Source organism: Falco peregrinus, chromosome 8 (assembly GCF_023634155.1).
Source record: "Falco peregrinus isolate bFalPer1 chromosome 8, bFalPer1.pri, whole genome shotgun sequence".
NCBI lineage: Eukaryota > Metazoa > Chordata > Aves > Falconiformes > Falconidae > Falco > Falco peregrinus.
The window spans coordinates 19,698,732-19,759,679 of NC_073728.1; the positions used below are offsets into that span (position 1 = coordinate 19,698,732).

At 38.4% G+C, this 60,948-nt stretch overlaps 2 protein-coding genes across 7 annotated transcripts; both read left to right on the forward strand.

The window, feature by feature from the left end:
- Window positions 1-544: 544 nt before the first annotated feature.
- On the forward strand, window positions 545-4,108 carry ATP5MC3 (ATP synthase membrane subunit c locus 3). The gene is made up of 5 exons (XM_055812865.1): window positions 545-700; window positions 779-856; window positions 1,804-1,881; window positions 2,252-2,445; window positions 3,864-4,108. Exons 2-5 carry the CDS (start codon window positions 818-820, stop codon window positions 3,976-3,978), a joined length of 426 nt encoding a protein of 141 aa, XP_055668840.1. The 5' UTR covers window positions 545-700; window positions 779-817; the 3' UTR covers window positions 3,979-4,108.
- A 4,192-nt stretch (window positions 4,109-8,300) lies between these two features.
- ATF2 (activating transcription factor 2) lies at window positions 8,301-60,431 on the forward strand. Of its 6 annotated transcripts, none has more exons than XR_008748538.1 (14): window positions 8,301-8,421; window positions 12,212-12,245; window positions 17,690-17,758; window positions 18,354-18,423; window positions 20,858-20,954; window positions 22,661-22,779; window positions 24,746-24,874; window positions 30,673-30,851; window positions 31,176-31,290; window positions 31,469-31,555; window positions 42,717-42,866; window positions 44,916-45,122; window positions 45,560-45,632; window positions 50,964-51,069. XR_008748538.1 is itself a non-coding variant. In XM_055812856.1 (14 exons), the coding sequence occupies exons 4-14, from the start codon at window positions 18,376-18,378 to the stop codon at window positions 57,969-57,971; spliced, it is 1,464 nt and encodes a 487-aa protein (XP_055668831.1). In that variant the 5' UTR covers window positions 8,301-8,421; window positions 12,212-12,245; window positions 17,690-17,758; window positions 18,354-18,375; the 3' UTR covers window positions 57,972-60,431. The 6 variants fall into 6 exon arrangements, 5 of the variants coding, with proteins under 5 accessions (XP_055668831.1, XP_055668833.1, XP_055668834.1 ...); XM_055812856.1 differs by lacking the exon at window positions 45,560-45,632 and adding an exon at window positions 57,745-60,431; XM_055812857.1 differs by lacking the exons at window positions 8,301-8,421; window positions 45,560-45,632 and adding exons at window positions 8,569-8,705; window positions 57,745-60,431.
- Window positions 60,432-60,948: the final 517 nt, after the last annotated feature.

The following is a 60,948-nucleotide window of genomic DNA, read 5'->3' on the forward strand; positions in this document are numbered from 1 at the left end:
TTTTTCTGCATTTTTCCTAATTGGCACTAATACTACCAACAGTGGTAAATGACCGTTAAATAATGATCGCCCTTATCAAGTGAAAAACACCAAAGAACACGCAAGTGAATGAAGCGTGCTCAGCTCAGTAATGATAATCTCGTTTTCATTAAGCTGGACTAAAAAGGATTTTTCCGTTACTCAGATGCCAGCCTGCTCATCGTGCTGAAGTAGTCAGACGGTGGGGACTTCGGGCACTTCACACGTTCCCGGACGCAGCTCCGTTGTCTGTCCGTGACGCTCGCCCCGCTGGGCCCCGAGGAGCGCGTGGCACGGCTCTGCAGGCTGCCGGCGGCCCGCACCCCGGGCGGCACCTGTGGGGGACGGCACCTGTGGGGGACGGCACGGCTCCCGCCCCGCCCCGCCCCGCCCCGCCCCGCACGGCCTCGCCCCCGCCCCCGCCTCGGCGGTCAGGCTGGAGGCCCCGCCCTCGCCCCCGGTGCCGTCCCCCGGCTGAGGCGGGCGCGGCGCCACGGCGGCTGCGCCGGGCGGGGCGGGGCCGGGCGCCCCCGGCGCTGCCAATAGGGTCGGTACAAAGTGACCTTGGCGCCGCAGCCCGCCCCCTTCCGCCGCGCCGCATCCGGGCGCTCCCCGCTGCCCCCGCCGCGCCTGCGCCGAGACGTCCCAGCCCCTCGGCTCTGAGCTGCGGCAGCCGGAGCGGGTGAGTGGCGGCTCCCCGCCATCCGCTCCCATCGCCGCCCCCGCCCGCCGCCCCCTCACCTTCTCCCTCTCTCCGCAGAGACACCGGATTGTGGCCCCCGGGACGCCGCCCGCTAAGATGTTCGCTTGCGCCAAGCTCGCTACCTCGCCCTCCCTGGTGAGTGGGGGCGGCCGGGCCCGCGGGGGCGGCCGGGCTGCAGCGGGGGCGGCGGCGGGGCTCTCGGGCCCGAACGGGCCCCCGAGCCCCACGGCAGGCCTCCGGGGCGAGCCCGTGCCGGGGGGCTGCCCGCCCGAGTGCGGAGGGGTGAGGGGGAGGGGGCGAGCGGCAGGGCCGTGTTCCCCTGCCCGCCCCCTCGGTCGGGGCCCTTGGCCAAGGTGAGGGGCCTTCCCCCGGGCGGCGGAGGGGAGGGCGGCGCGCCCGAAAGCTCTGGCGCCCGGTGCGCTCGTGCCTGGCTGTAGGTCAAACCCCAGACTGTTGCTTGTCCTGTGCAGGGCCGGGACTTTTTGCCCTTGCAGAGACATGGGACTGTCCTGCTTGAAAATGTCCTCTCTAGCTTGCGGAACGTCTGGTTTTGCGTGGTGCAGGCAAAGGTTTCCCCTGCAGGAAGAGCTTTGTGCAAGAGCCGATATGACCTTAGACTGTTGGAAGCCCAAGGACACACAGGCCGCTTGTGAAAGAGGATTCATTCATTTGTGCCTCACTAGATTTAAAAGCCTAGGTTATGTCTGTGTGTTTAACAACTTTGGAATTCATTTTGATGGCTTTTATTTTTTCATTTGAAAATCTATATTGCTGCCTGCTGATCCATCTGGCTCTTTTTGTTGTCGTTTAGGTACGTTTTCTGTCAGTATAACACATGTACAGGTTCAGTGAATGATATTGCTACTTGCAATAACATCTCCTGAAGAAAATGGTGCTATCAAATTGCATGGTGGTGTTTGCTTCTGTATAGTTTATTGTATATCTGGCTATGCAAAGATCGCTGTCATTCCAGCGAGACAAATTACTTAGTAGGTAATAGCCTTAAAATCTTACGGACTTGTATGGGAACAGCTGCAATCAAATTTTTCTCTTTTTTTTATAGTTTTTTTCTCATTTTGCAGATCCGTGCTGGATCAAGAGTCTTGTACAGACCGATTTCGTCATCTGTGTTGTCTAGGCCAGAGGTCAAGAATGGAGAGGTACCTTATAAACAAAATTCTGTATCTTCCTAAATTACCTGGTGAGCCTAAATGTCCTCAACTTAGAGTTCACTTGTACTAACTCAAATACCTACAGTGTGAAACTTGCTCTAGGTGAAATACCTAATAATACTTGTTGCTGTCTTGCTGTTTCCCCTCAGAAGTCTTTCACATTTAAAGTTGATTGCTTTCAGGTGGAACAGGTAACATTCTGAAGTCTTTAACTATTAGTTACAGTTTCATCACTTGGAAGAGGATCTAGCCATTGGATCTAATACAACTTCTAAAACTGCGGAATAACACTATCGAAGTGGTCATAGAAAATGGTCTGTGTCTTAATATAATGCTTTTTCATGTTTTGTTTTCTTAGGGCAACTCAGCACTTAATGGGGCCCAAAATACTGTCTCCCGGCTAGCACTTAGAGAATTCCAGACTAGTGCTATCAGCAGGGACATTGATACTGCTGCCAAATTTATTGGTGCTGGTGCTGCCACAGTAGGTGTGGCTGGTTCTGGTGCTGGTATTGGAACAGTCTTCGGTAGTCTAATCATTGGTTATGCCAGGTAATCAATCTCTCTTATAAAACTCACAAATTGCATGCAGACGTATCTTGAGACAGCACACCCAGATAAATAGAGTTGTAGTAAGGGTGATGGCACTGTAATAAAATATTTTAATAATTGCTATTAATGATAAACATGGCTAGATAGAATCATATGAAACTGTAGTGTGTTCATCAGGATGGCTCTGTTGTTAAATTCAGAACTTTGTACGCTCTTACCTGGAGAAGAGACATGAAAGAAATGAGATTGTTAGACTTGGTCAGTGTCTCAGTCACTGAAGTCCAGTGTTTCAGCCTTCTGTTCTGGAACTGAATTAAGAAATCTAGCCTGGATCTTTTCCCGTGTGAGGGGAAAAGTCCTAAAGAGAAACTGTACAAAATCTGGTAATAAGAAACATGAGTTTGTATGCCTTAGGCTTTGTAGCCAGTTGTTTAGAAATGGATACTTCTTAATTCAGTTTACTAACATATTTAGCTTTGTATCTCAGAATATGTAATTAATATTGAATGATTAATCATTCTTTGTGGAAATCTGAAGGGGATGAGGGTGGGGATTTTATAGTAGAGATGAGAGGGTGGGGATTTTATAGTAGAGATGAACTTCCAGATAAGTTTACAATGTTACTGCAGTAGGAATAGTTCAAATGGTGTCGTGGAAGAGCAGAAATGATACAGGCTTTACTGAAGGTTTCATGTCCTTCATTACTCTTTCAACCACTTAAAGTCTTATTTCTTAATGAAGACTTATAAGTCCTATTGAAGACAAGTTCGCTTTCCACTTGAAGAAACATAAATGTTTTCGCTACAAAACTAAAGTCTTCTCTTTTGAATTCAGCATGAACATGTCAGTAAGAGGTTGTAGAATGTTACTTGATAGTATTGTGTTGAAGAGCTTTTTCCCTCCCACACGCTTCTTGGAGGGATAATTCATTGCATTTTTGCAACAAACTGCTGGGTATTCCTTTTTTTTCTTTTTTTTTTTTTTTTCCCTCTAGGTGGTTTCAGTTCCTGTATTTGAGAGCTGCTTAGAATGTTACGCAACATAAACTTCCTTGGAATATAGTTCTAATGCCACAGATGTGAAATAAATTTATAAACCATAGTTCTGATAGTTCCTACATGGGATGATGTAGAGAAGTCAAATTCAAAAGCATATATGAATGTACTCACAAAAACTGTGCTCATTTGGAAAAGCCATATACAATCTGCACAACCTGAATTTAGTCTTAATTGCAAACTCATTTGTCTTCAGTGAAACCCTTGCCAAAAAGTACTTTTGCTTGAATTTGTTAGATTTTCCTGTTATGGAACCTGTGGCGAGGAAATAAGAATTTCTGAATCTGTTAGATGCATTACATGCAAGATGTATTTTTATACAGTTTAAAGATAAAAAGGTCTTACACCTTCTCTTTCTTTTAGAAATCCTTCTCTGAAGCAGCAGCTGTTCTCATATGCTATCCTGGGATTCGCCCTGTCTGAAGCTATGGGTCTCTTCTGTCTGATGGTTGCTTTCTTGATCCTATTTGCCATGTGAAAGGAGGCCTGCCTGTAATACTGGCATTGGAATGTAACTGCATTTTATGGGACTCCCAAAATGTTGGTGTTATGGAAATCGATGCTCTTTCCAAAGTCATTTCATTAAAGATAACAACTTTAACTGTCAACCTGTTGCCTGCATTTATTGTCTTTGTCACTGGGATATCTGGAAGACAGTTTCTTGTTATTCAGTCACCATGGCTTTCTCCTGATAATGACATATTGCATAGGACTTCAAACAATGACTTCAAGTCTAAACATTAATATATATATGGGCATGTCACTTGTTCATTAAAATTCGTGGCATGTCTTTGAAAGAGTAAAGGATACACAGATTAAACGTGAAAGGCTGTACTGCTGGCCTTGTTCATTTGCTTGTGTTTCAAACTTACCCAGACTTGTTCCTGTGCACAATTTGTTTTTTCTCAGGCTGGCTAAGGTGTTCTGGTACCTTGACAGAGGGAGCTAAACAGAAATCCACAAACAGTGATAGGAAAGTTCTCTTTGCGTAACATTTCAGTTATGCTATAGATTTTGATCACCATGGCAAAAATTTTCCACTTGCCTCTGACCAGTGTCCCAGCTGAACCAAACTAATGACTGTTGTAGGTTGATCCAAGGCATTTAATTTGTAGCACATTGATACTATACTCTTAGTTACTGCATTCTTGGTGTCACCTTATTAAAAAGGGAGAATTTCCAGCTTCCTCATTTTTTTAAAGTCAGCCTTGTGTTATTTCTCAAATTCTATTTAAAAGTAGTAGGATCAAAGCATTTTTAGTAAGAAAACACCTGCAGTATCAGGCTCTGCTTCTCACAGTATCTGTCCTTTAACAGTTTAAATGCATTTACAGTTCCATCTACATTTGCTGCAATTTATGGTGTGCTACTATGTACTAATGTGGTGGAGGGGTTGATAGCATCTCACATTCAGAATGTTAAATAATAGACATGGTCATTCAATGTGAGCTGAACTTTCAAAGAACACAAGCAAGCTTGTTAAAAGCTTTGTCATTTTGCTGTTAAATGTGTAATTACTGAATTAAATCTAGGAAACTACTGTAAGCTGCCTGTCCCTAGGGAAATGGAGAAATGACTAGTGGCTCTCAGATCAGTGCAAGATGCAGGTAAGGCTTTTTTTTTTTTAATCTGAATTCAAGTATCAAATTGGTGTTCATAGAGACATGGTTTAGTGGTGGACTTGGCAGCGTTGTGTTAATGATTGGACTCAATCTTAAAGGTGTTTTCCCACCTAAATGATTTATGATTCATATAGCCTGACTTGGATCTAGCATGATAAGTTACTTTCCCCACATGTTCTTAGGAGAAAATAGTAATCTCAAAAGGATTAAAAATTACTGTGTAAATACAGAGAACATTCTTTTTATACATGTGAGGTGTAAGAGCATAGAATATGCAACATCTTTAAATACTCACCTCTAGCATAGTATTAGTAGTACCTTACATGACTGGGTCTGGAAGTGGGTTTTTTACTGGAGTGAGAGTAGGAGGTAAAGCATACTGCAGCCATCTTCCACGTGTTCTATGCTCACACAGTGTTCCTTTTATGAACTTGCCATTACCCATTCTTGTAAACTACTCTGTTACAGAGCTGACGTACAGTGCATTTGCCCTGGATGAGAGGTAGATAATGATTACTAGAATTCTAGGCTGAAGCTCATCTGTGTACTATGGGCCTGGTAGGTGGTGGACTTTGTTCTGTTCTTTCAGTACTGTAGAGATCTCTTCAGGCATCTGTGGTGGCAATCCATATTTCTTAATATGGACTGGCTTAATTCAAGCTTCAAATTTCCGTATCACTGGGATTTGGCCAAACAAGGATCTTCAAACTTGCCTTAGTCAAGTCTAGCTCCTGCTCTGTTAATTGTACTTATTCCGGGTTTTGCATATAAAGTGGTTCTGCTGAGATGTAATAGTGTGTTTGGTGTAGAAAGGTCTGGCTATGCTATTGCTCCATAACCTCAATAAGAAAGCCACCTCAGTCACCATGAGTTACTTGAATCAGGTTTAAGTAATGACTTCTGGATTTACAGCCTGTCTTTTCCCATGTGGTTCACCCTGTCAGCAGGTACCCTTTTGCCTATGATTGGCCTTGTCTGAAAGGCAGCAGTCATCTCAGGTGACCCTGTATATGGATGTGAAGCCTGTTTATTTTAGTAGTAGCATCCACCCAAGCTCTTAGACTGGTGAACGTAGGCCAAACCCACGCAAAATTGCCATTTGGTTGGCCAGTCTTGAAAGAATCGGATCTCTGTCTTACAGGTAATGACTAATCAAGGACTTTAAAAACATGGCAACAAACCTTCACAGAGAGGATTATCCTCTTTATAGACAATAAGGGGCTTAGAGTCAATGAGTGTGATGGGCAGATTTTCACATCTGAATGATCACAGGGCACGCTGACTCCCTTTCTCTGTCCTTCTAGTTTCCCTGTTGAAAAAACAGCTTAGTTTCAGCGGTTACTTGAGCACTTCAACAGCTCAGTCAATTTGAGTGGTCTTAGAAAGACAAAAAATGTTCTCTGTTGTCCTAACGTGCTCACAAGAGACAACTATAAATGTGTAAAAGATTAAATGTTTTGTACCAAAAAAACTCCAACAACCCACACGAACTGTAGTGATTGGGCAGCAGCAGATCAAGGACTCTTGATCTCCTCTGTTAGGAGTTTACATCAAGAAATCTTTTTCTTCCATAGGTTAGAGAAACCAGATACAAAGTTTCATGAAGTGATACTGTAGGCTTCACTTTCCTGAAGCCTTTTTCAGTTTCTTCTGACATGGACGGTGCTGACTGTAGAGATTGTCAGCTTGTGAAAATTCATGTTGTACGTTCTCCAGATCCAAAGACTGCATTCATGTTTTACTGTTGAAGATGAAGCCAGCTGAAGCAGAGATCCTCATTGTCTCTGAATAACTGTCCTGCCTGCTGTCCTCAGAGAGTGACACGCACAATGTTATCCCAATGTATAGTGAAGGAATTTGTGTTACCAATTACTCTTCAGTTATTGCTGCAGGTAGAAGTGGTACACCCTTTCCATCCTGCTGCTTTTTCTTCTCTTTTCCTGCTTTCCCTCTGTATTACACCAGTCTCAGACTGAAGAAAGGCAAATAACTTTTTTTAGGTTTAGGGTTTTTTGTACAGCTTTAGGACTGATGCTGCTGTGTGATGGTAGAGCTGAGCCACTGAAAAATACTTGTTTCCAATACAGCTCTTAGTTGCTCTGTGAAGAAAGGAGTAAGATCTCTGTTCCTCTCTTTCTGCACTCAAATTTGAGCCCTTTGCAACATGCCTAAAGAATGATTCCACCTTTAAGTAAACTGTACTTTTATGCAGTTTATTATCCTACCTTATCTCAAAGAACTTTGCAAAGGTGCTGTACAGTGCCCATCAAAACAATTTACAAGAAATGAAATGTACCATATAGTCTTCTGCAAGTTCAGGGAAACTTAGACAAAATGTACTTTAGTGGAATTAATACTTCCTTTTTAGATGGTGGGTCTTTTTCAGTCTCGTACTTTAAGATCAGTCTCAGATTTGGAACAAGACAGCTCCAGGCACAGAAACAAATCTTCATCTGTGATTCAGAGCACATACTAGCTAAACTGTGTTGCCATACATGATTATTACATTTCCTTAATTAATCCAAGATGCTTGTAGCTCCTTCCATGTAAAATTTAGGTGATTCTCTTCATTGTACAGTGCCGGAGCAGCTTTGGTACAGCGTTAAACAAGGCGGCTGTTCAGCAGAAGCACGGCCGCCAGGCACAACCGGGGAAACCAAAGGATCATGGCCGGGACGCGGGCCCGGAGCGCTGATTATTCCAAAAGGCAGCTGTGACAGGCGCAGCAGGCGCTGTCGCTGAGCAAAGCGCTGCAGAGGTTTGGGCTCGGCCCGATTGCCGCTGCCTTCCCCCAGCGCGGCCGCCGCACCCCCCGCTCCCCACCCGTGGCTGCGCGCACCCCCCAGCCGCCGCGGCTGCACCCGACGCGCTGGGCCGCGCACCGGCACCGCTCGGCGCGGCTCTGCCCGGGCGCGGCCGGTGAAGACCGCAGGTGGCCACCCCCGCGCGGGGCCCCTGGACGGGGCAGGGCGGTGCTCCTGCCCGGAGTAGCGGCCGGCAGCGTAACGGGACTGGCGGTAGCGAGGAGCGCGGCCCCAGCGGGAGCGCCCGTAGGGAGGCCGTGCCCGGCCGCCCCCGCCTGCCACACCCGGGCACTCCGCGCTTCCGGCCGCCCCGCCCCCCGCCGCGCCGCCGGCCGCGCCCAATCAGCGGCGCGCCCCGCCCTCCGCCCCGCCCTCCCCGCCACGTGAGCCGCACCTCCCCGCTGCCCGCGGAGATGTCAGCCGAGCTATCGCGAGAAGTGACGGAAGCCTGTGGGGGACCCGGCCTTTAATGTGCGGTTCGGCCCGCGTTCCCGGGTGAGTTTGTAAACACGAGGGCGGCGCGGCCCGGCCCGGCCCGGCGGTGGCGGCTCCTCCCTCCGCGCTGCGGCGGCGCGCGGGCGGGCGAGCGCACCGGGGTCGGAGGGGAGGGAGCGGCCCCGCTCGGCAGTAGGCGGGGGATACCCGGGAGGCAGTAACATGGCGCCGCCGCTCCTCTCCACGGCAGCCCCCTCCCCCACCGCGGCCTGCGGCTCCCGCCGCCCCTAGAGCCGGGGCGGGGCGGCCCGGCCGGCGCCGCGGAGACCGTTACCCGCTCGGAGGTAGGGGCCCTGGCGGGCGCCCCGAGGGAACGGGGCGGGGAGGCGAGGTGAGAGGGTGAAGGGGGCTGCGGCTCCCCGCGCCCCGCATCCGGAGGCGGCAGCTCCGCGGGGGCACAGCCGGTGCCTGCCCCGGGCCCGGCCCGCGGCGGGGGGCGAGAGGCGGGCGGAGGCGAGGGTGCAGCCGGGCCAGACCTTTGCGCCTCAGCTCAGCTGCAGGGAGGCCTCTCCCTGCGTCCATCTTCGGCTGGAAGGGAGCACCTGGCCCGTGCCCGGTGCCGGTGTGGAGGCTGCCGGGGAGGGTGCGGGGTGGGGGTGAGGGCAGCTTTTCCGCACCGGTGGGAGGTGCCGGCCGGCCTGGGTCTGGACCTGGGTCTGGACCTTGTGGACCAGTTGCCCCTGACTTTGCCAGTTACGTTCATTATGCCTCTCGAGTTGTCTTAATAAACAGTCTCTGAAGCTTTCACGTGAAAAAACATCACAGGCCCTTAAGCAGTGATGGCTGCATGATGCTTTAGGGATACATGTTTTATGCTACAATGCAACTTGATGTTTGGAGTTGGAGTATGCGTGTGCTGCCATGTTGCTTCTGCAGTCTTACTTGGTTTACAATCTTTCTGCATCCCTGTTCTTGCAGCACGATCCGTGACTATGTTTCCATGTCACATCTGTGCACTCTGTCACTCATTTGCTTTTCATTAGTTGCTTTCTCCCAGAGATGTTTATCTTCAAATAGTGATACTGTCACCTGTTCCCTTGCATCAGAATGAGAAATTCTAATAAAGCTGGAAATTCCGATTCATCCACTGCTCTCCAGATAGTGACCCTGGATATGGCCAAAGTGTATTTTCTTTTCCGCTTTTTAAAATCATATGTTTATTTTATTCTTGTCGTATTCTGCTCATGGCAGTAAATATCATGTCCCAAGCTCTTGCTGAGTGTAAAACCAGATAGAATTAATACAAACAGATGTTGCAGAAGTTAAGCTTGTCATACTGCTACGTTAGGTCTATGTTAGGTGCTAAATTCAGCACTAGCTAATAGGATGAGGAAGACCCTTCCTTGTCGCCCTAGTCTTGTGCAGGTGTTCTAGATGTGGTTTCTTCAGCCTTCTGCTGAAAAATAAGTTACTGTTTATTAATGGCTTCCAGTTGTAGACATAATTTCAGATGAACTACAGTCATAACTTGTTCATTGAATTCTATTAGTGTTTATAATTCTGCATTCCAGAGTAAAAATTGGAAAGTTGTCTTATTAAAAAATGAAACAATTACTTTGTCAGGCGCTGCTTGTTATATAGTACATCAAAAGAAATGTGAAATAATAGAAAACCCCGTAATGTATACATGGAATGAAGCAGCTTTTTTAAAAACACATTATGGATTTATGTTAATACTGCTATTGGCGTGCTAATACTTAATCAGCTAGTTGAACCTTTGATCTTCACAGTGTAGTTGATATTTCTATCCTGTTTTGAATTCTAGAAATATGAATGTGTTTGGTATGTCTTTTTCCAGAAACTTCTAGACTATGCAGCATCTAACATAAGGTGCTTTCAGGTCTTAAATTTGATCATATGTAACTTCAGAAGTAATTTTGGTTTTCATGCTATTTCTGTTTTGTGACAAAGTGTTGAGCAACCTGAAATATGGTGCTCTTTTGAATCTTGTTTAATTAAATTTAGGATGTATCTAGTGCCTAAAATTCTTTTTCTGTCATCAACTGTTCTTTTTTTCCTTTCACTATTAGTTAAACTTACAAATACACATTTTTAGCTCTGAGAAGTTTTACTAACTTTATAAGTTTGTACATTATTTCTAATCTCAACATTTCTATAGTTTCTTAAAATAACCTTGAATTTCTGTATAAAAATAATATCAACTCTTTTCAAAGGAGCAAACATGTTTCAATGCTATTACCTTCTTGTTTGAAATAATGAATAGATTTCGAGTGATCATAGTCTTCCTGCATAACTTAGCAAGATTTGTTTCAAATCAATAATGTACACTCTTAAGGAGGCATTGGATATAATTTCTGATAGAAACATGAGTCAATATTTAATAATTATACAACAAAATTTTTTTTCAAGTTTATGCTGTACTCTTTCCAACTTTGTTCTGTGTCAGTTTCAGTTTAGCCTGAGAACTTTTGCATTAGCTTCAGTCAGATAGGAGCTTCTCTTCAGTAAGTTATGTCAAACAATATAGTATGTTTCCCTTTCTGGGTAAATGCTAATGGTAATTTATATTGTTGCTTACAGGAAAGAAAAAGGTCGTTTTGCTTTAATGAGAGATGGGAGCCCTGCAGTAGGATATTTATTCTATATTTAAAGATTTTTTAAAAAATTGAATTCTTGATTTTTCAGTTTTATACTTCAGGGATGCAATCTGAAAAAATGTAAAATGAAGTAACTTTTTTGTAGGCATTTTTTTGTTAATTTGTTGAAACTACTGTGGCAAAGGGAGATTGCATTTCTGATGTTTGTTAGGTTGATGACCAATGTTAAGACATTCAAACCTAGGTAAATGATCTGGGTAAGGTAAGTCCTAATATCTCTCTAAGCAAGTTGTGAAATGATCAGTGGAATATTAATCCCTGTATATTTTTTCTCTGAGATTCATTGGTGTTTCACTTATCTGCAAGAGCTGTATTCACACAGCATGAGTCTCCAGTAAGTCAAAGAAAGATCAAGGCGCCTCTGAAAAATACTTAAGCCAGGGCATTGACTTAGGAGCTGCCATATCCAGCCAAGAGGAAGCGTTAGGACTAAGGATCTTTCTTTATTCCCATTAGTGCTTGCTCTTTACCAGAAACGTACCCTGGTGTGGAAAAAGCCTGCTCTTTCAGCAAAGCTGAAGTAACTTAATTGCTTCTTTTCTGTAGGTGTTGCTATCTGTCCAGCTAGCTTTCTTGTTCTTACTTGAAATTAAGTCAATTGACCTTGCTTCTTGCATCTTTTCTTCTTGTCCAGATGCTTTCCCCTTTATAGAATCTTAGACAAACCATGGAAGGTATGGAATTAGCTTTAGACATCAGTTGCAAACAGTTAACTGATAACATCAGGAAAAAGTGCCCAACATTTGACTTTTTTGAAGAAAAAAATCTGAGCATTATGCTATAGGTATTACAGTCTTCCTTATTCTTCCCCAGAACTCTCTATGTGTCTTCTAGGAAGTAGCACAACCATTCTATTAAGCAGTGAAGTATGAAGAAGGAGCTCTTGTTTTCCTGTTCACCAGGTTTTGAGGTTTATAACCTTTACATATTATGGACTATGGCCTATTGTGTTCTTGCAGGATCTACTGAGCTGCTTTCTGGAGATTCCATTTTTATGAGGAGGAATATTTTTTTTTTTCTTCTCCATTCTCATTGTGCAATTTTATTTTTTAGGAATGCTGAAATCTACAGCATTACACAAGTATAGTCAGCCAGCCACTTCTGAAAGTGGACTCTAATGATCAAGTATTAATTATACACTTTTGCTTCATCTTTCTTCTTTTGCTTTACAGGAAACTGAAAAAATAGCTGTTCCAGTTCCTCCGGGTAAGTGGAGCAATGATTTTTTTTTCCTCTAAAATACAATTTTTGGGGGTTTTATTTATTTATATTACTACTTATTATGTGGTGTATTCTACATACTACTGATTTTTACAGAAAGCAAAACTTGCAGGTCTGCCTATACAGAAAATTGTGGAAATAAAGATAGGTTCAAATGTGGGAGGTGATTAAATCTATGCTGTGCAATGCTACATGCAAGTATTGAAAGTATAAAAGGTGCCTTGTTCATTGTGATTTGTGTTGATTTGTTCGGTTGCATGAGAAAGACTTTTAATTTTGAAGTGTTTACATTTGGAAAACAAAGGTAGCTATTTCCCTGCCCTCCTCCCCACCCCCCCCACCCCGCCTTATCTATAGAAGCATGTCTGTTAAATTCTTGTATGGAGCCAATCAAAACACTAAATTCATCTCTTCAGGTAACCATTAAGAGAATGTGATTCTTTACTGTGGCAAATATACTCAGTCACTTTAGTTTGAAAAAGTATGCATCTCAAGTAGAACTCTTAAAGTTGATAAAGACTGAAAGATTTTGACCTTGCCCTTTTATGCTTCAGTTTTCTATTATAAAATGAAGCTTTAAAGTAAAATCTTAAAAATCTGTTACTACCTAAAACAGTTACACACTATGATGAGATCTACAGAAAAGCTTACCTAGAGTTAATAATTCTGTATACAGTAAGTATTTGTATCTTGCAGTAAAGGATCAAATGTAAAGAATAAAAGGAAATGTGGAATAGACATGATTGGTCTTGAAGAAATGTAAACATCCGTAGGAAAATAGATCACTGATACTGTAACTTAAGCACTTGGTAATGTATAGACACAGGAGAGAGTAGATGCTGATGGGCGACTGTAATTCTGACCTATCTCAATGGCCTAATACTCTTTTTGTCTAACTTCCATTTCAAACCAGAACGTACAGTTGTTTCTTGGAGCCGCACCTGTGTCTAGCTGCAAAACGTGGGTCCGCATCACGTGTAAGCAGTAGTAGGTAAATCAGCTACTACTGCAGCTGGCAGGCTGTCAGATTGTCCTGTATGGACTGTCCAGTTTAGGGGGTGACGGACTTGTGAGAGTGTGCATCTCTTCTTCATCGGTGTCCAGTACGGGGATGCTGACATTGAAAAGTTGTACAGTTTTCTTCCCAGCACGTGTGTCCCCCGTGCCCCCTCCCCCATGTTTATAGTTGTCTGTCTTTTCTGTGTTCAGTTCAGGCTGTTTTCCTCTATGCTGTTTGTATCAGCCCCGACGTTACAGGAGGGGCAGTCTCTGTATTGCTACAGTGCTTAGAATAAGTAATTATGGGTAAGACTGCACAGCACATGAGCAGGTTAGTGCACAGGGGTCTTTCGGCTTACAGCGTGCTCTATACAGGTTAAGTGTTCAGAGGGTTTAGCTACAAGCCTGATGAATACTACGTATGCGTGAAGAATGATTGTTTTTCAGCAAATCTGGAGAGGTTTTTGTAAGGATTATAAATATGTATACATTTTAAATAAGTGTTTAAATGTTTAACCAAAAAAAAAATATTTGAAATGAGGTGTTAGTTGTGTTTTCCGTGCTACTGTATGTGGGGGATTAAGAGAAAACAAAAGAACCTTTACCAGTAAAACAAGCCAACAAGACATTGCCTAAGTCAGTGTATGATTCTTTTATTTTACAAATTGTGTACAGGAAGGTAATAGTTTCAAGAAAGTGTACCTAAGATGTTTAATTAAAACCTTATAAAAACATACAAATAATTGTTGAAGCTATTTTTGTAGCACTTTTAGATAAACATTACTGTGATGTTTTATTGCAACATCTTCATTTTTTGAATAAGCACACTGTCCTAAATATTAGTAAATTGCTTGCAAACCTGTTTTTATTTCTCTGTATTAATATATATTTTAAACATGTGTATACTTATTTGTATATTTTACTGTATGGTTTGCTTTCCAAAAGTGATTAAAGAGCCTTATGACATTTTAAATAGGCGTGATGTGAAAATATTTTACCTTTGCATTGAAAGTATGAAACAAACACCAAAAAAGAGAGATTACACTCTGATTTAAGTACCAAAGTTGATTATGCTGCCGAGACTATTTCATGAGTTTCTCATATTCAGCTCTGATCCTATTTTTCAGTGTGACTCAAAGAATTCTGTGTATGGGTTTCTTTATACTACTGAAAGGAATTTAGGGTTGGAAAGCTTACAGAAGAAAGTTGCAGTTCAGTGGACTGTAGTAAGAATCATTTCACTGAACAACTGTTCCATTTATCTGAAGAGATAATTTAAGGCTGGAGTTTCAAGTTCAGATTGGATTGCTTTAGGAACCATCTCTTTTCTGTGGGACAGGGTGTTTGCTGTTGCCCGGGTACAATCCAAGGTGGCTATAATTCATTTCTAGCAATTGGGTTAGCAGTTTACATATTTTATTTCTCATTTGGTTGGGTGAGTAACATTTTCATCAAGATGGCATTTGAATTGCTGTTTTGGTTTTCAGAGGAAGAGTATTTTCTAAATTCTTCTTTCTTACTGTGATCTTCTCTCTTGGAGCAGTCTCCAGTAGCCTTTTGAAATCAGAGTGGCAATCACAGACTTCTTTTCTGAAAAGAAGGAAAAGAGGCGAAGGATGGGGTTTGTTTGTTTTCCCTAGCAGGCAACAGTTTTAGTTGTTGGGCTGTAAAGGTAACCATGCTAAGTCTTCTAAAGTTGTCAGAACTTTACCTGTGTTTGAATTGTCTTTTGCTGTTGTTCACCTCTGTTTCTAGCTATGACATCTTTATGGTATACTTCAAATTTCAGAGTTATCTTGGATTGCTCAAAATTCCATCCATTGAAATTTTGAGTGTCTCCAAGGATGGAAGTTGAACAGTCCACTGGGCAACCTGTTCCAGTGTTCAGCTGCCCTCACTGTGTGACTTTCTGTAGTTTTTTGGTATTCCCCACTTCCCCCCTCCCCTTATACTTGCTCTTAGCTTTCTTGGCATGGCTTGCGAACGTAGCATCTCATCATTCTGTTGTACACTGGCCAGAGCCTGGATCTGTCTTCCCTCTAACAATACATTAGGTAGTGTTAAGACAGCAAGTAGATCCTTCCTTAGTCTTCCTTCTCCATGCTGAACCAACTTTGCTTCCTGATACTCCTCTTGTCTTTAATAGTCGAGCCTCCAGCCTGTTTTGGTGAGGCCTCTGCTGGTTTCTTTTCAGTTTGTCGTCTGTCTTGAGGGGCTCAAAACTGGCCACAGCACTCCAGCTGTGGCCTCAGGAATGCCAGATAAAGGAGAATAATCACTTCCCTTCATCTGGCTGCTATGCTTTTGCTAATTTAGCCCAGTAGGCTGTTAGCTTTCAATGCTGCAAGCGACATGTTGCTGAATCGTGTTCAGTTTGTTGTCCACCAGGAGTTACATATTCTGCCCCAAAGCTGCTTGACAGTCAGTTGGCTCTCAGCCTACACTGTTGCATGGAGTTATTTCGTTCTAGGTGCAAGCTTTGCATTTGTCTTTGTAATAGGTAAATACAATCCTTACCAATTTGGCTACACTAACGAATGTGAGCCCTTTGTTTTCCTATCCTATCAGATCCAGTTTCAGTGTGGATTTATACTGTCCGAGGTCTTGCTGGAATGCATGAGTGAACTTCTTTTCTCTTTTAAGTGCAAAAATTTCAGTGCTTCAGGATACTTTTTATTCTTCAGATGTTAGCTGGAATCCCTGTACAAGGCATTGCCTCACAAATTCCTTGTGGCCTGCAGTCAAATAAAGATCAGGAAATTAAGTTATCTCCAACTTTTTTCCAGTAAGCTTTCCAGGAGGACAGCTCTTTTTTTTTGGCCAGGATTGATTTGTAGTATATAAATCAGGCATTCAAAATTCACAGGCTTCACAAACCAAAACATGAAACCAGATGATGACTTCATATGCAAATATGCGTTTTGGTAATATTCCTTTCGAAGAGAAGATGAGCAGACTTGAAAAATTGATCTTTACAGCTTATGACCTAAGGAAAATGCTAACAGCATGGATGGAGTAGATTTTATGGCTGATAATATACACGTGTCAAAAACTGACAACAAGCTATAATGAGTGGAAAAAATGCCCTACATGCACTTTTGTTAATCAAAATCTTCATCCTTTGAATAAAAAAAACCCCAAAAACAAAAAAAAAAAACCCACCCAGAATTGTTTCTTACACCTTCAGACATTACTGGTACGGATGTAACTCTTCTGCTTATAATATGTATCCATATGTGCATATTGTAGCCATATATAACTATATGGTGCTCTGTGATCAAGATTTAACAAAGCAAATTTCTTTTGAGATCTAAAGGAGACTTGAGTCTGTTAGTTTTGAACTTGCATTTAAAAAGTGACTGTTGCATACCTGAACAAGGATTGCCTTTAAGTTGTTGAAGTTCCAGATAATATAAGGATGTAATCCTAAATCTTCATTGATAAAGGTCTTATTTTTTACCCTGAAGCCTCCATCATGAGTATTCAGACTTGCCTGTAACCTTGTTGGTTACAAGTTAGCTACCAACTCTTTATTGGTGACAGTAACAAGTTCATAGTTCGAACGTTTCAAGAAATATTTCATCCCCTCAGAAACCTGAGACAGGTTATGAATGCTTTACAAAGAACAGCAGAATGATCTTCATCCCTTATTTTCTTTGGCATCCTTTCTTTGGGATGCAAATGTTTTCCTGAGTTGTTAGTGCCAAAGACTAAATTTTCTGGCAGCCATTCATCTCTTCTTGGCTTGTGATCTCAGCTCTGTATCCTCGTTCTGTTGAACTTATATATTTAGAAGTTACACTTTGGAATCTCCTCTATTCCATGGTTTGCTGCTTTGATATTTGGTGCCCATGACCAAGGACACTGGGATCTCCTTCTCCTTGAAGTAATATCCACAAACTCTATACAGTAGTCTTTTACTGTACAGGTACAGGCAAAAGGATCAGGTAATGTGTTCCTTACAGATCTCTGAGGTATTCTTAAATTATTTGCTTGCACTTAATTGATTTGTCTTGTGTCTAGTGCTAAATGTTATACCTGAAGTATACATTCTTAGGACGGTCAGTTTTAGAAGCCTTACAACTTTTCATGACCAGCCTGTTGGGGAGAGATGGATTTATTCTGCTTATGTTCTTTAATCATAAAGACATGTTTATTCATCTTTATTTGCCTCATCAAGCTAAGCAGTGTTCAGAACTAACATTGTTAGGTCTCAGTACAAATACTTATATTTAAAGATGAATGTATTTCCTCCAGAGTAAAGGCCACAGATGCCATAACTAATTAGAGGATGTATTGAAGTAAACCATTTCTTTGAAAAACTGTTGTTTCATGGGTGAATAGTGGGCATTGTATCATTTATCTTTACAAAATCATGTATTATTACATGTTTAATATGCATAGTAATTAATATCTTCTTTCAATTACAGTTCATTGCCATGAAAAGGAGGATATGATAGTTTGCCCTATGAAACAGGTTTATATGTGAAATCTGGCAGGTATGTGTATTAGTATGTGGGGTGAGCATGGAAAACAGCACAAAAATCTTATCTCTTTTTTTTAAAATATATTTTAGCCTGCTGGTAGTTCAGTTGTATAGCTGAAGCATTACTAATGTATATGGTTTTGTAGTTAAATTTATAACAGCTTATGTAAAGGTCTATCTGCTGACTTATCTTTAAAGATTATGAAAAGACTAAGGAATCAACCACCTTTTCTCATCTGTTGGCACTGTATCCTTGATTACTTGGTATTGTCCGCTGCTTTGTTCTTTTTTTAGTTGTGGGAATTGGATCATTATTACAATGTATTTTTATTTCAGTAATTAGTTGTCATAACAAGTTACGTACCAATGTTTGCCTTTCACATTGAGATGTATGTTCAAAACCTGCTATGTGTCTATTGGGTTTTGTGTAGATTCCTGACAGAGCTTGGAGTTCAGACTCTACTTGAATCCTGCATGTTTATATTCTTAGTGTAGCCAGAAGGCAGAAATTCTTGCCCATGAAATATTAAAATATCCTGTGGATGTTTATGTATTGATTACCTGTTGCAATATTTGTAAAATTTGTTTTAATTCTCATTTTAATATAGGTAGCACAACGACCTGTGGAATATGAGTGATGACAAACCCTTTTTATGCACTGCCCCTGGATGTGGCCAGGTAATGGTCTGACTTGAAGTTACCGACATTGATCAGATAAAAGTAAAACAGTGAAACTTATTTCTAGGGATTGAAGAAAAGGGGATTTATGATAATTGGTAGTAAATACCTGTTTTGCTGAAAAAGCAGGCGACAGCAAGAATATGTAGCGTTTTGTGTTTATTCAGAAAATGCTATCCATAGAAGAAAAAAACCTCATTAAATTACCCATTCTGAGCTGAAAACAATTTTGTTAGCCATGATTTACTTGCTTTCATTAAAAAAATAAATAAATCAAGAAGCATCCCAATTTGTGTCAGTTAACCTGTATTTCTCAGAATATTTCAGTTAGTGGGGACCTCATTATGAAGCTTGCTTGTCACTAATCCACCACTATGGTGACTGCAAATATTTAATGGCATAATTTTTGTTTATGTATATTTTTGTGTATAGGAAGATGCGAACAGTATGCATGCTACAAAATAACTTTCAGTTCCTATTGTAGTTGTAATATATTCTATTAAATAGCATTATTAGATACAGAGGTGAATGTGAGCAGAAAAGTAAAAAATCAAGTGTTTTAGCAGATGGTTGCTTAAAAGGAAGCTGTCTTAACACTTTTAATTTCATAACCTGAAAATAAATAAATTTGCATTATCTGCTGCATGAGATGGACATCCGTGCATCCTTTATATAGAATTAATTTCTCAAACAAACTGAAATTTTTCATTATATTACCTCTGCTGCCTCTGTAGAATTGATTTCTTAAACTATTTTTTCCATGATATTAGTACACTTGGCTTTATTGGATTTGTAGTTCAAAATATTTTCATTTTTATTCTGAAAACTTAGGTTTTATGGTGAAAGACAGCATTAATGTTACATTAATGGAGCCTTCTGTATTTAAAGCAGAAAAAGACTTAAGATTTCTGATTATGTCTAGTATGTTCAAAGACATCAAAAGTAACAGAAGAGGACTGCCTTCTCCTAAGCAACATATTTGTCCCCATCCTATTTGAATCTCATTTTGATGTAAGCTGTTAGAAGTGTTTTGGCACCTAAATCTCATAAAGATGCATCATTGGGCTACAGTAATCCTTGATTCCATTAAAGGAGAAAAGTTCATGTCCCTAAAAATGGGCAAGGCTTCTCCCGATGCTAGCTCATAGAGTAAAACTGAGAGAGGGAGTTAGGATCTGGAGATCCAGTTCCCTCTGCAGGAACCTGTCCATCACGTAGCAGGAACAGAAAGGTGTACTTAAGTGCCTTAGTGTGATAGAATGCCAAAGGTTCTGGCTTGTGCTGTATGTAGAGATAAGGCATGGGAGCTATGGAGAGCTGGATGTTTGGAACCATTGGCAACATTTCTAACAAAAAAAAAAGTGCCTGGCTTCTATCACCCTATCTTTCAGTGATCCTGCATTTTTTATTTCCCCCTGAGCTCCACATATACGTGTCCTTTCTCACAGAAATACTCTGGATGACTGTACTCTGAGGTCAACTAAATTGTCTCTGTTGTTTTCTGAGAGATGACACTTAGTGTGTATCTGTTATAAGATATATGTGGAGTGACATATTATTGAGGAATAATCAGAAATATAATTTGGGACTCAGATGTTCCCAAAGAAAAGTTAGAATTTGGATCTTTTGTAAAATGTATTCTTTGTAGGAAACCTGCATCTTGGGAAACATTTCCTTAGATTATCTCAATTGAAACACTAACTTCACCCACTATTACAGATGCATAGCAAATTTCAAGTTAGTAAAAGCAAGAATACCTATTTTACAGCATCTAGTTTGTCTGCTTACTGCTTTTTTTATAGAATGTACCCCAGATTTGGGGAGAAGTATGCACAAAACTGGCATAGTTCTGAAAACTTGAGAGATTTTAAAAATTTTAATAAATTGAGTTCATTCACAGCTCTTCAGTTGTATGACATTGTTCCAGTGTCCCATTCAGTCTGCCTCTTATTTTATATAGTAAATGGTCAGGGGCAGGAGCTATACTTTATTTTTATGCTATTAAATACAGTGAAGACTGTGTGATTACAGTTAGTTCTCATTATTCTGATAATACATGCAATACAGAAATCAAATAATTGTAATCAATTACTAAACGTTGTCAAGATCCATTAGTATAGCAAATAGCTGTTTACTAATGGTTGGTGAAGTCTGCAGCACTCTGAAATTTTATTTTGGACTTTTGATGAATGCAGGTACTTATACTATCATTTCCTTGATATCATTACTATTTAGTTACTGTGAACATCATCTGAGTTTTATAATATTTATGCTTGGTACTGTGGACCAAGGAAGAAAATATATTTGCCAAAGAAGGTTGTCTGCTAATGTAGTAGTGATAGTTTCACATACTGTAAAAATCACTTTCTGTAGAATTGCATTTACTTTGTTCACACTCAAAATTACAACTGTGTCTTAAAACTTTCTGCTGCAGCGTTTTACCAATGAGGATCATTTGGCTGTCCATAAACATAAACATGAGATGACACTGAAATTTGGTCCGGCTCGTAATGATAGTGTCATTGTGGCTGGTTAGTATATAACTTTATAATTAGTTTATTCACTTTTCTGCTGGAATGGGCATACGTTTTATGTATTTTCTGTACATAATGCATAGACTTATATTAAGAGAATATGAAACTTTTTCTTCACTGTAGCTGTTTGCAATGTGTGCTTAGGCAATATTTTCTTAGATAATCAGCTTTTGTCAGAATTTGAAGCCAGTATTATCCTCCATAAGTAACTTTTGTTTGGATCTGATACATAATTAAATATTTTTCAATTTTCAATACTTTTAACAATTGATTAAATTATGTAATAAGTATTCAGTAAGAACACACACTAATAAAGGCTATGTCTTGCAGGATCTGTAACTAGATTAAACTGTATTTAAGTTTTAATTATTCATTGATATTACTTGTCTCAAAATTTAACATAATAGTGTTTTTTACATGCTATGGTGACATTAGAAGAATGAATTGGTGATTATTCTTAAAATGGGATAGTAGAAGAAAGATAACATTTTTTTGGTGTAATTTTGGCTTAAGGTCAAAATACTTTTACTGTATTTCCACCTGAATGCATGGTATGCCCTTGGTCAGTTGTAACTAACTTTGTTTGTCCACAATCAGAAGTTATTGCCAACAGATGATTGATCTCATTATAAATTTCAAAGTTCTTGAGTGAAGACAGCACTTGCTAGTTATTCTAAAGTTATAGTCAGACTTGTTTTTTCAGTGGTGGAACAGCCTAAATGAACTTCACAAAGGCTTTCAGACATTTTATGAATTTTTTTTTCCTTTTAAGTGACTATTTTGTTAGGATGAGCAGACAAAAAAAATTGTTACCCTTTAACCAGCATACTTTTAAAAATTCTAAATGTGATCCCTGGCAATTACACTGTTAAGAAAGGGGACCTGTCAAATAATCAGGTATTTGGGAATGAAACTATGGCAGTGTCTGTCTTTTTGCAGCTGCATTCCAGTGTATGAACTGTTAGCGGTGAATGCCAGTTTAAGTTCGTAAGGCACACATAATACCACTTTACAGTATTTTAAATGCAGATAACTTTTTGGCAAATGTGGTTTATTGTGACCTGGTAATAATAGTGTAATAAGGGGAATTTACACAGTACCGAAAACTTTATAGAAAGACATCTTTGAAACTGCTTCATGCAGTAGTTGCCCAGATTCCAGAAGCCTTATGATTCCAGTTTGACTATACAGGCATCGCAGGAGTCAATGTCATCGCACTTGAAAGACATCACTGTTGTTTTCACAATACGAGAAGCAGGAAACTGCCCGTTGAGCAGTGCACTTTTGTCTATCTGCACACCCCTCCCCCCCACCCCCACCCCCCATTTTTAATTAAAGCCTTCGTGTAGGCCTGATCTTTATTTGAAAACAGAGCCAGCTTCCTTACTGAAATGATATGCTTAGGCACTTGAGAGTAGCTCCCTCTGGTTTCTGGCCACAGACGGAAGAACCGCTTTGCTACCCTCCCAGAACTGTCCGGGAGTGAGTGGTTTGCAGACTTGGGTTGCTTGTCTCCGGCAGGTGGAGCATGCCTTCTGGTTGGCCTCCTGTGAGGCGGAAAGGAGCCTGCTTGCAAGGCCTAAAAGAGTTTTTAATCACGTTGCTTCCCTCTGTTTGCTTTTATTCTGAAAAATATTTATAAGTAAGTTCATTAATGGTATTTTAAAAATAAAATTGTGGGGGTTTTATACACTTCATTTCAGATCAGACACCAACACCAACTCGATTCTTGAAGAACTGTGAAGAAGTGGGCTTGTTCAATGAATTAGCAAGTCCTTTTGAAAATGAGTTTAAAAAGGCTTCTGAAGATGACATTAAGAAAGTATGTTCAATAACTTTTTCTTCTCAGAGCTTCTACTTTTTTTATATCAGAAATTCCATTAGAAAAGCAAACTTTGGATTTATATATTTCCTTCTAAACTATACTGGTAATTGTTTGCCACCTGCTTATATATGTTGTATGGAGAGAATACAAATCGAAGATTCCTCTTCTGAAGTTTAGTTTACCTGATTAATTTTGCATAGTTAGCATAGACAATGGGACACATTGTCTTTGTCTTAATTCTGTGTCTAATCTATATCTGTTGAAGTTAATCATTGGCTTTGATTGGAATTTCATTAGGCCCTAAATAAGCAAAAAAAAAAATGTCTGAAAAGTAAAGAGGTTTTGCAGAAAGAAAAACATGTTCAAGAAACCAATGTGGAAAGAATAGTAAGTGTCAGTAATCGGGTTATAATTACATTCATTATGTGTTGAAATCACTTTTGCCTAGAAATCACAACCTAAACACCTACTTTTTTTCATGTACAGACTGAAATATAAGAAAAATTTGGACTCTTATCTGTTTAGCAGTTTAGCAACTTCATGTTTTTATGAGGAACTTTCCGTACATTTAAATGTGGTTTCTTCTATTTATTTTAATACTTCCCAGTTATAACTGGTTAAGGGCCCAAACATTTAAACACTTCTGCAAATGAAATTTTGTTCAATGCCCTCTTTGAGTAGTTTTGCCTTTGGTTGATTACCTGGTTGACTCATAGACACTGATAGAAAGCAAAACTTTATACTTACATCTGCAGATCTTGCAGAATCAGTATCTGCATTTTCTTTGTTTCAGTAAAGATTTTAATAGGTACTTTTGAATAGGATGGAGTATTATCCATTCCTGACAAAGCCTCACCCTTGCTTTGTTACCACAGCTGTATCAAATAATGATTTTTTTTTTTTAATTGGCGTATGCTAACTGTTCTTAAAACACCACATACGATAATACCAATTCTGGATTTTCTAGTATTGTATTTTCTGTGCAATTCACCACTGCCTTGGAGGAGGTTATATTGCAAAATATTGTAAACATTTTAACAATAACTTTAATTGATAATAATATTCCAAGCTGCCCTCTGTGTTATGAGAAGGAACACAGTCTTGCCATATTTCTGTTTGATCAATATATGTAAGCAGTCATGGTGGAAAAATTTACTGTAATAGCACACTTTCTAGGGCGTTGATAGTTTCCTTTTTTTCTGTAGTATTTCATATTCAGATGTGGTATGAAACACTTGTAACGGTCTTCCATGCCCACTAGTAATCTATTCTGTAGGAAAACCAGGAATTGAATTGAAAAAAAAGCATTTGGAAGGATGTAAATAGGAGATGAGCTTTGGGGGAAGTTTCTTAAAGTATTTGGATAGCAGACTAGACAGGAGTATAGTCTTCTAAATCTCTGGTATTGCTTTAAGTATTTTTGTAGCTTAATTTCTTTGTGGCTTTCAGATGTCCTGGTGGATTTTCTCTGTGTAGTAATATTAAACTTGCTTTTTTCATAATGATTTGCTGCAATAAGTTTGAAGTAATTGTCCACAGCAGTTTGCTTAATTTGGAAATGTAATTAGGATTTTGTGTTTTGTGACATGATACAGTAATTCATGGGAGGGTAATACCTTCTTTTAGCTGTAATTTTTAAGTGTAGCACAGTCCTTCCTCAGCTATAATTTTCCTGTGACTCTTGGGAAAGGAAAACTTCAGAATGTTTTTAATTCTGAAGAAGAAAATGCTTAGTCTGACCTTGGTGTTGAAAGACAAAGTGTAACTGAAGATTAGGGTTTATGTAGGTGCTGGAAAATTAGCCTTGACTGGTAATGCATCTATGCATCTGCATCAAGATCTCCCAAACATCAGTACCTCTTTATTGTTATAAGGCTTATATTTCTTTTCAGTTGTTTACATTTTTTTGCTCATTTTAATTTTTTAAAGACTGAGTAATTTTATTTTACACTGTTGCTCTTAGATGCCTCTAGATCTGTCTCCTCTTGCAACGCCAATTATAAGAAATAAAATTGAAGAACCTTCCATTGTAGAGACAACTCATCAAGATAGTCCTTTACCTCATCCAGAGTCTACTACCAATGATGAAAAGGTCAGATCCTTTTTTTTTTCCTTTTTGGAATTTATTTTTTTTAATCTTCTGGTGATCTGTAAGTCTGTTGTACATTATGATAGCTACACTGCTTACTGGTTGAAAGGAAAAGAATGTTTGTTTGCTATATTCCTGTGGATATATACTTAGTTTGTTCAATTCTTTAGTGAGCTTTGCTCATAGCAAACCTGTGAATAGAAAGAAAATCAAATGTAATATTCATGCTAGGTTAGAAAAGGCTGAAGGGGCACTTTATTCTACTTTATCATTAATAAAAAAGCAAAGAAAGTTCAGTTTCTTTGTTTAAAACAAATGAAAATATGAAAAAATTATCAATGTCAACTGTTCGCAACATGTACATTTTTACCTTTATCCTGTGTTTTACCATGAACTGTTTTGTAGAACTACAGGGGATGTTCTACAAAAATGTACAGGGATCAACAGGCTATCTTTCAAAGCTAAGCACCAGATAATTTTGTTTCAAATTTTTTACTCTTTAAGCTACAGCAGTATGTTTAAAAGTGGTGATCTCAGGCATTTGCTTGTGTAGTGTTTACTTGAATACTCACAAAAGACGCAGTTATTGTCTCTCACTAGAGGATGCAGTCAAATCAGTTTTAGAAATGTTGCTCTAAAGAGGAAATAAATGGTTTAATAGTAATGATAACTTTGATATGTGATGCAGTGTTTTTATCACGTGGAGTTCTCAAACACAAAATGAAGCAAAATCAATGAAATAAATTATTTCTAGTCCTACCTCAATAAATAAAAACATTAGAAGCAGAAGAAAATAAAGCAATACGGTTGCTCTAGTGGGTCTTTTTTTATGTGCATATTCAGTGGGCGGGCTGCATTTGAGGGACCTGGCTACCTTGTTCCCCAAAATGAGCCGGACTTCTTCGGATCACAGGGTCATTCACATTGGAAGGGACAGCAGGATTTCCTGGTCCAGCTTCCTCCTCAAAGCAGGGGCTACCTCTGAGGTCAGACCAAGTTGCTCAGGGCTTCACACAGTCTGGTCTTGAAACCTTTGAGGAGGAAGGCTGCGCAGCCTCTCAGTGCAACCTGTTGCAATGCCAGGCTGTCCTTGTGGTGAAAGTGTTTTTCTTTGGATTGAGTCTGAACCTCTCCGATTTCAGCTTGCACCCTTTCTCTTATCCTACCAGCAGGCACCAGTACAATGAGAGCCTTAAGTTTGTAGCAGAAGTTTAACAGAGTTTAAATTCAGTTTTGTCTTTGCAAAACTTCCCTAAGTTTTATTTGTTAGCAAGGATGAGTAATCATAGGTAATCAAGGCAATCATGTAGTCTCAAAAATAGTACAAGTAGTTTGAAAGAATACATGTAAAGAGCTGCTTAGATGAAGCAAATCATAGTCCAAATCTTAAGTTGTCTTTATTTAATTTCCTGTTTATTTCAGAGGTTAGTTTGTTTTTTCACTGGGAATACTTATTCTAAGTACTCTTAATTTTGGCAGGAGATAATGTCTTTATACAGTAGTGGTTCAGTATCTCATTAGCATCATTACAAGTGAAAATTATATCTCAGTGCTTGGCAGTACTTACAAACTTGTCTCATTCATGATGTAATTTCAGTGTTGTCACTGTAACAGTGCTGAAGTGAAAAAATGCTGCTGCTCAATGCTGTTCTGACGTCTGATTGTAGAGACAAGCTGAGCAAGGATGAGGGTGTTGCTTGGAGGGTGCTGCTGCTGAATGTGGCCTGCAGAAGTTGAGAAATGTGAGCAGAGTGTTGCTGTTCCCTCAGTTAGATTTTTATATTCTCCTTCTATAGATGTATTGAAGGAGGGAAGGTTCTTTTTCAGGGCATAGCTGATTTTAAAATACGTATGCCACTGTAACCATTTCGTTGGCTGAATATATTTTAGTAGCCTTGAATGATTACAACTTGTTAATGTATGTGAAAGACAGTTATAATTTTCCTTGTAGTTGTTAAAGGCATTTCCTGGAGACACTTAAAAAATTATGCTTAATGCTCTTCCTAGTTTTCAGAGTTTCGTGAGCTCTATTAGGTTTTAATAAGAGTTGATATTCTGCTTTGAATAGACCAAGATATCATTAGAAGTGTGCAAAGCCTTTTAGCCTTAAAATAACAAGCAAATGAAACCTAGTTTATTGAGAGCTTTCAAACTCATGGTTGCTTATTAACAGTATTGTAAAGAGTGACCCTCAACAAGAGGTTCACAAATTGTTTAGTTGTTGTCAGGTAGCTAATTGTCTAACAATTGTTTTAAAACCAATCATTTTCTTACAGTAATGATCAATGACAGTATTAGTTCTGGCCATTTACATTGCTGTATAAAGAATTCTGTGTATTTATTGATAGCATTAGGAAGTTATTGCATGATACTTGCTTTTAGATACAAACTACTTGAAATATTTATCTCTGAAAACACTTCTTAAATAAAGTAACTCTTGTCTTCTGTAAAATATTTTCCAATTCAGTGGGGTTTAGTTTCAAAAACAGAAGAGTTGGAGATGTCCTTTCAATAAGTCTGATATCTTTGAATAGGCTTAAACTTCTTTCTTGAAAAGGTGGGTGAGGGTAAGATCACTTTGGTTTAAAAAGTCATCTCTGTTTTTCTTTAATTTAGCAGAATATATTTACAAACTTTTTATTTCAGACAAAATTTATACTTCTTTAGTGCAATGTTTGATGACCAATTAGTGTCTTCTATCAGACTGGTGTGCATATGGTTTTGTTTTTATACGCTAACCAAATGTCAGTTTCCTTTAGATCCATGCTTCTTAAATCTACCTCTGGTGTTATTGCCACATTGTTGCTGTAACTAGGGTATGCATGCATTTTTCAGTGTGTAGCACACATCGAGTTAGTGTAAGAAGTAAAGAGGAAGTTGAAAGTACTTTGGTTTTGACTGTGTAAACACACTCAGTAAATCTGTTGTTGAGGATTGTTTCTGATCTTCTAAACAAAGCATAAATGCTGTCTTTAACACACAGAAATAATTGTGTGCATGTGAGGTTTCTGTCATCAGAATTATATAGATTTATTTCGGAATTTCATACGTCACTCTTCTGATCATTGCTGAATCTGGTTTCCATAGAGCACTTTGTCTAAAAGTTGCAGATTGCCTTTTTCCTAGTATGGAATCAAGTCAGGGAGAGACCCAGTTTTACAGTCAGTATTTATTAGAACACCCAGTAATTAAGCTATTGTTACTAATAGCCAATAAGTATTCACAGAGAGCCATAACTTACTCGCTCACTCATACATAGTTACCTGGTTGCAGCAACAGTTGGGAGGCTAATCCCAGCTGCTTGCTGAGAGGTAGAAGGTTGTACTGACATGCCAGTGACTTCTAGGCAGGTTTTCAGAAAGTGTTCAAGGTCAGATTGAGTGGGGCTCTGAGCAACCTGATCTGGTGAGAGATGTCCCAGAAGGGTCGGACTAGATGATTTTTAAAGGTCACTTCCAGCTCCAACCATTCTGTGAATCTGTGAAAGTCCTTCAAAGGGTCCGTTCTTTCATCAAGTGTCTATGTAATCCCGTAATCTTTGCTCACATATAGCAGCTACTGTGGGTTTGGATGCTGTCTGAATTGTACAGCATGTTCATGCTAGCTTACAGGTTCATGAATCCTTGCAAATTCAGCAGAGCTGGTTTTCTCTGGAGTTTACCTGTGCTTGGGAGACTTTATGCTGGCTCTCAGCACTTCTCTTGGCTGCCTTCTCTATTTTGGTAGCTGTTTCCCCATCCACACAGACAGGTACTTACACTGGCACAAACCCATATAGAAGGGGCTGTTCCAGCATTACTGTTGTTGAGAATGTGTGAGTATCTGGTTAATTTAAGTTTTTGTATTACAGCTATGTACATGGTTCTGTGGCTGCTGTTAGCCATGTCTTTTTCCCCTTTTTTATGGAAATCAGTGTTACTTTGCCATAACTATTTATTCTGTGGTGTTCATATATCTAAATTTATATTTATACATGAACTTTTCTATATATGCAGTTGCCATGTATGAAGATGTTTCAGGTGAAAGGAAGAACAAGAAAAAGAACTGTTACAGCTCTTTTGGCTCTTAGGGGCAAACATGGGTGTTTCTGTGTCAGATCCCTGCAATGGGAATGGACTTTGTAGTGGCCCTTTGCTCACGGTAATGAGATGGGTAATGGTGGCAAACGGCAGGCAGGAAAGGGTGAAGCTGAAACCAGTGCAGAATCACACAATATTTATTTCTGAACTGACCATTGCCAAAAGATCAGGGTAGGTATTCTCCTCTTACGCCTTCCTCCCAATTTCTCACAGTCAAATGATTGTCTGCTCTCCGTTTTCCCCGTGGTTCTTCTCACCGAGTAAGATCTGTATAGCTGTTATGCCAAATTCCTTATTTGCAAAGGAGTTGGTAATCCTGTCCTAAGAATATGCATTAGTCGCCTCTTCCAAATTTTTTTTATGTTTCTGCAATTCTGTACTGGATGTCTTCTTATTTTGACTGAATGCTCATCTGTAATTCTAGGTACTGTGCTCAAATATTGGATAACATTTGTAAATACACCAGATTGATACTAAAGGAAAAAATAGCTTTCCACATACAGCTCACTGTTACCCGAAAACTCTCATTCACTGTAAATAGTCTTTTAGGTCCCTTGGGGAAAAGCCTGAACAAACTAATGAATGCTGATGACAAATCTAGCCTCTGAGCTTTTGAATCTAAAGTCTGTCCTTTTTTAAAGCCCACAGTTTGCCAGCCCACTTAGAGTTCTATGAAGTGCTCAGAGGAACACATACATTTTGCAATGGATGCATAAAAAGAAAAATAAACTGTAAGACAGCTAAGACCTTGCTACTTAAAGCATTGTGAATTAATTTTAAAGACTTAAACTTAATTCAGAGCAAATGGTAATCAGTGTAGCCTGTATGACACAGGTATGAGATGTTCTCTTTGAATTACGATTTAACAGTGGAGCAACTGAAGTTTGCTGATTGAGTGTAGTTTTATGTGTCATTGATTGCAGTAGCTAATGTCAAAAGAATAAATAACTTGGAAGAATCCTGTCTGAAGGTAAATCTGAAGTCTGACAACATCAAGGGTTTCCTGAGAAGGAAGGCATTGGTTATAATGGGCATTTCTAGGTTTTCAGAAACAGCAAATGCAGGTATTGCATTCTAATTGGTGATGTACTTTACCTCATTGCTAAGCCAAGAACTATAGTAAATTCTGTCTACTATTTACTTGCGACTAAGGAGGTTTAATTTCTGTGCTGAAGTAATTTCTTCTGCATCAAGATATGCACATATTTAGCAAAGCTATGCATGTAACACTCCCAAGTATTTTTTTCACTTAGTAGCACTAGTTAAGAGACATATTTTTTTTCCCTTTTACTGAATCAAAACCCAGTTTTGTTTCTCTTGTTTAAACCCAGAACAATGGACTGAAAATGAAATGTACATAAGGACATCATAAAATGTTTTTCTTAAGAGTGTTGGTAGACATGATGGTGCTGATAGCACCACGGGCTTCTTGGCAAAGAAAACCATAATACCAGTTGAAAACTGAATTATAAATAATAGTAGCCTTAAACTGAGCCAGCGTTTGTCATAAAACTAAAATCACTGTCGTTGGAACAATTTCACTTTGATGGTTTAAATGATTCATCCAAAGGGATTTTGAATGTTTTTAATTATATAACTGATTTTACTTGCATAACGTTATAGAAACTCTGATTTGTTCTATTAAACTGTGTTTGTGTACCAGTCAGAATTAATGGTCTATAGTTGTATTTTACAAACTGATTAATTTTTGTTTTTCCTCAGGAAGTGTCACTGCAGCAGACCGCACAGCCTACATCAACAATAGTTCGTCCAGCATCACTACAGGTTCCTAATGTATTACTTACAAGTTCTGACTCAAGTGTTATTATTCAGCAGGCAATACCATCACCAACGTCTAGTACTGTTATTACCCAGGCTCCATCCTCTAACAGACCAATAGTGTAAGTTACATAAATCTTAGTAAAATATTTTCTTACAGAATTTAAAAATGTTGGATTATTTTTATTTTTGGTTACTATTTCTGCAGTTAATGTACAAATCTGAGATGCTTTGGTGTAATGTGATGCTTTACTACATATGAAACATACAATTTTCACTACATGTGAAATATAATTCCATGTTCTCCACATCACTAAGTTCATATTTTTGATCTCCAAATAAATACTACATTACAACTGTAAACAAACAAACCAATTTAAAATAATGTGTAAACTTGTTCTCTTCTCTGGATAAGTTTTCTTTTATATAGTTCATGCCTTTTTCAGTCCAGTTCCAGGTCCTTTTCCTCTGCTGTTACATCTTCCTAATGGACAAACCATGCCTGTTGCTATTCCTGCATCTATCACAAATTCTAATGTGCATGTCCCTGCTGCAGTTCCAGTAAGTAAGCATGATGCTATATTAATTTGAAAGTGGAGCAGATTTGCATAAGTGCAGCATAGAACTTAGTTTTAAGCAGCTTGATAGCTGTTTTGGCTTCAGAGGGTAATGCTGTCATATGCTCTCTATTATGATAACATACTCAGGTTTTCTTCATTTTTATACTTTATCTGGTCAGCTTGTTAGACCTGTCACCATGGTGCCTAGTATCCCAGGAATCCCAGGGCCTTCCTCCCCACAGCCAGTGCAGTCTGAGGCTAAATTGGTAAGTGAAAAACTCCATTATTCCTCAAGAAGAATTACTTGAGAAATTAATTAAATTCTATTGCTTTCTAAAACAGCTTTAGTTTTATTTTGTTAGTCTAAATTCAGCAAGTACGAATTTAATAAAAACAGAAAAATAACAGCTGTGTTTATTTTACAGTTATTTCAAATTCCAGCCTATGTTAGTTCTGTTGTTAATGGCCATTTTGATCTTATTTTCAATCATTCTTTTAAATGAACTAGATTTTTAACTAAACTCCTTCTTGCTCCTCGTGTTGGAGGGTAAGAAATGTTAGTTGGAAGAAAGACAAGATTAATAGTATATTAACAGTAAACATCACCTTCAGAGAAGCAGAATATGTTTCATCTATAAGGATATGATATTTCTTAAAAAAAATCTAGGAAAAGAAAAAAGTTTTTAACAATGCTTTCAGAATCTCAGCTGAATATAGTCCATTTGGCAAGAGTTTTGTAATTAGATATGTATTACTGAGTTAGGAAATTGTTTTGCATGGAGGTTGTTTCTGTTGTGTCAGGGCAGTTTTAGGGGGTTGGGTGTTATTTGGGGAAGATCATGAGAAAAACAGGCAGAAGAAAGTTTATTTTGATTTATTTAAAATATTAGTGATCCAGTTATGGTGGTAGTTAGCATCAAGCCATTTATTGAAAAAAATTCTGCAACATTTAGGTAGTTGCTTTTTTGTTTTTGCTGGTTTTGTTTGTTCCAACTGTTCTAAAGCAATAGAAAATCTACTATTAAACAATAATTAACCCATTCATGTATTTACAAGATGCCTCTGAAAACAATATGTCTTGTGAAGTAGTGTTCCTCTTTTGACTCTGTGCTAGAAAAGAATTGGGAACACCTGCTAGATAAAATGTATTTTTGTACATTAGTATTGGTAAGTGGGAGGATGCCCTTAACATCTTTTGATATCTCATTTCTCTTGACCTAACCCTGTAGGCTTTCTTTCCTTACCCGTTTTCTCTCCTCCAACCATATGAAAAACAGTGAGTCTGGGAATCCTAATCATTCTGCTGTCTGGAGGATTCCAGTATAGTGGGCACACTATACCACATTCACCAAATACTGAAGCTACTTTGGAGATCTGGTCACCAGTGCATTGACTTTTCCTAGTGCTGTCAGGTCTTCCTTAATTTTCTTTCTCTGTTGAACGTGATGACTTTTAAAGGGGGACAGAAAGGAAGAAGGTCTATTGGTAGGAATGGGAAAAGAAATCTTTTAATACCTGAGGAAATATTTAAATGTAACCAGCTCTGATGAGATTAATTTATCTTAAAGCCAGGAGAGAAGAATGTAAGAAAGTGAAAACAAGAACCATTTTGTCAGAAACTGTGCATTCCATAGAGTCAGGAAACTCATGCACTGAATTCTGCTTTCTGAAATCCAGGAGGAATTGGTTTCAAATAACTTTTTAGATGGGCAAGAAATAAGGTTTTTCACATATTACTGAGTGATTTGCTCTTATAAAGCTTTAAAGGGGGGAGGGAAATATGTGTATGTGGTGAAGGCTTTGATCTAACATTGGAAGAAACAATCACGCAGATGCAAAGAAAAACAAAGATCATTAGACTTAAGATTTAACAGTCTCATTAGTCTTCTCGTTAGAATTTAGCTAATATGTGCACTTCAGTGATTGCTTATCTTTTGTTTTAAGTGAGACTGTAAAAAGGGTATTTGCAGTATTCTTGTCACTTAATATAAAGCATGAGCAGAATTCAAGAATATCAGTATTATGTATATTTCTTATGCTCATTTACTTTTATATAGTGCCTATTCACAAAAATAAAAAACTTTATTTCTTACCACTCCTAAAGTGAAAGCAATTTAATGAGATACTTAATGTTTATGCAGAAAAGCTTCCAACAGGAAGACTAACTCACTATGCCATGTGATGCATTGATGGCAGATATGTGATGGTTTATTAACTGTAAAGTTCCATTTAATTTTTAAAATTTAAGTCTTTGTGATGCCAAATCCTTCCTTTTTCATTTATCTGGAAAACAATTTTGCTTGTTACATACTAAATTCTGCAAAGGTATGGTAATCAGGTTTATTTTTCGCTTGTGTTCCTGGTTAAGCCAAGAGAAGACTTAATATTTGGTTTTACAGCAGCTACTTTGCTTTTTATTTCATTAATAGTTCACATTTAAAGTTAAAATATAAACTGTTCCACTGAAATTTAGTAGGTTAACAGTGTATGTTTTGTCACAGTGTATGATTCATCTATTAACAGTATACTGCAGTTTGTGGAGTTGTTGGTATCTTTAAGTTAGCAGAACACTGGGCACACTTCCTGTGTCCTTTTGCCTACCATAGCCACATTGCTCCCTCATGTGGGGAGGCAGTCCTGAAGAGCAAAGGAGTCCGGGAAGGCTGGACATTGTTCAAGAAGGAAATCTGAAAAGGCACAGGAGCAGGCTGTCCCCATGTGCCGAAAGATGAGCCAGCAGGGAAGAGTACCAGCCTGGCTGAAGAGAGAGCTTTGGCTGGAACTCAGGAAAAAAGGAGAGTTTGTGACCTTTAGAAGAAGGGGCAGGCAACTCAGGAGGACTAAAAAGGTGTTGTGAGGTTATGCAGGCAGAAAATTAGAAGGGCCAAAGCCCAACTAGAACTTAAATGTGGCTACTGCCATAAAAGACAGTATTTTTTTTCCCCTGTAAATACATTAGCAACAAAAGGAGGGCTAAAGAGAATCTGCATCCTTTATTGGATGTGGGGGGAAGCATAGTGACAAAGGGTGAGGAAAAGGCTGAGATACTTAATGCCTTCTTCACCTCAGTCTTTAATAGTAAGACCAGTTGTTCTCTGGGTACCCGGCCCCCTGAGCTGGAAGACAGGGACAGGGAGCAGAATGAAGCCCCCATAATCCAAGGGGAAATGGTCAGTGACCTGCTCACTACTTAGACACACACAAGTCTGTGGGGCTGGATGCGATCTACTCGGGGGTACTGAGGGAGCTGGTGGAAGTGCTTATCAAGACGCTTTCAAAAATGTATCAGCAGTCCCAGCTAACCGGGCTAACTGGAGGTTAGAAAATGTGATGCCCATCTACAAGAAGGGCCAGAAGGAGGATCTGAGAAACTACAGGCCTGTCAGCCTGACCTTGGTGCTGAGGAAGGTTATGGAGCAGTTCACCTTGAGTGCCATCATGCAGCATGTGAAGGACAACGAGGGGATCAGACCCAGCCAGCATGGGTTTATGAAAGGCAGGTCCTGCTTGGCTAACCTGATCTCCTTCTACGACAAGGTGACCCACCTAGTGGATGAGGGAAGGTCTGCAGATATTGTTTACCTAGACTTTACCAAAGCCTTTGACACAGTTTCCCACAGCATTCTTCTGGAGAAACTGGTTGCTTATGGCATGCACAGGCATACTCTTCACTGGGTGAAAAGCTGGCTGGATGGCTGGGCCCAAAGAGTGGTGGTGGATGGAGTTAAATCCAGTTGGCAGCTGGTCATAAGTGGTGTTCCCCAGGGCTCAGTATTGGGGACAGCCCTGTTTAGTATCTTTTATTGACGATCTGGACAAGGGGATTGAGTGCACCCTCAGCAAGTTTGCAGACAACACCAAGCTGGGGGAGAGTGCTGATCTGCTCAAGGGCAGGAGGCTCTGCAGAGGGATGTGGACAGGCTGGACCCATGGGCCAAGGCCAATTGTATGAGGTTCAACAGGGAGAAGTGTCGGGTCCTGCACTTGGGTCACAACAACCCCACGCAACACTACAGGCTTGGGGAATAGCAGCTGGAAAGCTGCGTGGTGGAAAAGGACCTGGGGGTGCTGGTTGGCAGCCGGCTGAACATGAGCCAGCAGTGTGCCCAGGTGGCCAAGAGCATCCTGGCTTGTATCAGAAACTGTGGCCAGCAGGACCAGGGCAGTGATCATCCCCCTGTACTCGGCACTGGTGAGGCTGCACCTCGAACACTGTGTGTTCAGTTTTGGGCCCCTCACTTCAAGAGGGATGTAGAGGTGTTGGAGCATGTCCAGGGAAGGATATTGAAGCTGGTGAACGGCTTGGAGCGTAAGTCTTGTGAGGAGCGGCTGAGGGATCTAGGGTTGCTTAGCCTGGAGGAAAGGAGGCTTGGAGGAACCTTACCACTCTACAACTACCTACAAGCAGGTTTTAGGCAAGGTGGGTGTTGGTCTCTTCTCCCAGGTACAAATGATAAGGTGAGAGAAAATGGCCTCAGGTTGTGCCAGGGGAGGTTTAGTTTGGGTTTTTAGGAAAAATTTCTTTGCTGAAAGGGTGGTCAAGCATTGGAGCGGGCTGCCCAGGGAGGTGATAGTGTCAGCATCCCTGGAGGTGTTTAAAAGACATGTAGGTGTGGTGCTTAGGGACACGATTTAGTGACGGACTTGGCAGTCCTGGGTTAACACTTGGACTTAATGTTAAAGGTGTTTTCCAACCTAAACTACTCTATGGTTCTATGAAGTCTGTCAGCCTAGTATTCTTAGTGTCTTTTGAACAGAAAGCTGGATGAAGTGGCAAAGCTGCGATGTTCCCTTCTCAACACTCAAGGCCCACATGTCAGGATTTTTATAGATCTTTGGGATGTTCTTGGTTGTTGCTTTATATGTTATTTGGATAATTTTTTTGCTGTTTTTTACGGACAGATCTCATAGTCTTACAGATTTTTTTCATATTGCGTTATAAAAGGTAGAAATAGAATATGTAGCAAATATAAGAAACATGCTCAAATAGTTTCCTAAAATTGCAACCATTTCTTTAATATTAAAGTAAGTTTGGTAGTGGTATAGGATGCAAAATTTGGAAAGTTAATCTGTTTTTTTCCTGTCTCCAAAGGGTTTTGTGATATATACTTTTGGCCATCGTTGAGTTTTTCTTTTATTCAGAGACCACAATTCCCTAACATGGTATTCTGCATTTTCTACTGTCATATGTATGACAATACTATTTAAAGGTATTCTTAATTGGCACAGATCTACCTGCTTTGGAGACTGAGTAAAATTCTTGAACTGTCTGCAGTGATGTTGTCACTTTAAGATGCGATATCCCCAAACTGCTGAATTGTTGTTGTTAGATACAGGTCTGTCCTGCACAGAAGGCACAATTCCTTATGTTTTGGATAAAACACCTGGCAGGAGCCAGGCACTTCCCTTCATTTGTGCTTTGTGCCTTTTTTTACAGAGGCTATTTCTGCAGTTCATTTCTTGCATAACATTTCAAGGAACTAAAGTATTTTAGAATTTTGTAATAGGAAAAGCAGTTTGTGCTCTGATTTCATTCCTCATCTCAATAATTCATTTCTCTCTTACCTGTTTACAAAAGGCTACTGTTGTGTAGACTTCCTTTTTTTTTTTTTTTTTAAGTGAAGGTGAGAACTAATTTGATAAAAATCAAATTAGAGGTTTTAGTGCCATTTGATTTTACTTAAGTCAGTTTTGTGGTATTTTAGAGAGGCTTTGAAGTAGGTGTAATAGCCATCTTTAAACAAAACAAAACAAAATACTTCCTCACTAAGGTAAGGATGCATGCTTCTAAACATTCCAGAATTGCTTCTGATCTTTTTGTGAGAAGATCTGTAATTGTGTGCTTTCTGTACATGAAATGTGAGCCATGAGTTTCTCCTAGGTATAAAACATACTTTTTTTTTTTTTTGAGAGAGAGAGAATACAGCTTGTGGATGCAAACTTAATGTTCAGACCTTTCTGCATGCGTTGCAGAAGTTTCTGAAGAACTTAAAAATTCATTTAACACTGAATGTTGCCCTCCGTCTCCTCCTACCCATATAAAAGCTTTTGTCACAATCTGAGAAATACCTTGCACACAGTGGGCAACCAGTAGGCTTTCTGCAGGAGGTTTCTACTGAGAAGTGACAGAGGGCAGCTTGGCAAATGTTCAGAAACCGACATTAACTTGCTGGAGCCCGGCATGGGACCTTGTGTTCAGCAGAATTCTTCTGACCTGTCTCTCTGCATGCCGAGCTAATCAGCAAACACCTAATGAGCCTACTCTAAAGAAACAGACCCTCTCACAACCTACTTCATTTTCATATGTTCTCTGGGGGTGGAGAGACAAGACTTCATAAGGACTGATGATGCTGCAAAGACCACAATAATGATAATTAACTTGCTGAATTTAGAAGATTATGCTGTTAATTAGTTGCAAAATAAAGATAAGTAATAGAACAGCAGATGGTAGGATAACACCCAGGAGAAGGAGGGTTATTACTCTGATGAGCTTTTGTGGCAGATATGAAATATGGATCTGAGTTTTTCACAAACTGTTTCTGGAGAATATTATCTCGTTTCTGTGAGCTCTTGATGGAATGATCTAGTCCTACCAAATTTTGACAGATGCAGTGAGGATTTGTTTTCAAGGATACACATGAACAATAAAACCTTGCTAATAAAGACTTTAAAAGCTGTTAAGCTATTTGACAATCCCATTTTTAGTTTGCCTGTAATAACCAAATAATATCAAACAAACCTTGGTTGTCATCAGGTTTCCCTGCATAATAATGCTTATATACATTTATTCTAATATTTGTTTCTATATACTTGATTTTTAAAACTGTGCTTCTTGTTGTATTTGGGGTAACTATCTCCCTACTCGGGAAGCACAACATCCATATAGTATTTTGCCTTCAAAAATATGAAACCTTTGAAATACATGAGCTGGATCTCTCCTTGTGAAGATCTGTAGCTATTCCTCAGATTTTCACAGATTTCTGCATTTGTGGATAATTTTAATCATAAGCTGTTTGAATTTCAACTTTTAGACTCTGTAAAATACAACGAAAACCAATTATTTTCTATTTCTGTTTCCATAGTACATTACATTTAACAATGCAATTTTCAAAAGGAATTTATTTTTACTTACAGATTTACCAGATTAAATGTTAGCATTACAATAGGGAAAGTTTAAGTCCTGCTTTGGCTGTTGGCACAACCATTGTGCCTGATGACACATCTTTTATAACATAGATAATATTGTGCTATTTCTTTTGCTTTCTACTGCTGTTTTCAAATTCAGTGTAAAATATACAAATTTAATAGCACAAACTTCCTTTCTTTTTAGGTTAAGTTTGCAAATATTTCTTATTTGCACAGAAATGCAGAAGTCGAAAGAATGGAACTAAACAATAACAGTTACTTGCTTTACATGCACATTAAAAAAAAAAAAAATCCCAAACCCTAATTAGTTTTGTTTCATCTCCTAAATCTTCTGAACCGTGGCATTTCTTTTGCTAAGACAATGGATATCCCAGTGAAACTTTTTCTTTAAGTATCCAACTTTAAGCAAATACTACAAAGCATTTCTAGGGATTCACAGACTATTGTTTTGGGGTATTTTTGTGCAGGATGCTTACATCAAGATTTGCTCACGCAGTCACGAGCAGAGTAGACCAGACAGTCTGGCCACACATATACTAACTATATAAATGTTTATGCTCCACTGCCATGAAAACCAGAAGTTAGCTTGTTATCACTGAACTTACATATTCAGGCACTTGAGTTGGATGAAATCTAATAATTTTTATTTCTCGTGGCAGTGGAGGAGGAGTGTGTATGTATGGCAGGTTGCTGTGTCTCGGTTGAGTCATGCGGTGGGTAGACCCTGGCTGGATGCTGGGTGCCCACCAGAGCAGCACTGTCACTCCTCAGGCAGACAGGGGAGAGGCTGTACAACGAGAGGCTTCTGGGTTGAGATGAGGACAGGGAGGTCACTCAGCAAGTACCATCACAGGCAAAACAGACTCGCTTTGGGGAGATTAGTTTAATTTGTTGCCAATCAAATCAGAGTAGGATAATGAGAAATAAAACCAAATCTTAAAACACCTTCCCCTCACCCCTCCCTTCTTCCCAGGCTCAGCTTCACTCCCGGTTTCTTTACCTCCTCCCCCACAGCGATGCAGGGGGACAGGGAACGGGGCTTGCAGTCAGTTAATCACAGGTTGTTTCTGCTGCTCCCTCTTCCTCAGGGGGAGGCTCCTCACACTCTTCCCCTGCTCCAACATGAGGTCCCTCCCACAGGAGACAGTCCTTCACTAACTGCTCCAGTGTGAGTCCCCCATGGGGTCGCAAGTCCTGCCAGCAAGCCAGCTGCAGCGTGGGCTTCCCACAGGGTCACAGCCTCCTTCAGGCATCCACCTGCTCCAGTGTGGGGTCCCCCATGGGCTGCAGGTTGTTATCTTGCTCCACCATGGACCTCCACGGGTGCAGGGGCACAGCCAGTCTCACCATGGTCTTCACCAGGGGCTGTGGGGGAATCTCTGCTCCGGTACTTGGAGCCACTCCTGCCCCTCCTTCTGCACTGACCTGGGGGGCTGCAGAGTTGTTGCTCTCACACAGTCTCACTTCTCTCTCTGGCTGCAATTGCTGTTGTGCAGCAACTTTTTTCCCCCCCTTCTTAAATACACTGTCCCAGAGGTGCTGCTGTCATCACTGATGGGCTCAGCCTTGGTCAGCGGCAGGTCTGTCTTGGGGCCGGCTGGCACTGGATCCATCAGACATGGGGACAGCTTCTTGCAGCTTCTCACAGAAGCCACCTCTGCTAACAAAACCTTGCCATGCAAACCCAATACAAGTAATTTTTGAGACAGTAGCTTTTAAAAATCTCATATGATGATGGCTTGAAATAAAAGAGAGCATACCCTTAAAACCTCAGCAGGAGTTAAAACAAACACATTGTAAGTGATTTGATACCACTAATTTGTACTGTCATGACTGTCTTGATTTTGACTCCTGAAAGTTTTCACCTCCTGCTGAAAAGTAAGTTACAAGAAACACTTCTAAAGTAATTCAGATAATAAATGAAAATACATTTTGAAAAACTGGATGTTAGTAACTTATCAAAAAGTATGTGGGATAAAGTTGTCATATTAACATTAAATATTTACTAGTTCCTTTAAAAATTTTTTTTTAAAGTGATTTGGAAGTGATATGTTTCCCTGGTAGTCCTGGTGTTAGCTTAGAAAATTTTACCATTTAATGACCAGGATTAGCTAGAAATTTGAAGAGTAGGGGGGGAAATCATCTTGTGAACCTTTCAATTGTTGTATTTAGATCATAGACTTTGGCTTTAGTAATTTTAATTAGACAAAAAACACTTAGGGCCTTTCTGCGCTTGTTTAGCTGGAGACGGGACTGAAATTTTTTAGTTGGCTTGTTTTTCCAAGGTGAATTAGGAAGGTGCAAGTTAATTCATGAGTTTGTTTTAATACTGTCAAGAAAGTGTTGGAACAACTGCCAAAGAGCTTAGGATTTTCAGGGTGCTGTACGTGTACGTGTTATGATGAGCATGTTGTCTTAAAAATTTGTGTCATTCTGCCCTGATGCCTGCAGCTATCAAAAATTTTTGTTGTTAGAGTTGAGCACTGGGGAAATTACTGTGAATTTGTTCTGTGTACTTTTCTGAAAGCACTTTATTCATTCTGGGAAACTTACAAAGTGGATACAAAAATGAGGTGGGGAGCAGAACTTCATTAACACCAAATTTTTATGTGCACTTGATCAGTCCCTGTCTGGGGAATTTGTGCTGTTAATTTAATCTAGAGCAGTTGCTGCAGAAAAGATTTACTACAGAAGTCACTGGTTACATAATAGTAACCCAGCAGAGGAATGTTGGAGTTCCTCAGTTCTCTTTGTAGTCCTCAAATAGGATACCTGCTGGTGGTGGCTAGATGCAACAGTCAACTATATGGATTTGATAGCTGATGTAACTTACCTTATTGCAGACCTGAAGATATTTTGCAGTTCTGACAGAGGTAATCTGCAATCTGTTGTTCTAATTGTAGAATAGGATCCAGGAAAGCCTGTCATCGTGCAAGGTAGGCGAGAGCTGTCACTATATTCCAATGACTTAATTGTCGAGAGGCGTTGGATATTGCAGTTTATAGAGGATATCTACATAAATAGTTGCGAAACCTTCCGCTTATTTTGAGCTGTCCAAATGCAGCCTTGTGCCAGCATTTTTAAGACATTCTGTTGCTATTAGTACTTTGGCAATACTTGGTTCGTATTTCAAAATAAGATCGTACAAGTTATCAGTTTTCTTAAACTGTCGTGTATTGAGTCATTAATCTTTTATTAAACTTGTATTGGATTCTTTAAAAATCTACTGCTCAGTAGAAAATCATTGTTGCATTTGTCTGGTAAGGTAAATTCTTCAGCAAAACTGAAAATGTCATGATCAATTATACAGTATTAATGAAATTTTAAGAAATAATCTGGAATTACGAGCAGTTGCATCTGCTGAAACTTAGTATGACCCTATATCACTTAAGATTAAGAATTCATTGTAAATAGACTATATTATCTGTTATAGTTCTAATAGATTTCACCAGAAGTTAAGTGAAATAATTCTGAAAAGGTAGTCAATAAAATGCTTTAAAATATTCTATTAAGTCATCAGTAACTCTTGAATGTATTATATACAGCTGGATGTTACAGTTCTTCATAGTGGCTGCGTACAATAAAGGAAGATCTTCAAACCTTTTGGCAATTTTTAAATGTAAAATAGCATGCCGTAACAGTTACCTTGCATATTTCTATATAAATAAATGCTAATCTTTACATATAACCTGAAGCTTGTTATTATTTTTTGCATTGCTGAGATGTTTCAGCAAAGACTTTGGCTTTTATTTAATAATTACTTATAGGAAGAATTGTAGAGGTGAGTATTTGTAAATACCATGAAAAAGTGGAGTCATTAACAAACTGTTTTAAAATGGACAGAGAACACCAGAATTTCTAAAATGGAAAGAAGGTTTTTTTCTGTTTTTTACCCATTTCCCCTCATGTGTGGTTGTTACCTTTCTGATCTGCACCTTGTATAACACCAGCCTTGACGACGGTTTGTTCATGGCCTTCCAGTCATCTCTGTGGGCACAGTTCATCACGAAGGAAGCTTTCTGTTTACTTCTCCATACAGCTTACCATACTTCTCTCTCTGGGATCTTATGTAAAGCCTCATTCCTTTTGTCATGCTTGCAAGAAATTGTCACCTATTAGTAGGTATATGCCTAGATAAAAAGAAGTAGCTATTTTAGAGTTGGAGCTCCTGTTTCCAAAATGGAACTGCTAATATAAATAATTAATAACTCCTCAAGTTAGCATGATGGAGTATTTCATGGTTTGGTTTTTTTTTTCTCCTTCTTTCTTTTCTGCTTTCAGAGATTGAAAGCAGCCTTGACCCAGCAGCACCCTCAGGTAACAAATGGAGATACTGCCAAGGGACATCCAAGCGGGTTGGTTAGGACTCAGTCAGAGGAACCACGACCGCAGTCACTACAACAACCTGCAACTTCAACGACTGAAACACCGGTATGACAGCAGAGTGAGCATGTACTTCCTACCCCCTTGTTATGCAAAAAGAGACCAAAAAAACCCCCACCCAAATCAAAAACCCAAACTTTTTTCTTTACTTTTAATTTGTAAAATAGAGGTTAATTTTTGCTATAGATACCTCTTGAATCAATAGTTCTGTAGCAGTAAAATGTTTATAGTTCTTACAGGTTCTTAGATCCTTCTAAAATTTATTACCCAAGATGATGATTTCGAAATAGGTGTTATCTGTCTGCTCAAATTTAGAACTAAGTCCTCCTGATTTCTTGAGTTCGTTAACATGAAATTCTATGGTAAGTGAAAATTTTACAACTGGTTAATACACATTAAAAAAAAAAAAAAAGTCCTTTTATTTTGTATTTATATTGTATCTGTTTAATACTTTATATTGTAAACACTTCAGATTTTTTTTAACTGCATCAGGTATCACACGTATGTTAATTTGCTTGAAGGATCTTTTCTGGGCAGAAGAGTTTCAGCTGTGTGATTGTGTCATCCTGGGTACTTACTGGGGGCCGTGGAGTTTCGGAATGGTGTGGTGTCCCTTTGGGATGATAGGTGGGAACGGGGAAATAAAGGGCAAGACCTCTGAGTCAGACTGGAAGTGGGAGTGCTGCTGGAGGAAAGACATACTTCCCTGGGCGAATCCTGGAGGATTGCTGCTGTTCTGCTTCTAAAAAACTTGTTGGAATGTGTTTTGAAAATGCTTTAAAAAGTCTCTTTAGAGTTATTTTCAGAATTCATAGCATAATACCAATTTTATAAAAGCTACATACTTGGCCCAGAACTGGAAGGACCTGCATCTGCAGTGAAAGCACACAGATTCTTAGACTAGCCAGTGAAATCAAATAATGTATTAAACTAAATATGTTTAGAACAAAAAGAGGAGAAGGGTTACCCATCATGAAATGATCTCCTTAAGACTGCTGTTCTCCCATACTACCTTAAGTTTTTTAAAAGAATATTTTCATAATATCACATAGCAGAATTTTCAGGATTAAAAGCTTGCTGTTTGGTTATTTTGTGCCTACTTTCTAATTAGTATTTAAAAAACCCAAAGAAATTGCAAGTGTTTCATTTCTAAAGGGCTGATTCTAGTTCCCAGGGGGTTTCTTATTATTAGCTATCTAGATTTTATGCCAAATCAATATGACAACTGAGATGTGTTTGGGGGTTTTTAATTTAAAAATAAAACTAACTTACTGTGCTAGACTAAATGTGCAGGTGCATCTGTAAATATGTCCTGTAGACAGTTATGTTCTCTCTATCCTATCACTTTAAAGGATTTTAAGATCGATTATATCGTTAATCATAATTCATTAAATGTTTGCCTAGGATTTGTATACAGCTGTGAAAGGACTATAATGTATAATTTAAAATATTGAAAGATTTTGATACTGTCATAATATGTGGGTGGGTATAAGGGAAATTGGTATGCAGCGGTGGAGAACACAACAAGTAGGAAATTGCTATCTAGAGATCTAGGGATCAGTGAGTATCAGCACTGACAGAATTTGTCAAACAGCTTCTATATATTGGGTGTAAAAAATTGTGTAGTATTTCAGCTGTGACTGGGTTTGCAGGAAGTGTATTTGGAAAGGGTCAAAAACAGAAAATTGAAAAGCTACTTTGGGTGGAAAAGTGTTTTCAAGTTTAACTTTTGTGAATACTTGTGTCAACAGAATAAGTAGAAGAATGTCTGAGAGTCCATCTAAAGAAGTCTTGCTTCCAGGCTTTATTCAGTTGCCAAATTTAAATGTAAATACAAATTTAACTCTGTAAAGTGAGTGGCTTCTTTTAGTGCAATTTTAAACCAAAGCTAGAGGCATGATTAAATTGTTACATGTTAATGTAACATGGTAAGTGTGTAAATATAGTAAAGTTTTAAAAACGTATCTGTAATAGCTGTAGAGTTAAATGACGTAGCTTTCCACAAAAGATGTGACATGTATTTACACTGGTGCTGTAGGTTAAGTCATGAATAGTATTACACTGGTAACTTCTTTAATACTTTTTTACTGTTCTCAGGCATCACCAGCTCAGCCTACTCCACAAACACCAAATACAGGTGGTCGGCGAAGAAGAGCTGCCAATGAAGACCCTGATGAGAAAAGAAGAAAGTTTCTGGAGCGAAACAGAGCTGCTGCTTCCAGATGCCGACAGAAACGGAAAGTCTGGGTGCAGTCACTGGAGAAGAAGGCTGAGGACCTGAGCTCGCTAAATGGCCAGTTACAGGTATACTTTTTATTTCAAGTAAAAATGAGTAAGTTTTTCCATTCTTAGACAGTGATCCTGGAGCAATGGAACTTAAACTCTGCATGAAATCTGAAATATAAATGGTTTTGTAACAGGTGGTTCAGGTCAGAATTGAGAATTCAGCACTAACTGCATATAGCAGTAAAATAAGAATATGAGAGAATACTCAGGATTTCAAGATGTGTAAGCTTTAGGATCATACCCTATTGTCCTTTGTTCCATTTTAAATAACTTTTAGACTGTGATACTGAACAAGGATGACAAGATGTGCTGGAGTAAAGGCTTATTAGTAAAGTAATAGCCTTACCTTAAAAACATTTTGCTCTTAATAATTTGTATCACAGCCTGAGTTATTTAAATAAGGTTTGGTTTGATTTTCTTTGGTTCTTTTTAACTTCACTTTTTTTCCTTTAAAGTGAATGTAGTGCTCGTGAAAGGTGCCAGATTGACATCACTGGAAACTGAAGGCCTCTTTTGTCCACAGAACAGGTACAGCACAGGCAGTGACAGTGCAAATTTCACCACGCTGCCCTCCCAGTGTGCATAAATCCCATAGTGAGGGAAGTATACTGTAAGAGGGTAATCTAGTGGATGGTGCAAGTTGGTTTTCCACCTCATCTGAGGTTGTCAATCTTGCAGAGTTGTCATGTGGACACACTTTTCCCCTGTAAAAGAATCTGTGACCCTTTTGTTTAAACTACTATTAAATGTTAAAGCGTACTTTCTTAATGTTTTCCAGCAGCATATGAGAATTGGCACAAAGTACTGTTTCAAAATAAAAAGTCTAAAAGCTTTGTTTTGAAAATTACAGAAAGGAAAAATGATGCAGTTTCCTAAATGAAGCATTCATTTAGAAAATGCAATGGAAAGTATTTTGATATGTTGAAGTTTCACTTCTTGTTCTTTCATCAGAGGTGTTCACTGAGTCAAATTCACAGATCTTATCCTTCCTATTTAAAACTCCTCTTTCATGCTGTTTGATAAAGAAAATGTCCCAGTTTGACCAGCAGGAAAGTAGGACATGTTGAGATTACTTTTTGTCATGTAATCGAAATTACAGTGCATATAAGTTGTCTTCATATGTTTAAAAATACTCAGCATCCCAGGCAGTAAAATATAAGAAATTCCCACCTAAGCGCACAATGCGAAATAGTTTCCTGTCTTCTAAGAGTCATGACACTGTGCAGTAGCATTAGTTAAATTTCTTGCAAATATATAGTCTTCTCATACCTGTTCACAGTCTTTAGATGCCTGCCTTTAATGCAGTCACAGTCCTCACTGTAAATCCATTAATTACAAAATGGTATGTAGCACTATAGCTTAAGTAATCTAATAAACAAGTGAAGGTAGATCTACAGGGAGAAGAACAACCAAAAAAATTGGCTGTATTTCAGCTTTTTTAGTTGAAGTAAATTTTGGTATTATGTGAGCTGCCTTTAACTTATACATAGTTTTTGGTTCTAAACATTAGTATGTAAGTACCATAACCAAAAGATTTCCAGATTTCTAAGAGTTAACTCAGTAATAGTGAATTCAAGAAAAATTTTCTTAGGGGCTGCCAAAAGCAAAACCGTTAACTGTGAAGAACAGAATGACTTGTAAAGAAAATTGAATGTCAGAGAAATAATTAAACTGTACTTTATGTGAAAACATTAATCAATCCTGTATTTCCATAATAATTCTTCACTTGACAGGCTAACACAGCTGATCAGCATAGTGGGCAGTAATGACCCATGATTACTTATTTTATATTTAATAGTAAATTTAATAAGATTGGAGTTTTGCCTTAGTACAGTTTTATAGACTGAGTGTTCGGGTTTAGTAGTTCATATTTTGTTTTAATATCTAAATGACCTGCTCAGCTGAATTTACCAAGATGTCACATTTCCAAAAGCAGGTTAATACCAAAACGTCTACATTGGATTGCTTCATGTAATAATTCTGACTTCTTTCAACATCGTTAGTAGCTTTCTTGTAATGTTTATGTCAAAGCTTCTAGTGTCAATGTCATGGGGTTTAAGACTCGAAGCTCTCTGACAATACATACAGATTTTAAAGAGGTTTAGTTGGTTGATACATGTATTTTGTTCTGTAGTTTTCAGCTTTCTGTAGATTAAGTTCTTCCTACTTTTTTCTTTTAAATGTTTGAATGTAATTTCCCTTTTAAGCAATACTTCTCAAATTTTTGCTTAAGGGAGAATTGCCATCTGTTACATCATGCCAGTAACATATTTAGGTTAGTTTGGCTGTCTTTATTGTAGGCTCTGCTATGTAAGTTTTTTTTCATGCTTCCAACCTTTTAAAGTTTATTTACGGTTTTGGTTTTGTGGACTGTGTTTTCTACTAATGTGTTGACTTGTTTATTGATCTTAAATTTTATATACCACGTTGTGTTGCCTCTGTGCCTTGCACAGTCCTGCAGGGTACAGTGTGCTATATAGCGTGTTAAGGAAGTATTGACAGTGTGTCCCCACTGGCGGCTCCGTCATATTGCAGGATCAGATGCCAGAGTTCATTATAGGGTAGGTATGTGGTCCCTGTTGCTTTAATAACCTTAGAGGGCAAAGTATTAGTAGAAGAGCCTGCCTTCCTCACAAGGTCATTTTAGGTTTTAAAGGATCAGCCATTAAGTGGTAGTTTGTACAAATGCTGCGGAAGCTAAATTACGAAAGAAACGCCCATAAGTAAAGGTCCTTTCCCATATAGGGGTATCTTGTTGAAGTTATCCAAAAAGAAATGGGAAGAGCAGTGTTTAACTCAGCCACAGACAATTTCCTATCCCCATAAGTCACATCTACCTGTCTCTGATGATAGTTTTGGTAAATATACCTCAAAAATACTGTCCCACACCTTGCTGAGTAGGGGTTAGTCTGGTCCACTATTACATACCCATTTTGGATCCAGGGAGAAATAGGCAGGTGCAGAATACACTGTATGCTGCGTAGTATGCCTTCGTAAGAACACAGAAGGGAAAGTATCTTTTGAAGAATGGAGTGCAAGTAAAAATAGATACACCTTTCTCCAGAAACCTGCTTTCTAATGTTAGCGTGTTCTGAAATGTGGGAACATAAAAATTCTTCTAGACAGCATGTGAGGTGTATTTCATGCTTATTTAATGAAATGTTGATGCCTACACTTGACTTGAGATCGCATTAATGAGGAGGACCTTTCCAGTGGGAAAACATGAAATTATTTTTTTTTATGCCAACTGTTGAAGTGTTTACTCCACGTGTTTCTTGTTAATCTGTTTTCAGCATGTTAACCACATGTTAAATGACTGCCCACACGTTAACATGTCTTGAACGAGATGGAAAGACTTGCTATTGTCATATACATAAGAAACTACAATGTATATAGGAGCTGGTTCTAACAACCCCCCTTTATTACCAGTTAGAAGTGGTTCTTACTGGTGATAAGTAAATGATAACCATGGATTGCTTTTCCATGACTTTCCACTTACCATGTGTCTAGGAGACATACTCTGTTCTACTTTGGGGAATGATTTGTGCATTGCATGTAGCACTGTTGGCACACAGTGTTCATGCCATTAACAACGGTAGTTATGTGTTCAGTGAGAATACCTCAACTGTTTTTTTTTAGTATAGGAATGCTGTTCCATTTGTTTTTCAAATCCGCTTTAATGTAAGATAATACATTTCCTTTTTCTATTTCTATTAGCACAATTCTTACTATTTATAATACAGCTGATATTAATCTATAAACTTCCTTTTCAAATATTTTCCATAAACGTTAGTTTTACTTACACTGATAAACAGTGACTTCATACTTATATGTGCTGTTTGAGTATAAAATTCTTCCTTAAAATGTGAGAGATGACGGTAGAGAATCTCTGAAAACCTTTTCCTGATCCGATCACTTATTTTGTCAACGTTCCTTTAAACTACCAGAAGTATGTTTCATATTCTTGGACATTGCTGCTTCTGTAGATTATCAAGAAGTCTCAGAACTGCATCAGCGCTTCAGCGTTTTTTTTTCCCCAGCTATGTCAGTTCTGTGCAGCTGCCTGCTTGGCATCCGGATTTGTGGCTCCTCTGTAAATAACATGGTGAACTAAGAGCAGGCTGAGAGCTGGAGGCAGAAGTAGTGTGCTTTTGTAACAGCCCAAGATTTCAGGACATGTAATGCCAGCTGGTAGAGAATTTGTGGGGATTTTGGTTGGGGTTTTTTTGTTGCAACCTTTTTTGTTTGCAGCTACATTTTTCTTTCATTAGAAACGGCTGTGAAGTCAGAACTTTGGCTGTCTTTCAGCTCTTGCCTTTGTTTTTCTAAAAGAGACATTTGACACAATAAAATAACTGAATAGAAAAGTAGTCCTTAATAGTTTAAGAGGATTTTGCAAGTATAAAGGCTTAATTTTTTTTGTTTTCTAAATGGAGAGGACATAAAGATGAGCTTTTCTTTTAAAAATCTGATATTTTATTTATGGTGTTTATAAACTGCGTTACCTAGGGTAATGAAACCTAATAAATTCTGTTCTTAAAAAATTGTTTTCTTTACTTTGGAATCCTTTTAGTTATAAGTAATCTCGTCTCTGACTGTATTGCCTCATTTCTAGCTTGCAAGTACATAGCTTGACTTTCTCGTGGTTTTTTTTTTCCCAAATAATTTTAGTTGCAATCCAATTTTCCTGTGTTTGTTTTTTCTTTAACTTGCTCCCGAATGCCTAAAAATATGCATTTACCAAACAGTTGTGTCATGTGTGTGGTATATTATGCTAATGTGCAAAGGTTCTTATAGTTTAAGTAACTTCAAGTATCAATGGAAAGGATTTATATTTAAAATAAAATAACCCATGAAAAACACATCTTGTGACAAGATATGGGGGTCACAAAGCATTACAGAGGACTTGATTCTGTAGATATATAAACATTTTTCTACTGTTTAAAGTGAAAATGGGTCTATCAAAATGCCATACCATTCTTAATTTGGATTGTCACATATAATGTGATTATGTAGTGCTTCTCATCTACAGATATCAAACTGCTTCACAGGGAAGGTAAGTATCGCTGTCCTCCATTTTACAAATGGGGAAACTGAAGCACAAAGAAGTAAAATGACCTTGCTCAAGGTCACCCAATAGTGGAAAAGCACAGCCTGGAAATTAACCTAGTCACTAGATTCTGCGGGTGCTGTCTCCTAGATTACACTCTGCTTTAGTGACATAAGCTGACATTTCAGGATCTTGTCGTTATTATCAATGATTCCTTCATACAACACGTTTATGTATGGTTGCCAAGGAGAAAATTAATATGGAAATCAACAAACACTTACTAAATTATTTTCTAGTACATGAGATTTTCAAAGTATAAGTACAAGTACAAATATAGTCACCAAAAATCATTCTGCATTGACTTGGGAGGGGGTTGCTTGTTTTTTGGTGTTTGGTTTTTTTTAATGTTGGCTGTGACATCTGTTAAAATGTGGGTAGGTAAATGTAGGTTTTCTTTGATCAGAATTAATCACAAAACCTTGCAGAAGAGTCATACAGGAGCTGGATCGTGAGTATGAGACTATACGTAGACTTTGCATCTGCAAACAGGAAAACATATGTTGTATTTTCAAAAAAAACATTTCTTAGTTGAAGAGAATCATAAAATAAAGCGAGGCAGGTTTCAGCTAATATTTATGTACGGTGAGGTTAAAGTAATGTATACATTTTTGCATTATATACCAAATGGAAACTTCTTGTATTTTATCTAACCCTAAATGAACAACTGAAAATCCTATAAAACTTAATACTTACCTTCAAAACGTGTGTAGTTTGAGCCTGGTAAAGTATATAACTTTCTTCTCCTTTAGAATGAAGTCACCCTGCTGAGAAATGAAGTGGCACAGCTGAAACAGCTTCTTCTGGCTCATAAAGATTGCCCTGTAACCGCCATGCAGAAGAAATCTGGCTATCATAGTGAGTAATGTTCCATTACCTATAGCCTTAGGCTGCATCGGTGAAATACTGCCAGAGTGAACTGAATGAACATTAAAATTGAGTAGTGCAGTTCTAATATTACATTAAAGATTTTAATAAAAAAAAAAAAAACTCGGAAGGTTATTGGAAGGCAGGAATGAATATGTAATATTTAGAAATATATTTTTACGTCCTTTCAGTTGGAGTGTTGCATAACATTGAAGGTTCTATGTTGGTTTAATAAATGCATATGATAATTAGCATTTAAAGACTTATCAGTTACTACACCTGCTTTGGAAAATATAATTAAAGTATTAGGAGCATATGATAAACCATTTTTTATACTTTTAGCTTGGCCTAGTACAGTGAAAGGTCCTTGTGGGTTTTTTTTCTTCCTCATAATGAGTTTCAGTAGAGGTAATATAACAGCTGTCCTCATTTACCATAACATCCAGGATCAGTCAAGCCGTTAAAATAATCAGATGCAGGTTCACAGCTCCTACTGTACGTCTTCTAGATTGTTTTGGTTTCCACATTAAGCAACTACTTTTCTGTAAAGAGGGTATTTTAATTCAGTTCTAATACTGAAGAAAATACTGAGAGTTTCAGTAGAATTTTTTTCTAGTACATATTTTTACTTACAGTTGCTTATTTGATCTTTCATCCTTCCAGCATTTTAAAGGTTAATTATGCTTTCCTGACTTGTAACTTCCTTTTTGGATATGATACACAGTGCCAGAACCAGCTGCTGCTGCTGCTGTAGAATAAATGGCCAATTTTGTCCATTGTACACAAATTTGTTACAAATAACTGAGCTGGGAATGCATTAGGCAACATTCATAATATATAACCCACAGCTTTCGTTTTTATGATTTAGTGATATTTCAGGATATTTGTAAATGTGAAGATTGTTTCTGCCATATGTAGCCACTTCATTTTAATTTGCCAGTGTCAGTAATTCAGGAGAATAAAGGAACATTTTGTATTGCATGCAAACAGATCCTCAGGTGCTTGCGATAAAACTTAATGGCCACCATCTTTACTTGTAGTCATTGTAAGCAATTTCATCAGAATGGGCAATATTTTTTAATTTAAAAGATTCAGGAGATTTAGCAACTCTCTATTGCCATATATATTTAGAATACTGATTTTGTCAGTTTTGAGCTTATAAATCTTGGTCCTTTGATCTCCAGTCATTTTGACAAGACGGAAAATAGCATCTTGGAGTAAATTGGAACAGTATAGAAATATGTTTGGGATTTATATTAACAATGATTGCTGCAGGGATGAGGCCATTATGGCTCCCATCTGACAGAACAACATAATTTCATACGGAAGCTACTAGGGGATAACATTATGCACGCAAGGTTTTTCAAAAAAAAAACAACAAAAAACTGTAGGTTTCTTGAATTTTGATGTTTTGAGGATGCGTGTTCCTGCATTGGTATGAAAAATATTTAAACATGTTTTAAACAGGCAAACTAATTATATGCTAAGAATTTCTTCTTTGAAGAATTAACAAATGATCTGTTTAGTAATGCTTATTTTCTGCCCTCAGACAAGGACTATAATGTGTTCTTAAATTACTACGCAAAATAAATGAGAACTAAAATACTAATCAGTGGAGAAAGCCTACATTTTAGAAAAAAAATAAGAATAAGCAAGGAGACTGGAAGCATAGCTCACATAGTTTTTTGAAAAGTCTCTTCAAAGTAAAACTTAAAATGAGTGATGGCTGTAATGCCATCCCTCTGAAAGGGTTTTGTCACATTAGCTCCATGTGAACATTGTTAGGAAGGCATGTTGACTAAGTGACATACCCACAGTACAATTTATGAGAGGAAAAAATGGTTTCAGTTAATATGTTCATGAAAATGGTGTTCATAGAAAGTATTTTTAAATAAACATATTATGTTCATCAAGTAATCTAAGTTGAATTGCTTCAAAAACGTATCGAGTGGTTTAACAGTCTGTCTCTGTGGAAGAAATTGAAGACACCAGCTTACAGAGCTCCTGCAGTGCTGAATATTGTGCACTGCTGAGACAGTGCTAGTTTAGACCATGCAGACTGTGTTTTAACAGCTACGTCCACAGTTTAATGGGGTTTCATGTATTATGCACTTAAATAGGCACAAATAATCTATTTCTTTTCAGGGTTTTTTTGGCACTTACTTTCACGTATCTTTCCCAGGCACATTTCTTAGCTCGGGCCAAATGAAAAGCATGACAGATAACCCTTTCTTCTTCTAAGACTGTTCTTGGGATCATATTTTCCTTACTTAAAAAGTCTCATGCCTGCTTCAAAAGAGGGTGTCGTCAGGACACGGAGAAAGCAGAAATATGGTTATTGTGCTTTGAGGAAGGACGGATGAATTTTTGTTGCAATGTTTGAGTTTTCAGACAGCTTAAACTTTTTTTATTTCCCAAGAAAGGATGCTATTGGTTCTGAATGTGTCTTTAAACATTAGGTGGGGTGGGGAAGTACTGTGTATGAGAGAAATCCAAGTGCTGTTCATTTAGTTTTCATTTTAGCTCTTTCTATCAAATTATTTCTAAAAGTCTTCTGCGATACTCCTATATTTTCTCAGGCTTTTTCTGGACTTGGAGCAGGAAAAAGGTGAAAACTTAAGAGATGAAAATGTGTTGAGTGATTAAAAAAAATAAAAATTGAAAAGTGTGTTTTAGGTATTTTTTCATATTTTTCAAAAGGACATCATAATATTCAGGAACATCTGTACAAAACTGAATAGAAATAGAGTCTGCCGTCTAGGTGGTGTTAAATGGTGGGTTTTGTGTTCTTTCTCTAGTTAGCCACTTTCTACCACTTATTTAAATCTAACCAGTTTCAGACCTCGAATCATTTGAACCACTCAAACCACTGTGTTCCTACAGCCTGTTCAGGACAGGTGACAGTCCTTCAGCAACTGCAGGGGAGCTTCACAAAGGCCAGCTCACTGGAAAGGAGGAGCATTTCTAGACTTGAGTCCTTCTGTAGCCCATGAACGAATGGCCTGATGATAATTACCATGAGGCTTCCTTTCTAGTGATTACCGGGACTAAAAGGAGTTCTGGATCACCTGTCACCAATCTTGCATACTTGTTCCCATTTTGGGTTTGCTGGGTTTTTTTCTTCTGAAGACCGAAATCACTCTGTTTCCTAACCTTGCTGAAAGCTATTGGTAAGCAATGCTAAGCAGCAAGTAGCAGCAATGTTTCACTATTCTAAAAGAATACTTTTTAGTGCATCCTCAAAAGCCTCCTCTGTGCTTTGCTCGGTATTTTTCAAATCTTTTCTATAGCTCAGTCTAGCCCATGTTGCATTTCATTACCAAAATGGCTCACTCCTCCTCATGATGCAGCCTGTCTAGAAACTATGTAGCCTACAGGAAAATTCATGTGATTTTGGTCTGTAAATTTTCAGCCTTCTAATGTAACAGCACGTGTTACTTTTGTAGACTCATTTCTAATTCGGACTGCATTTTCCTTGGTTTGAGGCAAAGCTGAGGGAGCCATTAAAAAGCTAAAATGCCTAGGCTTTTTTCTACATTTTTAGCTACACTATGATTCTGGTATGTATCAGCTGCACTATTGAAACCACAGGCCTGTGCCTGGCAATTCTCTGGTCAACTAAGAAAAAAATCTGTTGGAATTTAAACATTGCTTTCCTGTGTTCTTCTAAAAGCCTTTGTACTCTGTTCCCACTCTTCAGGCTTATAAGTATCTTCTGTATTCATTGAGTAGACTTTCTTGTTTGGTTTTAATTCTTCAAATGGAGTTCTGTGTTCAGGTTTTGGTCACTATTCCTGTAAAGTCAGGGCTACATAAGGAAGGATATTGAAGGAAATCTACATAGCTACTCTTTAAGGTGGCACCTTATTTCTAAATACTACTTCGTAGTTACTGCAAGGATTTACTCTTCCAGCCAAATTTGTTACTATAAACTAGTGTTAAGTCTGTATCTTATACAAACACTTTTCTGCTGTAAGCTGCCCCACTGGCGCCCCTGGCGTCTGGAAATACCTGAATGCTTTTGTCTCTTCGGCACAGTATGTTTATCTGCTCAGTGATACAAAAACTTCTAATTTACATTGGTGATCGTAAGTATTCTCATAACTGTTGCTTCCATTGCATATGTGGTCTTCCTGAGCCCATCACATTCAGAAAATCAAGCCTTTCTCACGTTCTTTACCACTGTGATACTATTACAGACATTTCTTTTGAGCAGTGTTATCAACATTAAGTTAAGGGATAGAGAACAATGAAAGACCTTCCTTCTCTGGCTGAAAGATAATGATCTACCTTACTTCCTCTATTACCTCTGCTTATCTTGTAGCATTCGAAATGCTCTCTTATCTTGTAGCATTCAAAACTAACCCTTTTTCTTGAGAATAAGGAGGATTTGGCCAACAGGAAATCAGGGACCAGCAAAAGAAGCAAAACAGGAAGGCTGAGATTCATAGGAGAGTAACAGCATCTCTGAAGAGAAGGAGCAGGTGCTACAGCGGGGAGACTATTTGATACGTGTTGTCCCACTTGCTGCCATTTCATTCTGTCTGAGGGGAAGAATATGTACACTCATAATTAGTAGCGCCGTATTTTTCAGGAAGTAGCACTAGAGTTTCTGTTTTTGACAAAGTTTGCATGTGTTCCTTCTTACTTGTTTTTATATGAGATCTTGTAGGTCTTGATAGAGCTGTAGCAAAGATGAAATCCTGTTGAATAGTATTAACTGAATTGGCACTTATCTGTGTTCTTTCTGTTCTTGAATGGGCAAATCCTATTAAGGATCACAAATGTCTTTCCAGAAGTATTTTCATTTTCTTCTCCTTGCTGTATACAGTTACTGCGTAACCTTAGGATATGTGGTAATTGTCAGCAGACCTTGCTTAACATCACCTGTCTATGTCTTCTTTAGTGCTTGAAAGATCTGTTTTTGAAAAAAATGCAGTATCTGTAAAATAGTTGACCTCGTGGATAAGAACATCATGATACTTTCAAACAATTATGTCCATCTCTTGTAGTACAGGTATAAGAGAAATTGCTGCCTAGTTCATGTGGGCAGTATTTCTTAGAAAGAAATGCAGCAGTTCTGCTTGTTTGTCCATCCTTTTTGACCTTACCGTTCTTTTCCAGAAGTGGTCAATAACAGAACTGTTGGTTTTAGGCTTTTAAGAGGAGTGTGTTATTAGTATGCATGGGGCTGCTCAAAGATCTTGGTACTGGGGTCTTGACTTGCTAATTTACTGAATTTTCTTACCCCGTAGCTCGTATGTCTTATAAACCTCAGTACTTCATAAACTTCATTTTGTCATTGTTTGTTCATGCTTAGTGTTCCTTTTAGTTGCTACTGTTGGCCTGGTTTTCTATGGAAACAAGGCTACGTTACCAGTGGTGTTCATCTTTTGGTGTTGGTGTCATCCTTTCCCATCCCTTCTCCTCCCTCACCTGGGTAACTTTAGAATTTGTAGGCTGATCTCAAGCAAATTTGAAAGGGATTGCGAGGACGAGTCTAGAGGAAATCAAGCTTTCTTCCATTGCTGTAGTTCATGCTGCTTCTGGCTGTTTGTGTGTGTCTTTCTATACTGTTATGTTACACAATAGCCAGTAGTGTTTTAAAAGGGACTTCCAGTATCCTGCCTGTATACTGGGTTTAAGTCAGGGTATAAAACTAGTGTGAAAAATGCTTGAAAACACTAAGTAGCACAAAGTGATACAAAACAATTAAAGTTGATTTCCTAGCTTTAGTGTTGAGTGAAAAACAGTAGGCTTATTTTCTTTTCTTAGTTTTTTTTTTAGTCTTTTAACTCAGCTTTTAGCTTGACAGTGTTTGCATAATGCTTTGGCTAACTTTTGCAACTCTGGAAAAAAAGGATTATTTTAGCATCACTAGGATGTCTGTGCAAAAAGACATTTTAAATCATGCTTATTTTGTAAATTCTAGTTTTGCGCAATGAGAATTATTTTCTAATCTGTTTGCGCTGTCATGAGAAAAAATGATGCAATTGTGTGGCTAATTTGCCTCAGATTTGTGGAGAACACCTGAAGTATTCTTGAAGATATTTTTTAAATCAGATTTAATAATTTTAAACCTTACTGAGAGGCATTTGTATACTAAAGAAGTTACTGAACTTCACTCTGTTAAAAGAGTTTGGGTTGAAAACTTCTGGAAGTATTGCCCAATTAATATAGTGGTGTTCAGAATATTTTTTCAGATCATATTCATGATCACAAATATTAATTACTGAATGCAGAATTATTTTCATTTGATTACTAAGCAATCACAGTAAATGGCGTATGTTAAAAATCTGAAGCCAAGTCATATAGCACCAATAGATCTGGTAGCATTTTTAATTTATAAATATTGCTTATTGACAGAAGCATTCATCATTAGAGTTATGCGTGGTGCCCACCATCTGTTTTACTAGGCAGGATATGGGACAATTTTAATGACAACTTTGAAGATCTGAAAATGTTCATTTCCTGCGTATTCCATACTGCCATCCGTATTTTTCACTTACCAAGTAGTATTTTCTTCTAAAAATGAAAATAAGATTGTTTTGCAATTTGTGCGGCATTACACCATGATTTCTAATTATTTACGGGATGATTGCTGTTACCTGGGACGTGGTGATGTGCATGCCAAGGAAGAAAATAAATGAAATTTTTTTTCTTCAGCTGCAGATAAAGATGACAGTTCAGAAGACATATCAGTGCCAAGCAGTCCACACACGGAAGCTATTCAGCACAGTTCTGTCAGCACGTCCAACGGTGTAAGCTCAACTTCCAAGGCAGAAGCGGTGGCCACCTCCGTTCTCACCCAGATGGCGGACCAGAGCACAGAGCCGGTGCTTTCCCAGATCGTCGTGGCACCTCCCTCCCAGTCACAGCCTTCAGGAAGTTGATTAAAAACTTGCATTGCATCAGTTTCTCTAGATATACATTTGTGACTTTAAAGGGAAATCAACAAAAGACCAGTCTCCATCTAGGAGAAATTGTAGCTTAAAATCACTCATTTTTAAAAATCCAACTTAAATTTGGCTTTAACGATTGGCAGGTGAAGATGAGACAGAACACCAGTTCTAGTCTCTTTGCAAAAGACTTTTTTTTTTTTTAAAGTATTAGTTACATTAGTTATTTTTTGTGCTTAATGTGTAAAGTGTGTGTACAGTACAATGTGGTTTATTTCATTTTTAATTTGGTATTATTTCAGCAAACATTGGGGTGAATTACTAAAGGTCATCCCCAAGACTGTGATAGTAATATTATGTGACATTTTTATACCAAAGTTCTGCATAGTCCCTATTGACTTTGTAATGTTAGCAAGGTCATAAAGCACTAGGCAAGAGAAAGACAGTAACAGTAAATTTGCTTTTAGTCTTTTTGCCTTTTTGTTGTTTTGCACATTATGAGAGGAAGAACATTGGGAGAAAAACGTTTGGGTTGTTGTTATGTATAACATTTTGGTTGGCTTTTTAACTGTTGGGGTTTTTAATTTGTTTAATAGGGCCAGTACAGTATATGAGATACAGTACTCTTATGCACATACCTATCGTAGGTGAGGATCATTACTAAATAATTTGATTTTTTTTTTTTTTTTTTTTTAGCTGATGTCAGGTGGGTTTTTTTCCCCTCCAACACTTTCATTCTGGGGGGAGGAGAGCTTTATTTCTCCAGTCAGAATAGATATCTATAACTACCCTTTATTGCTAGGCTGAAACCAGTAAGCATATTGTAAAATACAGGGTTATCAAATATGGAATACTTGGTATTCCAAAGTAGGTCGATATTTTGTGGATTTTTGAGTCGCAGACTAAGGAGGTTACTCATGGTTTTGGATGCCAGAAAAGCCTAAAATCCTTCTTCAGACAACTCAAGACTTTTTTTTGTCATTGTCTTGTATTTGCAAGCTAACTTGTACTTAATTCTTGTGTAAGCACTGTCATCTTTTAGTAGCAAAAATTTTGATACCTTTCTTGTGGAAAAAAAAAAAAAAATCAGTATCTACCGTATCTTGGAAACAATGTAATTATAATGTGGTGTGTGTGGTGTGTGCGTGAGAATGGTTCAGTAGTTAATGCCAGCAGTCTTTTGCTTGAATGTTTAAAGATGCCTTCAATGTGATGCTGGCTGATAGGTGATTGCAGTTTTAAAATGTTATTTACTGTGCGAACTTGGATAACTAACATTCCATGATGTAGTTTGTTTCTGATGAGATGATTGTAGGTACACTTTTTCTCATTATCCAATCATCTGTAGGATATTGAGTTTTTTAAATGTGCCATTATCTATTTTGATTCTGTACTCATGTTCAAAATACAGTACAATATTTTACAATAGATTAAGTTGTTTAAAAAAAGTAGATGTGTGCTTTCAGGTCGGAAAACTTTGTATAATAGCAAAAACAGATGCATAGTAGCAACTGGCAGTAAAGCAGGATTCCATTATGTATATAACAAAGATTTAATGCATTTATAATGGGTTGTGTAGTTCATTTGCTCTTCCTTCTCCACACTATACTATGTGTTTTTAGGCGTCAGTGCCATCAAGTTTCTATTTGATTCAGTTTTAAATCAAAAAAATGTAATTGATCCACAGGAAAATCATAATTTCTACAATATATATACAACCATACTATAATGAAAACTGGACAAAGAAGTATCTAAGTCATGTATGTATCATTGCAGGGCTTTAAGCATGAAAATAATAGGGATTCTACATATTTTGTATTTTAAAACTAAGAAAGCTGAGTTGATAACCTCATGTGTTTAAAAGTCTTACTTTCCCAATTTCAAGATAAAAAGCTGTAACAGCTATTGAATGTTTCCAGGGTGGTGAAATACAATGGACCTCTTGTGAGAAGGAAATTAATTGCAAAGGCACAAAATGTGAATTCTGCAAGAAAGCTATACAGTCACTTTTCATTGTGGTTTTGGTGGACTAGATAAGGCCTCATTGATTATACTATAATTTGCCCTCCTAAACACAAAGGCTTTTAAATCATATTTATATAAGTGGAGTTTTTTTATAACAAAACTGTTGCGCTTGTAAAATAAGTCTACATAAGTGTATAGGAGACGTGTAAACAGTTAATGAATTTAACAGTGGGGCTGGAAAAAGAACCATTAAAATCTGTGTTCAGCAAATAGAGAAAAGTTATTAGTCGTACTACCATGGATTCCATTTTGAGACGTATGTCACACTACTTCTGTACTTAGCATTTTGGGTCTTTACATTTGACATGTTTCACAAACTGTACTGTTTCCTTTTATGTGCAGTTTGCATGAGTAAATCATCAAAGAGAATAAAATCTATCTTTAAGTTATGTTCCTATTTTAATGAAATTATAATTGTTCTAAAAGGCAGCACTGTCTTCAGACTTATTTCTTCACCTTGCAACGATCAGCACTTTTCTGGAAGTCATTACTATAATGTCAAAGTAATGTTACGGAAACGAGAACGCATATCTTTCTTTAGAAAATAAGGCAAATTCCATTGCTCTGTAGTTGAGCTCCAGCAGCTTCTGAGGAACAAGCCTTGTATCGTTACTTCCAGGAGCCCACGGTAATCTGCAGATAAAGGAGTTCATAAACATAGCTTGGTGATCCCAGATGCTGCTCAGGCACTTCTGGTTGCCCTGAGTTCCACAGCAAAAGTGCTGTGTGGGCAATCAGAATTTCCAGCTAACTTCCAGGTATGCGTATCTTAATAGGCATGAAGTCGGGAAAGAACCAGCTATAGTCAGGTGGACTGCTCGCAGTTGTGTTGTGAAAGGTTGAGAAAAACTCATGCCTTCGTGCTTGATTTTCGGAATATTAAAAATGGTTTGGGCTTATTTATGAATGTTGGAAGCGTATGTGGAGTGGCACACTCTGTGTTTGT

Excerpts from the sequence above, each read along its gene's own strand:
- ATF2 (XM_055812856.1), top strand. The coding sequence starts at position 18,376 with ATGAGTGATGACAAACCCTTTTTATGCACTGCCCCTGGATGTGGCCAG. Across the intron at positions 30,852-31,175 it reads TCCTCTAACAGACCAATAGT|TCCAGTTCCAGGTCCTTTTC; the intron begins GTAAGTTACATA and ends TGCCTTTTTCAG. Across the intron at positions 42,867-44,915 it reads CTTCAACGACTGAAACACCG|GCATCACCAGCTCAGCCTAC; the intron begins GTATGACAGCAG and ends TACTGTTCTCAG.
- ATP5MC3 (XM_055812865.1), top strand. The coding sequence starts at position 818 with ATGTTCGCTTGCGCCAAGCTCGCTACCTCGCCCTCCCTG. Across the intron at positions 857-1,803 it reads TCGCTACCTCGCCCTCCCTG|ATCCGTGCTGGATCAAGAGT; the intron begins GTGAGTGGGGGC and ends CTCATTTTGCAG. Across the intron at positions 2,446-3,863 it reads CTAATCATTGGTTATGCCAG|AAATCCTTCTCTGAAGCAGC; the intron begins GTAATCAATCTC and ends TCTTTCTTTTAG.